Genomic DNA, 72,089 nt, shown 5'->3' with positions numbered 1-72,089 from the left:
CCAGACCTCGGTGATGCTCCCGGTGCCATTTCAGCTTTATAGCTTTCGGGCGGGGCGAGGGTGGAGGGAGGAAGAGAGGCGAGGGGCGGTGGGCCGAGGGGAGGTGGGCCGATGCAGATGGGGAGGGAGGGGACCGGGCTGTGTCCTCGGCCACTTCCTGGAAGCTCTCTTTTTCATCCTGCCATTGAGTTTGTTGCTTGGGAATAATAACCTGAAATTCCCAGCGGGAGGAGGGAGGCAAGGGAGGTGGACAGAAGAGCCCAACCTAAGCACTTCAATTTTTTTCAACATTCCAAAGGGGCAAGAAAAAAAAATGTTTTTTTTAACTTGAGTGTTGAAAATGAGAAGGAACTCTGGTTCCAGTGGACACCAATTTTCTAGTGTTTGGGGACAGTTTTTAGTTACCCAATACACTTCAAATAACTATTAAGAAAAAAAGAAAACCTACATTTTAAAAACTGATTATCACTGTTTTGTTAGTTTGTTATTTTACGTTTTCTCACCTGTGCATTTTTCCCCCTACCCGGCCCTGTTTCAATTTGTCCACTCTAAAGAAGCAGTCACTTCATTTCATCTGACAAGAGTCTGCTTTTTTTTTGATGCTGTTGAGCAGCTCACAGAACTTCACAGAAATACATCTGTGTGGGGTATATGATTGTTGGAAGTTAAGCCATTTTAATTTATCATAAACCAGACATCCAGCCAGCTTTCATCTTTGCAGGACACATACAGAAATCGATTTGGAGTGGACTCAGAGAAATGTTTCAAGAGTTTGTTTTGCAAATATTTATAAGCCTTTTTCTCTGGAGCAGAGTCTAATTTCAAGTGGTCACCATACTCTTAGGAACAGAGTTCATTTCCAGACACATGCTGCTAAAATCTGTTTGTTTTATTGTGAGAGTTGGGGGTTCAAATTTGTTTTGCTGCCAACACACTGTCAGAACTAGAGATATTTGTGAATAAACTGGTTATTTTATTAACCCTCAGGCTTCTTCTCCCTTCCCCATTTTCTGAACCCAGTGAGAACTTTTAAATGAGTAAAATGAACAACCCAGGTGCTCACTTTGATTTTGTGCCTGAGGGACAGAAAGTGGACTGCTTTGCATTTCTTTTTAGTAGAGAAAGGAAACTCATCATTTTCCCATCACATAAGGGCTTGTTACTTCAGGGCGCTGACAGTATGTTGCAACTTTATAGAAACTTTTAATCAGCCAGAGTCTGGCTCTTTAGCTAGGACATTTATAGTTTCCAATCCACCAAACCCATGCAGGAAGAACTTTGATTTCTCTCATAGAGTTAGAAAACATTTTCATTTCTTAACACACTGTTTCTCTCTCCATATATCTCCCTGGTTTTCCTTGTTTTATTTAGTGAGGCTTCATATGTGCCATTTCTCCATGAAACAATTGATACATTCTCAGCACGCTGTTGAGAGTAGAAAAAACTCTCTAGATTAATGGTCAGTGTCGCACACACGCACATTTGTGTTGCGATACTACAGAGGGGCTGTGAATTACTGACAAGATCTAGAATAATTCCTAATGCTGTCGAAGGCTTCATTTTCTCCTCGGCATGATGGATGAGGCATAAGAAGTGGCTTTCTGAGATCATTATGTGCATCATTCTGTTAAGTGTTATTAAAGTCCGTCTGTCTTAGGCAGCAGAAACAGTATCTTCACCCTTCTTTTGCTGGTGTTTTAAAAACGGTATTTGCAGAGTCCTTTTTCCTAATGTGAGCTTTTCTGAGACTATCTGACTACTAATTTGTGCCATAAAATTGTTGAGGATTGTATTTTTCTTTCTGCTTAAAATTTGACTGACATTAATCCAGAAACAAATTCTGACTTATTTTTAAACGTTTAATTAACATTAGATGCTTCAGAAATGTGTTTATTAAACCAGAGGAGATGTGGAAAGTACCAGAATTGGGGGTGTGTGGGTCTCAGTCTATACCCTCAAAGAGATTATAATAGTCTTCTATTTTCTGGGTTCCAATTATTTGAAATATCATCGACTATTTTGTTACCCTGAATTGATTGTGTAAGAAATAGGGTGACTGTGAATTGCACAAATATTACACAGAATTCCTCCCCCATGGGCAGTTGTATTCAGAGCTGACAATGCAAAGACATGCATATGGGAATGAAAACTTTCCTCTACCACTGCTCAGGGGAAGTTTGTGTTTATAAACTGTGCGTTTGGAAGGCAAATTTCCCTCAGTCAATTGGGGCACTTGCTGCTTTCAAATGGGGTGGGTGAAAGAGGGTCTGCAAGTGAAAGTGGCATGGAGTCTTTAATGGGGGCAGTCAAGGTAGATTACAGATGGCTCATATTAAATCTCAAGCAATTTCACCCAAACAGAAGAATTTACTTTAAAGGTTGGTAACCTTTCTTTAAGGGGCAGATTTTTCTAAACCCTGAGATAATAAAATACAGTCTACTTTACAGAATATTTCCATTATTACCTGGTAGTCTTTCCCCCACCCCTATCACTTTTTTTTTTTTGGTTATTGTTTTTGAACAGTTTGATGGGGCACCTTTAAAGCAGGAAGTCTTATCTCAAGAAAAAAGAAACAAAATGAAGTAGATCTTCACACTTTGTTTTAAAAGCATTACTTTCCCTTTTCAGAGATTCGCTGAGACCCAGAAAGGCTCCCTTTAGTACTTTTAATGGAATTATATAAGTTTGATGCACAGCTGGGATAAGCTCAGCCATCCACAGCACAGCTAGTTTTTGAACATTTAATTTTATATTTGAATAATTCTCCAGATCAGGCTATAATCATGAATGTCATATAAAAAGATTTTTAAAAAATAAATTACATTATTTCACAGATGTGCAAATACTTCTGAGAAAAAAATTACATTGATCAGTTTTTAATACCCCCCTGTCTCACCCTTCAGTCAAAGGGAAAAATAGCTTTTTTCCCATCTTTGTCTTCAGAAAGGTGCTAGATTGTAAACATCTGAAGGAAATGAAAGGGGGTTGGCCAGTCCACCCCAAACTCTTTCCAGATTTTCAATCCTTTCAGCAGCAGCCTTCAGTTTTCAGAAGAGAGGGAGGGTCTGGGGGGGGGGGGTGGCTAGAGAAAGGAGATGTCTCTGTTTATTATTAAAATTTAAAGTGAAAAGCATTGCTGTAACTGGCTAATTTTGAATCTGCTAATTTAGAGGACTTGAACAACAAGAGGCAAAATTTAGACAACGTGTGCACTGTGGTGATTTGGGAAAGATAAGGCATTTGCAGCTAATTAAGATCTAATTCTGGGATGAGGACAATAAGCAACAGATGACTATCATTTCTTTTACAGTGTCTGAAACAATAACGTGTAGATATTTAATTGAAAAACTATTCAGACAAACACAATCATTTTTACATAGGCAGAAAGATGTTATTATTCTTTAACTTGTGTTTCTGAAGCATAGTCTATTTATTTCAGTTTAAATAAAGGCATTTCAAAATTTGTGTATTTTGCAAATATCGTAATCTTTCCAGAAGCAACAGTTGGAGTTGTGAATCGTGGTCATTTTGGGAACAGTCACTGTGGTAGGGCTGACTGGACAAGTGCTTTTGAATCTGAAGCAAACAATTAAAACCCTTGACTGTGTTGATTTATTTCCTTTTTCTTTTTTTTCTTTTTTAAATCAATGGCTCCGACTGCGTACTATGGCATGGCCTTAATATCCATATGATATTTGGATATTTGATATGTTATCATAAAGATATTCTGAAAGTGGAAAAAATTGCATTAGCATTTGGTCTACAGATAATAATTTGGTTAAGCTGCAGTTTTTCTGGACTCTTTATTGCCCCAACTTAACTATTTTTTTCAACAAAAACATGGAGAATAATATAAAAAAATAAAGCAAGGTGTTGTATTCACATCAGTAGGTATGAAATCACAATTGTCCCTTTGTCTTTCAGAAACTGTACATGCCAGATGTCCTATGAGAAAAATAATCTAAAATGTTGGGTTTATTTTCAATATGCGAGTAGTATGAAAATATGCAAGCTCCGATCACAGCGTGCTAGAAACTACTCCACAAAAATGTGTAACGAAAGCTGTTACTAAAAGTGCGGTTCATGTATTGGAACAGCTGTGACAGCCTGATACAGTTTAACACTTGTTCAATTATAAGGAGAAGAAATTCAGAAGGGAACTTGGTTTAGATAAGAATTTTAAATAATTCCTGAACTTTCTGAAGTAACTTCTCCTTTCAGTTAAAGTAGTAGCTTTTCCCTAGTTGTCCCCTTCTCCTTTCCTATATTTAGTGTTCAACTCACTAATAGAGACTCTGGAAGTAAAAGCTGACCTTGACTTGACTAACTCCCCTGTCCAAACGCTGCTCATATGTTTTATGTTTTTTAAGGGCTGGGCTGGGTTTACAGCTATTTGCAAATTATTTCAGGTGTCTGCTCTTTTATATTCACTTACAAAATTGCAAAGAAATCATCTAGTAGCTGGCCACACTTCTCCATTACACCTATTTCTTTTTTTGGTTTTCAAGTCATTCTACTGTGCTTTTCTGGCAGAAAGGCTGACACACTGATACCAAACCTTTTAGTTCTGGGAATTTGAGCACACATTTACTGTATTCTTTTTGTTTGGTAAGTTCTTGATTGATGGGGGTGTGTGCATGATTGTTCATGTGTATTATGTATGTTATATTTATTCGCATGTATGTATGTATGTATATGTGTCATTGTGTTTTTGCTCCATCTAGACTCATTCCTCAAGTAAATGAATACGTAAAGAACATATGTTCCCATGTGTAAGATTCCTTTTGTTTAGCTTAACTTTGTATTTTCTAAACTGAGTTGTCTCTTCAGTTTTTTAACGTATGTAGGATTTCATTCGTTGATACTTTGTATTTTGGGAGTGACATAAAATAAAATAGTGTTTTCTTGATGGTCTCAAAAATTAATACCTCAATGTCATTTTGACGTTGCCCCCTCCCAAACCCCTAATAACGAAAACCAGCCTTTAAGCTAACAGAAAACATTTACTATTTTTCAGTCTGAAAGTTTATTTTCTTCATAACCTTGATCAAAAATAATAATCTCAGACACTAAAATGACAACAATGACGACGACAACAACCACCACCAGAGGGTTTATGACCAAAGCCTGCTGGGAGACGGCCATGAGCCGTCTGCGTTGGTACCAGGGGAACAAATGCCCTCATGCCTCCATTTACAGACTTGCCTGTTTCAGCTTCATAATTTCCATTACCTTTTTTTAATTTAAATCTTTGAAAGTGAATGAGAGAAACAAAATACTGAACTTTTTTCGAGTGGTTTTCAGGGACACTTAGGGTCCAAGAAGCTCACAAAAAGGTCTGTGCATTAAGAGTTGGACTGGAAAGGGGAGAAATGGTGAAAACTATCTTTTTTCATTTTGTAGTGGTTGGTGTTAGCAATTTAAAGTAGGATCCTGGAATTTCCAGACCCCAACTATCTTCTAAGTCATTTCTGTACCTGGAATAAAATGTTGCTGTAGAAATTATTGACATAATGGTCCCCATGAGGACTCATAGCCATCAAAGTGAAATCTCACAATAAATTCAGAGGCCACCTGGAGAACCACCGTTAAAGAGCTTTTTAGAGGAGGAAAAAAAACTTTAAAAGCTTAATTCTTCTTAAATATAAGTTCACTGATCATGTTTCTGTACCACTTTCCTAGAGTTTAGTTCTTTACTTTTAGCTTTGTTAAATAATCCTTTAAAGCTTTTTGACAGCAGAAAAAAATGCTGTGTTTTGTATAGATGACATCACTAGCCAAACCCCAGCCACGTTGAAAGTCAAGAGGTTACCAAGCAATACACCTCGGTCGGGATTTCTGCATGTCTCAGGGCACAAAAGCCTTAAAGCAGGAGGTGGGTCTCCATGCTCTGCGGGACAAACACTCCTGCTATAATACGAGAAGAATTATTGATCAGTTTGGGGGAACATTTTTTTTTTTTTAAAGCTAATTGGTCTTTGCAGAGTCGAATAACCTAATGCTGTTTTACACTTAGCACTTAGGCGGTGCTTTTCATCTTCAAAGTGCTTTGAAAACATTAACTAATTAATCATTAGCTAATTTAGCGGCTGACGATAAAAGTTAAAAGACTAAAGCGGCCAGATTTCACCAGCGTTTTGTGCACAGATGCCCCTCTGTGGAATGGAAGGGAGTGCCCCTGCCTGGAGGGCTGCTGTGGCGGGTGGGCTGCCAACTGGGGACATTTTTAGGGGGACACCGCTCAGGTAATATCTGTAGTGTTCTGAAAAGAAATCCTTTCAGTCTTAATAGGTCATGGCCATTTTTCCTTTTAACTGATAATGAAAAAAAAAAAGCTCAACTTAGTGTGGGAGTCTTAGCAAATATTCAGAGTATACAGAGATGGTGAAATTTAAATGTGTGATTACTGACATCCCTATTTCCCAAATAGGTAACAGTGGGACAATAAAGGTACTCTCTCTCTGAGCAGTAGTCATGATGGGAAATATGGGATGAGTGTGAGGGATCTTTACCTGTGAACCTTCCTGGGTCCATTGCACTGCAATCCATGCATGCTGTCCTGGAAATCTAGCTTAATTCAGGAAACTTAATGCGGAAACATCAGAGAATTTCCTTGCATGCCGTGACAAACCAAACGCTTTCCCGGGGGCTTGTCTGCTCTGCGATGTAGCTCCATCCATTATGTGAACGAGATGTGAAAATAGTTGCTTGTTTCTCTGAGATATCAGCAGACCGCACAAGCTGAGTTTCTTAAAAAATTCGGGAGACAGTTCATCTATAGACTATTCTGAATGGGTGAGTATGTGTGGTCCAGCTCCTTTAAAGAAAGAAACACTCCACAAAAGCCACCAGCATTAGAGAACGTGGTGCCAGAGACTGCGTTTTTCAAAAGTGAATATATTTTGCATTGCATTCAATTTCTTTGCAGCCAACACCCCTTTCCTGCAACAAAGAAAAGCAAGATTTCGGAATATTAAAAATGTCAAATGTTAAAAACGGAGTAGTGCTTTGTTCTTGTCTATTATCACCAAAGTGTTGGTAAACAAGGGGAACAGAGACTGATGTTTAAAGTTTGCAGTGTGAGCTCCACCGTAAGATTTCTGTCTTATTGAAAACTTCCCCATCATGCAAACTTGGCTTGTCGATAGTAATAGGCAATGGAAATAAATACACAATGCACGTCTAATGCAGAATATTAGTTACCACAAAAGTAATCAGTACTCTGTGGAGGAATTTAAATGGAGACTTCGCACACACCTCCTGGCATGGTACTTGGAAGGCTTTACTCCTGGTTGTATGTATTTTAGGCTAATGCAGGTCTTTACAGTTCTAAGCCTGAGCTTGCCTCCAGTTTTAACTTCACTAGTTCAGTTGAATATAGGCCTCTGTCCCCTCTCCTCTCGTCTCCACCACCTTTTCTTACCTTTATCTCAAGCTCATCTTTTCTTACAGAGAGATCCATTAAAAAAAAATCCACAATGAAGTTTCAAAGTATGTCCCTAATTTGGAAACTAAAATTTCATACCTTCCAGGAGTGGATGTGGCTCAAGTGGCTGAGTGCCGCCTCCCACATGGGAGGTCCCAGGTTCAGGTCCCCATGCCTCCCCAGAGAATAAAAACAAACAACAAGCAAAACAAACAAACAAAAAACCAATTCAGGGAAGCCGAAGTGGCTCAGCGGTTGAGTGCCAGCCTCCCACATACAAGGTTCTGGGTTCATTACCTGGGCCCCCCGCACCGTACCTCAAAAAAAAAAATTCATACCTTCCATGTTCAGATTTTCTATTTGTATGTGTGGGTGCTTCATATTTAAATAGTAACTGTTTTGTTTTTTTTTGCATGTGGACGCTTGAAGCTCCTTACACTTTGAATAAACTAACTCCCCGTCCTTCTCCCGTGCCCTCCACCTAAAAACCCTTCTGCTTGCTTGAAGAAATTCTTGTAATGATGGCAATTTTTCCCCTTTTGGGGCAAATCCTTCTGACAGCTAGCCAACCCTCCCATTTTGCTCCCTCCCCTGATCCCATCTTGTGGCAGAGATCTATGCCAAGGTCAGGGGCCCTGCTTAGCCCTGAGGTTCAAGGAGTGATTGAATGGAGATGGCCACTCCCCTGCTCATACCTACGCCACCATATTCTTTTATCTTTTAAAAATATTACTTCATGCATCAGCTTGCAGGATAGGGAATCACATGAGAAGTAATTTCTATAAAACTGAAACTAGTATCCTCTTACAGGGTAGGCAATGGGGGTTGGCAAGGTGTCTCCACCCCCCCCACACCCCCCTGCCCAGGGGACATCCGCCAGAGTCAGAAGACATTTTAGATGGTCATAGCTGAGAGGTGGTGGTGCTAACGGCTCCTGATGGGTGCAGGGCAGGGATGCCACTAAACTTCCTACACTGCACAGTAGCCCTCCTAAGGGAGTGTATTGTCTGGTCCCAGATGTCAAAAGTGTAGAGGACCAGAAAGGCTGCTCTTGGCTTATGCCAATGCCATGCTTAAATACATTGGCAGCAGCTTTAAGTAGGCACTTATTTCCTTTTTGATAGTGCTTGTAAAATAAGTTGTTACTTAATTAGGGTCATAGTCCCTTCCTGCTTTTGAAACATTGCTTTCCTTAACTTGAGCAGTCTCATCTAGCAAGTGGGAAATGTGGCCCTACATTCTTTCCATTTCTCACTTTAAAAAATCATATAGCAAGCCAGCCAGCATGAGTGGGAAGAGGGCAGATGAGCAAAGAATGCATTGGTGGAAATGGGAGAATGGCTTGCAAAACCTTGATGGATTTTGATTTTTTTTAAGATACAGGAGATTCTGCCACATATCTAGCATAAGAAGGTATTAGAAAGGACTTTCTGCTCATGATGTCAGGGTCTTCCTGTGACTTGGCTCTTTTCCACCCCTCCTAACCAGGCCAGTCCGCATTGCCCATTATGGCTTTTGGGATTAAAAAAGGCTTCCATGAAGCGGAGTCTAACACAAACTACTTGTAAAAATCACAAGCTAGAGATTGCAGAAAAGGACCCCAAGGTCGCTCACCGCTGGTGATTATTTTTCTGGGTGTTGTTAACTTGGAACTCAAGAGTAGGTGAGGGAACTGAAAAAGAGAGGCCTTAGTCGGAAATTAAGAAGCAAAATGTGGGAGGAGATCTCAGAAGCAGAACATAATGCTCTATAATAGAAACCGATGTCTCGAAGACGATATTATTATTTTTCTGTTCTTTTTTGAACAGTGCGGGATGCAGGAGTGGATGTCTTTCCAGTTAACTATCAGCCTTTTAAACTACCCATCCTAACTACAGTTGAACTTCACCTTCCCAGTAGATGGCACTGTAGTCTGTTCAGTGGTGGGAAAGCACTTTCCCTTAACCAATGAGACTTTAATTTTTTTCAGAGCTTCTTCCTTGATAATGTGCCCCCTCCCCCTCTTGCATTAAATACTAGCTTGAGGTTATAAATAAGAATCTTGTTTTCGCTAGTTACCTGTAACTCTAAAAAGGATGAATTAAAAAAAAAAGGTATAGTAGATAATTTAATATCCTTCTATCAAATGAAAAAAAAAAAATAGGCCAGATCTAGGATTGTGGCACATGGATAAAATATGCAAGCATGTAATATTTCCATTCCATAGTGTTTCAAAATGAGGGCTGCCCCTGGTCTTACTAAGTACACTTTTCTGTATTAATCCATTGTACTTGCAGCATTTCAGTGTCAATGTGGAGAGAAGCCTTTAAAAAGTTTTATTCTGTGTCAAAATTTTTCAGACACAATATGTTTTTCTTAAGTGAAACCATAACAAAATTTGCATCCTCTTTATTAAATAATTGCTTTAAAACTCTGTTTTTCATCATTCTCTCTGGGTTCCATGTGTATTGTATGTGGGACAAACAGTCATGTTTTATTTTTCTTTTGGGGGGGGCTTAATTATAAATATTACTTTCATGGTGTTCTGTTTCCTTCTTTTAAGCCATTAAACCTAAAAATAACAGCAGTGATTGATTCAACCAGGGAAGGCTGTCATTGCCTTGTGTTAGAAAATGTACCTATATGCACTGTATTATTATTTACTATCTTGTTTACTATGAAGTGAGGGTCTTTGAAGAATAATCAGAATATTAAGCTGGATTTCAAACAAAGATAGAAATGACGATAAGAGAATAGATATATCGTTTTTGAAAAGTCTAATGAGGCTTTACCTATGTAAAATACCTTTTAAAATGAAAGAGGTTGGGTTATATTAACAATTAAAATCGAAATGGGTTCCAATTTCTTTTTACAGATGGACTTTGAAGATGAAAATACCATATTTGTGGGTCTCTCTGTGTGTTTTAACCGAATCTGGGTTGTTCCTTAAGATTCTTTTTGTGAGGCTTCCCTTTTCTCTTTTTACAAGATTTTGCTAAATCCTTAAAAACTTTTCTCCTCCCCAAACAAAATCCCCTTTTCAGTGAAAATAAACTATTCCTCTGATAGTCATTTGCTAATAATATTTGACTTCCATTTATCAATGCTGTTTCTTTCCATTATTTTTAATCACAAGATTATGAGCTGTGTATTTAGTTGTTATTTAAGCTAAGTGGTGTCTCTGTTAGCTCAAAAAAATAATGTCCCAATATCAGGATTAAGTTTTCATCTGTATCAACTGGCTTAAAAATACCCAACTTGATTCCTTTTGAATTAACTGAGTCTTATTTTCTTTGCTTTTTTTTTTCTTTCTTCAATATCACCTATCACCATAGTAACCACTAGCTGTCAGTTCAGTTTCTGACATTTTTCTCATTTGGTAAGATTTCCGAATTGCCATCCTCCCTGCCAACATGTCACGAACAAGAAAAAAAATTGCATGAAAAATCTAATGGGTGTCTGGTCTGATTGTCCTCATTCGTGGCAGGAAAGACAAAAACTGATGAATTGTGAAATATATTCAGAGGGATTCAAGAAAGCAAGTGCCTGGGACCCCCCCTCACCCCCCAACCTCGTTTTCATTTTGTTATGCTTGATGCACCATACATGCTTACCCTGACACTTGGGGTTGTAGAAATTTAAGATTAACAATTTTTACACTCGCCCTGCTGATCTTTTACCTCTACCTTGTTTTTTAAAAGTCATCATTAAAAATAAATTTACCAAGGCTCATATTTAGCATGATTTCTCACTCATATCATAGATTTTTAGTGAGTCCAAATTGGCTTCCAATATTAAAGATGTTGTAGTTGCAAAATGTACAGCTCTGGAGCCAGATGTGGACTGAGAATCCACGTGGCGGGGATTGTGCGTGTGTTTGGCTGTTTGAAAAAGGACATTTTGAAAAAATGGCCTATTTGAAAAAAGAAACAAAGCTCATGCTGGACCTTTACTAGGGCTTTGTTTTCATGGTGAAGAAAAAGTAAGTGAAATGCTGTATTTTCTAATGCTCTCCAGCATTCCAGTTCAACAAATGAATGGGGAATTGCTTCCTAAATGTCTGACTGGGTAGTTGAGGAAAGGAAGGATTGCAACACTTGGGTGGGAATTCTTTTAGATTGCCAGGCTTGCTATAGCAGAAAACAAACAAAAACAAAAAAGGGAAGCGACAATGTCCTTAAGCTGATGCAAATATGTAAGTTATTGAATATATGTTGAGATATGATCTAAATATATGTCTAGTATATAGATCTTATACTATACACCTAGGCATAGATGTATACTATGCAAACTGTCTAAATACAAGCAACTATATTAATATATTAGCATGTACTTGCTTGTACACAGACATTGTTAATATATCCTTTAGCTCTTTATCCATGGTTTTGATAAAACTTAGGTGTCTTTCCAGAGGTTTGTTTTGAGTTAGATCAATCTTATAGGATATTTTCTCATGACTGTCTGCAAATTCAGGCTCAGCAGCAGGAACTCATTCCAGAAACATAAAGATGATTTGATAAGCAGCTGCAGAATCCAGTGCCTTCTTACTAACGGTGGACAGCCCTTGGATCATGCATGCAGACGTCAGGATGTTTCCATTTCACATTTCATATGCTGTGGTTTTAGCTCCTTTTAAAAAATTCAAACACTGGACGGTTTGGGGGCGTGTTGTAGAATTTATTGCAGATTTTTATTCACAAGTATATTTAAACATTCCATATGGCTAAGAAGGAATGGCAAGGCCCAGTGAAAAATATCTCCATTAAAGACCAAAGTCTCTTAATTTCAAAAGCAAAATCACGTGTCTATTTTTGAAGCAATTTATATGAATGTGAAAACATTTAATGTTCAGTGTAGGCGGATTGATAACATGATTTTGGCATTGATGATTAATGGCGTGCCAGAAATATACATGCATAAGTGCATACATATGTATATGGCTATTGTGTGTGTGTGTGTAAAAAGAGCAATTTTGGTTCTTCCTGTTTTTGTTATTTGATTCTTTTTAAATTTAAACACTTTGGAGAAACCAAATGAATAATGCCTGAATGTTTGCTGCTATTATTATGAACAGATATAACCCTTGAGAAATAACTAGAAAATTGATATTGAATCTCAGTGTATATTTCAAACTCATATTTGGAAGTGGAAAAATAGAAAATAGTTTTTTGAATAGTGGCATATAAATTTACCTCCTAAAAGAAAAAAAGCCAGAAAAATATAAATCTTTTAATAAGAAATAATAATATTGATATATGCTGTATTTTAAAAATAAATGGTGTAAACAGAATATACTTTAATGCCTTTATGCTTTATAAGATTTATAACGATAATCAACAAACCCTTGTAACTGTGTTTGCACCTTGTGTGCCTTCAGGCCATTGGATCTTATAGTTAATTGTATAAATTCCATACACTATGGGAAATTATGATGTATCATTTATATTCAGCACGTGCCATGTATATAAATATTAAAATATGTTAGCAGAAAAATGGCTGATTATTCCTTAAACATTTTGTGATAAATCTTATCTTTTTATGGGTTGGGTGGGGGAAACTAAATATTTTATGTTATTTGGAAATATTCTTTAAACAACCAAGATTTATTATTATAGTTTTAAACATTTATAACTGCCTTAAAATATTTTGAGTTTTAGCTCATCTAACAGCCATATACCCGGGTAAAATTATCTTTGTATGCAGCATATACAAGCCATTCAAACTTTGCTGTTCTGTATACAACTGTACTACTGTTCATTGCTGTTGAACTTATGTCTATAAAACACCCATTTGTGGATAAGTTCAGAGTTATATGAGATCACTAGTATAAGTCGAAATAAGAATACCATATTATTGTTATGCGCAAGGAGGTTTTGAAATCTACATAATATAATTGTCATCTTTAAAGAAATCCTTTTGATTTATTCTAGACAGTGAGACAGAATATATGTGAACTTTTGTATGTGACTCCTCAATTTGATTTTCAGTGTTTATTTGAGGTTTAAAAATGTGGGTCGTATATATTCAATCAGGAACACGCAAGTCGAATACACTAAACTCTGACGTAATACCAAATGTAAAAAAATTAGAGTGATACATATTTATTGAGACCGATAGATATGCATGATGAATAAACAAACACAGGGTTGAACTGTTTTACAAATGTATTTGGCAACTGCCCGTAGCAGTGAGTGTGTACATTTTGAGGGGAGGAAATGTCAGAACAGAGTCTTGTAAATACATGCGGCTGGAAAGAATAAAATAAAAAATGATGGCTAGTGCTGACAGGCAGACTTGGGGTGTATGATATACTTTGTTCATTTGATTCTTAGAACTCAGTCGGGGGTTAAATTGGAATCCAGACATCAAAGAAGTCTTCTACCAGACCCAAATTTTGCCCGTATAATTTTTTTTCTTACAGTTGTCATAATTTTAGCTAATTTCACAGTGCAATAAATTTTTACCGTTTGAAGTCTTTTTTTCTTCTTAAATATGCACACAGTATGTATATAATATATCTCATGTGACTGCCCACACTCTGGATATTGGGTACACACACATAAAGATGATAGACACACACATATGTATATTACACACGTGCCTGCACATACACATTCACAGATGGAGAAAGAAATGGCGCAGGCAGCCTCTGCATTCTGATGACCCTAATCCCGAGGTATTGAAGAGAAAAGGCTATTGCAATACCTTTCTTTCTTTTTTCTTTTCTACCTTCTCCCCACTCCTGCCTGTTGTATCTGAAAATGTTGGAAGCATGTGGCGCTGCATATTTGGAGGTTTTGCAGATTTTGGTACGATTTTTATCTGAAGGTCAGGGCTGAGGAAATACATCAGGTTGGGATGTTTGCCGTTTGCCATTTAGCCTTGCTCCTCTTATCAGATCATTTTGTCACGTGGGCCACAAATAGGGATCTCCTCTAAAGAGAGGGTAAAAAAACCCCACAACATTATTTTATTCGTATGGCATTTTTTTTCTTTTTAAAGAGTTGCAACAGTATTTCTATGTGTACTTAGCCTTCAACATTTCTGAGGTTCATTGACTTATGATTATGCTTCCTTTTACAATTTGCATTTCTCAAATAAAAACGTTAAAGGGAAATGTGTTTTTTTTCCTTGTTAAAAGTAAAAACCGTGATAAATCACATCCATGAGGTTGTGCCATTTCTGAGCCATTGGTGTGAGCATAACAAAAACTACACTTGATTTTGCCTTAATATGCCATTTATAATAAAGAAACACTTATAAATTAGGGCAGAGAAATTTTTTTTTTTTTTTGCTTATGTTTTTCATGGGTCTAAGAAGCTCGTTTAGTGGTTGAGGAACTCTCCGGTTTGCAAATGAGCTATGCTGGCCAATTTGCCACCACCCCCTCCCACACCTCTGCCACTAGAGTAGTTAAACAAGCTGGGGCTCCATTCTACAAAATTAATATTGTTTTTTTAATGGAAGCCCCAGATGGAGAAAGAGTTTCATACAATGAATGGTGTGAATTTAATTTAACTGTCCATTCTCCATCACTTCATATACTATTTAAAGGGCCTGCAGAGCCAAGGAAAGTGAACTTCCTGTCTCATGGTATCAAGAAAGGATCTCAGGAAACGGACTTGGCCCAGTGGTTGGGGTGTCCGTCTACCACCTGGGAGGTCCGCGGATCAAACCCCGGGCTTCCTTGACCCGTGTGGAGCTGGCCCATGTGCAGTGCTGATGTGTGCAAGGAGTGCCCTGCCACGCAGGGGTGTCCCCCGCTTAGGGGAGCCCCACGCGCATGGAGCGCGCCCCGTAAGGAGAGCCGCCCAGCGCGAAAGAAAGTGCAGCCTGCCCAGGAATGGCGCCGCCCACACTTCCTGTGCCTCTGATGAGAACAGAAGTGGACAAAGAAACAAGACACAGCAAATAGACACAGAGAACAGACAACGGGGGGGGGGGGGGGGGGGGGGCGTTAAATAAATAAATAAATCTTTAAAAAAAAAAAAGGATCTCCTCCCATTTGCATGGAGAGGGATTAGAGGACAGGAACCAGCTTGGAGAATGAAAGTCATGAGGACTAAGTCTCGGCCATGGCTTTTGGAAACCAGGTGGGAGATGCCTATTGGCTTTTAGGGTTATTGGGTAATTAATTATGGTTCTAATTCTAACCAGTCATTTACCTGCAATTAAAAATGAGAATATGGGTCACAGAGTTGGCGGTAAACTCTTTCAGCTGGACCTTGGGAAGACCCTAGGGTGACTTCCTTGTGATGGGCCTGTCATTTGTTATCAGTACAACTACTCTTTAAAATGATCTCCAAGGAGTAGATCTCGTTGGGGGTTCTCAGAGGAAGCCCAGTTTTCATATCCCTAAGCATCTATGTGGTTCAGGTTGGTCAGAAGCTGCTTCTTGCTTTTCAAGGTGATTATTTATTTTGTTACTTATTCAGAGCTATCTTTGTGATGCTCTCCCTATAAACTGCCGTCCAGTAAGGACTTGATTTTTCTTTTTGTTTGAGGGGTTGGTGAGAGGCTCCCAGAAGCTTTGTTATGCTGTTCTTTGCAAAACATAAACATTTGCTTTCCATCTTGATGTCATCTTTTCAGGTTGCTATCTGATCACTAATTTATCTCACCATTAGCAAATTATGGTAGATTACTGCTTGGATGTATTAAAAGCACCAAGGAGCTGTGGTCCTTGTGGCTATTTCGGGCAAAGTCATAAGCACACTTTTTTTTTATTGTCCTCCTAGGGAGCAGAATTTGAACTTAATATTCCATGAAATAAGCCATTGTAATCACGTTGGGTTAATAGAAGAAGTAAAATTGCCTCTCCTCTCACAAGACATTAGAGCAAGGCTGCATTATTAAAGTTTTCTTGAGGACAGGCATTTTAAAATATATCCTCAGTGGCTGACGCAGGTCCTTTCAGTGTGGATGACAGTTTTTCAGATTGTAATAGGCTGCTTATTCCTGGCCCACAAGTTTGCAATCATTTCTTCCTTTCAGGCCAGGCTATGACACAAGGGCTAAAATCTGACATAACAAAGTATACCATGTGCTGTGTAAACCTCCATTCGCTAAGTGGCTTTATGAAAATTTGTGTCAATAGGTAAACAATTGGAATTTGTAAACACCATGGTTTAGAACTTGTCTTACCATCCATCCTACCTACAGATGCCTCTGTTGGGTGGCTGCCTTTGAATCCACAGCCCACTATTCAATAGAGAGCAATCGTGGCAGCCCAGTAAGGGTGAGACTCTCTCTTTGACCTACAAATTGTTGAGTTGATATGAGACATTAGTCAAAGTTGGTTTTTTTTTTAAAACTTTGATAGCAGGTAGTACTAAGCCTTATGGGGAGCTAAGTTTAAGTAAAGGTTACAAGAAGAGAACAGCTGAGCTCCTTGAGTGTCTCTCTTCCTCCACACCCTGGTTGCTGTTCCACAGCTGAGAGGACATGAAATAGAATCAACATGTCCTTCCTAAAATCGGGAAGACAGGCTTCTTCACAGATTTCACCACTTCGTAGTTTTGAAGTAACATTGAATTTAATTTGAATTGGGCTATATCTCTGAGTGTATTTTCCTATTAGAGACTTTATAAGCAAGGAAGAGGAAAAGGAGTTTGCTCTAGAATACTTTATAAGTGCCATTTTCCAAGTCAGATCTTGTCCAAGCAATGCAGAGAGAATAATGGTCATGTGTCTGAGTATTTCTCAGCTTCTTAAGAAAAAGAAAGCGTTTTTGAGGGTTGGGGTGGACTAGTTTGAAGCTGGCTTTGGCTTTTTCTTCCTTCCATCCTTGTTTTGGATTCTCTTTCCTCACGGCTTGTCTCCACTCCAAATGACTGAACAGACGAGAGACCTGCTGCACTGGTGGCGATGCTTCATGGCTCCAAGGATTGGCTGGAGGCAATGCTTTGTTACCGGCATTGCCTTCAGCTTGTTAGTTGAGAGGGAATACATAACATGCATGACTTTTCCAATGCCCAGTGGCATAGGGGAGACTCTCTCAAGGTCCCTTCATCACGTGAATTGCGAGCAGCAAAACTCCATTGTATATAAACTGAGGACTGGGAGCTTACTTTATCCTTAACTGTGATGTGTGAAGAGTTATATTTTGAGGGAGATGGAAAACAACTGAGATTTTGTCCTTCCTATATATGCTCAGTATTTGAAAATAGCTCAATAAGCAGTCACATGCTTTATTTTTTGGTAAATCAGGAAGCTTATATACCCTCTTGGATGTTGAGCACTGAGAAGGGGATACAGGGGAATTTGATTTACGTAAACCAATATTTAATGAGCATCTACTTTGTACCAGGCACTGTCCTAGGGCCCTGAGATCCCAGATGAGAAAGTATTTTGTGTCCACAAGAAACTCGTTAAAACATGATATCACGACCTCCCTCTACACAAATAGGAAGCAGGATTTGAAATTATTTTGAGATCCTTTTTGGCTTTTCTTCAAGCCCCACCCATAATGAATACTGCTGCCTCCACAGACTTCTGCTTCAGATCAGAATAGTGGGCTCTACTAGCTAGTGTGCCAGAATTTATAGACAGAAGCAAGTTAACAGTTCCCTGTTGTTGTTTTTTCTTTTCCCCAGTGTATGTGTATGTGCCTATTTCTTTCCCATGATAATCCTTAAGTACAGTCATGCAAATATACAAATAAGTTATGGACGTATAGCCTATGTATGCTAAAGCGCTTCTCCCGTTATCTTTTGCTCGGGCAAGCCCTTTGTAGTGGAGTGTATTTTATCTGTGGTGCATAAACAGTTAGCCTTTTGCCTGTGTAACTTTTGCTTCAAGACAGTTCTCTGCAGTTGCTTAGCTTTTTGGGTATTGACATAATTCATTCTAGGCTGATAAGTTTTAGCCCTTTTCCCTAGTCAAATGGCATCTAAAATTTAACTAAACATTCCCCTCCGTGTTTACTCTTCGAGGTTGATTTGGGTAGTCGGGGCTGTTTGCTTATTCATGAGTCGTATTTAAAATGCTGTCTTTTCTAAAACACCCTGTAGGTTGCTACACTATGAAATTTGAGGCTCTGCTACCAACTGTGTTTCCAAAGTTGTACAATTTATGTGTGCTTTGGCCATGAAAAGGTTTTTAAAAAAGTGTTGTAAACATTACTAGTTATGGGGAGGTTAATGTGACATGTTCTTAAGAAGCATTGACCTAGACTGAGCTATCCAGGGCTTTCACAGAGCACTGGGCACTTTCATCCTAATTTAAATTTAATAGGACAACATTTACCATTTTCAAAGGGTAGAACTTCCAAGGAAGGGAAATGGTATAAAGAAGATTATGAAATCATGAGAAAGAATAAAAGTATTCTTTAAAATGCAGATCAATAGCTGGCTTAAAGCCCTTAGATTATAAACTGATAATGCAGAGTATTGAAATAAAAATATGGAGCCTCAGTATATGATGGAACAGGAAGGAAAAGCTGGGTCGTTCAGAAGGAAAAAAAAAGGGTGTAGAGAAACCATTCAAAGTACTCTGCATACCGTTTTTACTGGGACATGTTCTGCATTTAAATGAAAAAACAAACAAACATGAGTTTAGGGAAATGGATGTGGCTCAACCAATTGGACTCCGGTCTTCCATATAGGAGGTCCATGTTTCAATGCCCAGGGCCTCCTGGTGAGGGCAAGCTGGCCCATGTGGAGTGCCAGCCCACACTGGAATGCCGCCCCACACAGGAGTGCCCTGACCTGCATGGGAATGCTGCCCAGTATGGAAAAGGCGCCCCATCTGGGGAAGCTGCCCTGTGCAGGAGTGCTGGCCGGCGCTGAGAGCTGGCACAGCAAGATGACACAACAAGAGACAGAGAGGAGAGAAAATAAGAAGACATAGCAGAACAGAGAGTTCTGTTCTCTCTACCACTCCGGAAGGCCCCAGAATCGGTTCCCAGAGCTGCCTAATGAGAATAGAAGCAGACAAAGAAGAACACACAGTGTATGGATGCAGAGAGCAGACAAAGGGGGCAATAGGGATAGGGGAGAGAAATAAAATAAATCTTAAAAAAAACAACCCAAAAACCATGAGTTTAGTTAATATTCTTAGATTTGGGGTAGTGTCTGAGGAGTTCCCCTTACTGCCAGATACATTTTACTTTCATATGATAAAATGAAGAATTGCAGACAACTCTTACAGGGGGTAGGAGAAAGCTTCTGGGGACACCATTTAACAACTGTTATATAGGCATACAACTTATCACCATCAGTGAGTTATATGGGCATTCATATTCCACTATCAAGGTTTTCACTCTCTCTATTAGTTTTGGTTCTTGATTACAAATGCTGGACAATTAAGTAAAAGGGGATTTATTAGGGGAAAGAAAGGGAGCTTAGAGCATCAATAACTGGCCAGGCTTAAGGAGGGGGCAGGAGCACGGGTGCTCCAGAGGGCTGGAGGTATGGAAAAGGACGTATGGCACCCATGGCCAGTGAGAGTGGTCTGGCCAGCTGGACCAGATGAAGGACCCATCAACCTTCTCTCTGTTCCTGTATTGCTTGCTCAAAATGCAAAGTGCTGTGAGAGGGCATCTGATGGGTTAAACTTTGGTCACACCAGGCCCATCCTAGTGAGGATCAGGCCACCGAATGAGACACAGGCTCTTGGAGACGTACCTTCTCAGCACACCTACGTAAATGGAGCAGAGGTCATTATCTGTGGAAATCAGGGTGCACGTGGAAGGGGGATGGACACCAGATGCCCAGAAACCAATACCTGTCCACTACACATTTTTATTTATTAAATAGTACTTGCTAAATATGACTATTGCAAAATTATAAGTGCTACATGAATCAGTTTATAGAGAAAGGGTACCAGTCTTTTAGGCACATTTAATTTTTATTTTTTAAGATTTATTTTATTATTTATTTCTTTCCCCCTTTCCCCCCATTGTCTCCTCTCTGCGTCCATTCGCTGTGTGTTCTTCTGAGTCTGCTTGCATTGTCAGGTGGCACTGGGAAACTGTGTCTCTTGTTTTTTTTGTTGCATCATCTTGCTGTGTCAGCTCTGTGTGTGGGTGGTACCACTCCTGGGTGGGCTGCGCTTTTTTTTTTCACACGAGTGGCTCTCCTTGCAGGGTGCACTCCTTGCACGTGGGGCACTCCTATGTGGGGGCGCCCCTGTGTGGCACGGCACTCCTTGTGCATGGCAGCACTGTGCGTGGGCCAGCTCACCACATGGGACAGGAGGCCCTGGGTATTGAAACTGGGACCCTCCATATGGTAGACGGATGCTCTATCAGTTGAGCCATGTCCGCTTTCCACATTTAATTTTAAGTGGCCAGTGCTAAGAAGTACAAAGCTAAAACATGGGTGATAAACTATCTTGACCTTCTTGTAGTAGGTAGTAATTGAACCAAGGTGAAGGCCATGTCTATTGTCCTTCTTGTGGTTACCATGATGCCAGGTAACCTTTTGTGTTAACTTGTGGTGAGCCATCTGCTTCATCAAATACCTGATATTTAATCACATGAGTAAGTGAAGCAGACCCAGGCTTGGAATTTGACTCTGTCCCACTAGTTCAAGCCATAGACTTCAGTTCCCTCATCTGTAGAATGGCTCATGATAACTCTGTGGTGTTGGTTTGAGGATTGTATGAGAGATCAAACATTAAGCATCTGATACCTTAGCTGGCTCTTAGAAAGTTCACAATAAATGTTAGTGTTGCAAGCTCTGAATTACTCACCCCATTATCTACTCAGTTTACCGTTAGGTTCACCTACGTGTGAAATGGAGAGTTCCAGGCTGCCAAGAGCTTCTTGTTTCTAGGATCTCTGTCTCTCTGTCTATGGACTACTTCAGGACCACGAAGAAGTGCAGGGCAGCTTGAAGCCAGGTATTTAATGTCTCCAGGGGCAACTCCAAATCAACGGGGAATGGGAAGGGGAGTCAGCGATAAGCGCTCCATTTCCCCAACCATTGGTGGGACAATTCTGAGGCTTGTTGTTCTTGGTTCCCTCAAAGATGCCTCAGCAATAACCAGCTCACTAATGCACCTGTATTGGGTTTTCTCCTTTCTCCTCCCTCGCTTGTGCTTCCTGGGTTTACCTCCCAAGTATCTCCCTATACCCAAGCTCTTGAATCAAAGCTTTGTTTAGAGGGAAACTTAACTGTTAGTTGTTTCAAACTGTCATACTCAACTGGGAAATAATTAAAGGAAGGAACAACAAGACGGATAAAATCCATTCTTGACAATAAATACTTTTTTACCTTATTTGTATATGCCTGGAGTAAATGAGGAGACACTAAAAAAGACGAAAATCATTTGAGACCAAAACTCTTTAAAAAGTATTGGACTTCTTATAGACTTTGAGAAGAGAAGAGGAGGGAGTGATAAGCTGTTGATATCACTTAAGGAAAGGTGCTTTCTAAAACTAAGAACACAATGGCCAAAGCCATCCGTAGGGCAGTAGCATATTCTTGGACAAAACTGAGTCATAGAAGTTTGGATTTTCCCAAATTAGAACTGAGGACACTGTATTTATGGCCTGGACCTGGGAGTGAGCTGGAGAAGGAAATTAAGAGTGTGAAAGTGGATAATAATGAACAAAGCCCCCAAACTGTATTAGAATATCAGGGGAGGTTGGGGGCTCAGTCCCCAGAAACCAGGAGCTGAAGAGCTTCATAAACGAGTACATGGTGTTCAGGTTTCACAGACGTGCCGTGTTCACCCTCACTGAGCTCTAACTCTACTTGTCTTTCTCAGACGGCCATGCTTTAGAATGAGATTTCCTCTACCTGGACTATTTTCACACACTCAGGACCTTTCATTTGCTTGCCTCCTTATTATTTTAAGACCAGAATTGCAGCAGTTAGCATTTTCTGCTTAACAACTCTAAAACGTAGTCGCTTAGCTCAACAATCATATGGTTGCTCATGATTCTGTGGGGCCACAATTTTAGCTGGGTTGCCCTAAGACGGTTCCCTTGTGGTGTTGAGTGGGATCACTCATTTGTCTGGGCCTTCAACTGGAAAGGCTAGAATGGCTGGATTTTTCTCTCATACATCTCTTATCTGCAAGGAGATTAACCTGGGTTTCTTCACATGACGGTAGTAATGTTCCAAAGCACGAGAGAAGAAGCTATTAATATAAGGCCTCCTAGGGACGAGCCTCAGAACTCACAAAGTTTCAGTTCCACCACATTCTATTGGTGAAACAAGGCTAGCCCAGATTCGGTGGTGGTGGTTGGGGATAGCCATTACTTCTTGAGGGGAAAAGTTGCAATGGAATGCAGCCATTACAATCTATAACACTGGTTCAAATAGTATTTCCTTGGGGTGACCTAATAACTTCCTCACCACTCTGTCAGGTCCCCCTATTTTTTTTTCTTATATCAGTCTGTACAATTTCTTGTCAGTGCTTATCTAATAGGCTACTATACATTCATTATGTAATTATTATCTGTTTGTCGCACTCTAAACTCCGAATTTATCATTTATCTTTGGCATTTAGCACTGTGCCTGGCATGAAGTTGGTACTCAGTAATTGTTCCTTGAGTAAATAAAAAGATAGCTTTGGGGGCAGGTATAAGATTGACTGAGGTGGTAGAGAAACTATTCAGGAGGAGATTACAGAAATTGAGTTTGGAAACTGAAAGAAGTCCTTGGACTTTATTTGCCAAGGTCAATTATAACTAGAGCTGTGAAATCAGAAGCAGCAAGTTCTGATACTAGATTTTAAGACATGCCAATAATTTACTAGGAATATGTAGAATACGTTTCAAAATATAATGAATTCTTTTGGAAAGCTTAAATAAGGCAAGAGTACAAAGTAAGAGTAACTAAAAAAGCCTTGCCTTTGTAATTTGAAGGTGGAATGATTACATATAGCAAGATTATTTTTCTGTTATATGCATAATAACCAGAGTTTAGTAACTATTCAGAAGTTTTGAAACTCATAAGACTGTCCAGATTATGCTTCATCCATGCACTTATTTACTTTTTCTCAGAACAGCTATTGTATTCCTCTGACATGCTAGGCACCATGCTAGATGCTTTGCAAGATGTAAAGAGCATAAGAAAGGTTCTTGCATTAAAGAACATAGTGAAGACCTAAGGTAGGCACACAAATAACTATTTAATAACATAGTAAGTGATCTGTGTGGTAAAGAAGGCCTGTGAAAAATAATTTGAGAATTTAGGGAATGCTCAGGGGAACTGGTCATCATCACTAAATGCCTTTGGACACAAGTGTTACTTTGGCCAATGTAAGCCATCTGACAACCTTAAGCAAACAAGATCCCTTTCTTTTTGGGGTCCTACCATTTGTATTCTTCAGCCCTGATCCTTCTGGGTCACCTTTCATCTGTGCCTGTCTTCTGGGCTCTGCCCTCCTGATCCTCTACTTTCTGCCCATTAACTAGGCATGAAAACTTAATTTTCAATATCCCAGTCCTTTAAGGGCCTGCTTCTGCTAATTTGTCCAAGGTGTACCAACCAGGGGTCTTTTGGAGATAAGAATTTACTCTAAAGTTGTAGGACTTTTAGATACCATAGGCTGGTGGGGAAGAGGCTTTGGTGTAGGTAACTTCCTTTATATCTTTCTGGGATGATGGGATTACAGTGCGTGAGAGGTAACAGCCAGGAAATTAGCACATAGAGATGATTCTTATAATTGGTCAAGTGCCAAACCAAGAATTCTCATCTATCTATTTGACGAGGTTCTTAGTTATACATTGTAGATTCCATTCTCGCTAGTTTAATCACAGATTCATTAAGAAATATAGACAGCTCATAGAGTCACTGAAAAGGCCAAATATATGGCCTTCAATTTGAGCCTCCAGGAAGGAGCAACAAATCCTAGAAACACAGCACAGGATAGACCAGCCAAGGGAGCTGCCATCTTTACTGTGATCAGGAAGCTGATGTCAAAGCTACTGGCTCCAAAACCCTGCTGTGTACACAGTCATCTGAGCCTACAAAATGTAAAATCTTTCACTGGGAAGGTGGGGTAATTCACTGTAGGGAACTCTCAAAATGTGGAAAGAATCTCCCAAAGATTTTGGGAAGCAACAACTGCAAATGTTTTCCCACAGTATGAGTCACACATAGTGGATATTTCCCTTCCCTGTGAATGATCTCATTTAGACTCAGGTAAGTATCATTATCTCCTTTTTTTTTAAGATTGAGGGAAAAAGCACAGAGAACAAAATAATTTGCACAGAGTTAGTACTAGAGTTGAGATTAAAATCTAGGTGAGTCTGACTCCACAATTCCCTGATTTCCTTTTTTTTTTTTTTAAAAAGATATGTTTTATTTATTTATTTTTCTCCCCTTCTCCCCCCCACCCCAGTTGTCTGTTCTCTGTGTCTATTTGCTGCATGTTCTTCTTTGTCCGCTTCTGTTGTTGTCAGCGGCATGGGAATCTGTGTTTCTTTTTGTTGCGTCATCTTGTTGTGTCAGCTCTCAGTGTGTGCGGCGCCATTCCTGGGCAGGCTGGACTTTCTTTCGCGCTGGGTGGCTCTCCTTACAGGACGCACTCCTTGCACGTGGGGCTCCCCTATGTGAGGGACACCCCTGCATGGCAGGGCACCTTCTTGTGTGCATCAGGGCTGCACATGGGCCAGCTCCACCCGGGTCAAGGAGGCCTGGAGTTTGAACCGTGGACCTCCCAGGTGGTAGACGGATGCCCTATCCACTGAGCCAAGTCCGCTTCCCTCCCTGATTTCCTTGGCATCATTTTTCTTCCCTCTCTTCTGAAATTGTCTTAAAAAGCAATGATCACATAGAGACTCAGTTGTTAAGCAAATAATTTTGATTCTAATATTAGGAATTCTTAAGAAATACTCATGAACATGTATCAGCAGTGTTATTTCCATCAGAGAGCCTAGAAAAAAGGAATTAAGAAAATATTGCTCCCCTCCCCAGTGAAGAACCTTTGCCTAGGAATGTACACATGCAAAAGTGGAGAAGGCATGGGGTGGGGAGGGCAGTTGGGGTGGGAGATTGGTCACTGACACGTGCTATTTGGGTTTTTATGATAGAGCTGTGCTAATGTCTTTAATCACTTCCAAAGAAATGACAAGCAGAGTTCTGCAACAAGAAGGCCTGCACTTTTATCAAGTGCTAGTGTCTTTAGGAGACAGCATGGGAGAAATATAAAACAGGCCTGGGGAAGGTGCAGAGTCTGCTTTGTTTCACATTTTTTTTCCCACCAAGATATAAGTGAGATCTTTCTATAAAGACCAAAATGGCTCCACAAGAATTGCCATATTAGACAAGAGGTCTTTTTACTTTTTATGCGATACATTTGTATTGAAAACACATGTTGGAGGACAAAGTAATTTTCTTTATAGACAATGAATCTTAAAACTGGTTTGAACATTTTTTTAAAAAACGCAAATGTTTTACCACTCCATATGATTGGTTGGTGGGACTAGAAAAATTGCAAAAAGAAAGGGGGGGGGGGTGTTGGGGAGAAAGAAGAAAAGCAAAGCAGAAATTGAATGGAAACGTTCAAAAGGGACCACAGAAGCCCTCCAAAAGCCAGTGATTGCAACGGTTGGGAAATTTTAGTTGTAGTCACTCCATACTTTGGAAAAATTTAATTTATCATTTTTCACAATGTTAGTAATTTGTTAATTCACCAGTTTTTCAATCAGAAAAGCAAGAAATCTCTTGAAAAACTCTTTATGGTGTTCTTGCTTCAGAATGACCTAATACCAGGTCCTTCTTTGCTGTTGCCTGCTTGTTCGCATCCTGCAATGATCAAGGCAGTATCTTTAAACAAAAGCGAGAAGTTGCTGTGACCTTCACTGTCAGACTCAATTTGAACTGGGCCACAAGACTTTGCATTTTATTTTTTAAATTAGCCATTCCTGTCTCTTGGTGTTTGTCTACAAGCTGCTCCTGCTGCATGAAAAAGACATACAGGGGGCTGCTTTTACTTCTTAGGATGTTATCTTCATTCCTAAATAAACAGTTCTGTGCTCCCTTTTATAAATACTCTGAACCAAATTACAACTTGCTGACAGCATGCAAGTTTTATATTTAGGTTTTATTAATGTATGAGGCAGTTTTGTCTTTGAGTCTTAGTGATCATGGTTAACTTTTTCCCGTTTTTCTCTCTCCTTGTTAGAAGAGAGCATGTTTTCTCTTGTTGGCTTTTTTCATTTTGTTTTGCGTTGTTTTGATGTCACCTTTCTCTTTAATTCTCAGGTGTTATTTTGTTCACAACCACTGGAATCGTAGATTCTAAATTCCGGAAGTGAGGCTGGACCTGGAGACCCTCTGCTCCAGTCCTCCCAGAGCCAAAGGAAACTACTGGGGGAAGTGAAGAGACTTGCTCAGGGTCAGGCATGGTTGAAATGGGACAGGAATCTGGGTCTAGAAACCCTCCATCTGAATCTCTTTCCCCTGTGCCACATGGCTATTATGCTGGGAGAGGGTGGTTCTTTGTCCAGGTGGGACTGTCAAAGGTTTGAGATGGGTCATAAAGCCTTTAATTTGCATAACTTCTCTGACATCCCAACCGGATTATGTGCTGATAATATGATTTACGTTTAGCAAATGCTCTTTTACCATTTTGCTTGGCTTGGGGATGTATATCATTTTATGAAGTAGGAAATATGGGACATTCCAGAAACTAATTTAGATGAAGAGGACCTGTGAATGGCTCTTCAGGAAACTTTAAACGTAATTCCCCATCTCAGGCTGAAATTTGGAGAATTCTCCTCTATTTAGTTGCACAATTCTTCTCCAGGGAAAAGACAGGGATTTACAATCTCCTTGGCCTTGTATTTCTTTTAGGCTTCAATAGATAAGCCAGGTTTATACACATAAAGTAGGAACAAATAATTAAGAGCTGGAAAGGAGAGGGCAGATGATTGTAAACTGTTAATTCAATCTGGAAAAGCTGGGTCAGAATCAAGTCTCATCCTCCTTTTCTTCGCATCTTACGTGCCCCATAATTTACTGAGTGCTGTGGATTATTATGGTGCTAAAAATCCTATCATCATGACACAGTCCATCTGAACATCCTGTATTAAAACCAAGCTGTGCTCACCTCCCATTTGCTGAAGCTCCTAGACATCTTTTGTGATAGCTTTATATTTTTGTATATCAGAAAGTTTAAAGTTGGACACTCCCTCCCAAATGCAAATGCCGGATTAATCCATATGCCATCCCTTTCAAGCGGCTGAGACAATGTGTGGCAGTATTTTAAGAGGGCATAATAATGCTATGTGGGGCCCTAAAATATAGAGTGTTACAATTCATAAAAATGGAATCATTTCCTTTCAAAATGGCAAATGTGGTTTCAGTGCTATTGAGCCCGACTCCAGCTATTGTTACTCATGGAAATCGCCTGTTGTCATCAGAGCATCTAAGACCATATCAAGATCAGCAGCTGCTCTCCCCAGAATGGTGCATCTTTCAATATTCAGGCCTGCCCAGGGGTTCTTTGACATGCCTAAGCACCTTTCTATTTCATTTATCATTCTCAGACTTGTAATATCACTGTTTCCTGGCTTTGTACCCACCAAGCTTTTCTTGTGTAGGACGCCCAGACCTTCACGTGCAGGGGGAAAGCAGGCATTACAGGATGAGCCCCATTGCTAGGTTTAATCAGGGACACACTTTTTCTTCCTGCAAGATGTCAAAAGTATCAGCCTCTGCCAAAGGACCTGAGGACCCTGTTCCTGAAATCACATGGGAGGAGAATCTTCGTGGACTCCCCATTTTGTTAAAGTGCAGAACAATAACCCTGGTGCAACATACTGTAACATACAGCATCAGGCAGCTTCTTTTAGGTTTCCTCTAGTAGTTCTTTAACTTTGAACACATGAACCAAGTTTCACAGCACTCTATTGTAGACTATGTCAGGATATAATCTATAAGGAGAGATATTGCTGCTCTATTTTTTTTTCTTCATTTGTCAGTAATTAAAATAAAAAGGTCTAAGATCAAAGGGATGAGCCAGTGGGATTATTTCATACTAAAGAGAGGGAGCATGTCATTTCTACCTAAGAACACTTGGCATCTTCACAAACAATCACTTTCTCTACTGGTAAATATATTTAGGGAGAAGTGCATTTAGATGCCATCTTTAGTCATTTATTCTTCAAACTGTAATACAGCACATTTGGGTTTTCGTATATTGCATTTTAAAACTAATGATGCATTCATTCTAGAGCAAATCTTATTTCTAAGTCCTAATTTAATAGAATTAAACTCTGAGTTGAATTGGTTTTATGAGATAAAACTCTGAAGTTGATAACTGCATTTAGGAATAGTTCAGGTATTGAGTTTCTAATTTGCTTCCTGAGCATGGAAATCCCTCAGATAATCAATATTGACTACCTTTAATTGGTAGGAAAGGCTTGCACTGAGTTTTCTATCTCCTGCTGAAGGCAGAGCGCCCTTGTACGCGGGCTGTCTGTGCTGCTCTCTGATGGTCACAACTGAAGAGTCCTGGGCTAGAGTTGGTTTTAAGTTTGGTTTCTGTTCCTGACCACTTGGCCATAGCTATTGTCAACTCTGTGGAAACTACAGTAGGGCATGAAAACTTTTCTCCTCTATGCCTCTATGCCTGGTCTTACAGAGTTCCTGGGTTTAGTTTAGTTTTCCTTGAGGACTGTAAATTCAATCTTTACTGCAGACATTGTTATTTCCATTGGACGGGGGCAGGCTGGTCAAGAGAAGATCAGGAGCTTTCAAATGGGTGGGGACATTTCTGATTATGGTAGGACACTTTGTAAATCAGTTCTAGTACCTTTTGAAAATGAAAACCCTGCTAATTATGAAATGAAGTATTCACAGATGCTTCAGGCATTTGGAAATGGATTTCTTCAAATCCCTTGAAAATCAGAAGCTGACTTTTTTGGGGGGTAGGAAATATGTTTGAAATGTGAATGTAAAATGTAGCCAAATGTGTATTCCTCTTTTGGAGTAGAGGGCACCATTCATCTCATCCTTGATCCACATCCTCTAAGAAAGAACTTTTTTTTTCCTTGCCCATCTGGGTGAGATATTATTTATAGGAATGAAGTTTGAATACTATGGAAATGCTATTGCATCCAACCTCATTTTTCAGAAATCAAGCAATTAATATTTTCTTTTTTCCTAATACCAAGATAATACACATTTAGTGTAAAATGTTTTTTAAAATTATGGAATAGCACACAAAATACAACAAAAAATGTAGTCCTACCACCTAGAGATAATCACTGCCAACATTCAGGGGTATATGTCCTTCTCTTTTTCTTATGCATATTTCTGCCTTTGTAGTTTATGAAATAAAAATAAAAATATGCATACTTTATTGTAAACTGCTTTTTAAATTTAAGGTTATATTGGAACAGTTCCCCCATGTTATTAAATACACTTTTACATGAGTTTTTAATTGTTCCACATTATGGGTGCACCATAATTTATTTAGCTGATCCCCTATTATTGGGTATTTATCTCCTTCAAAATTTCTTGGTATTATAAATAATGCCATGATAGGTGGCCTTGAGCATAAATATGGTAAAACAATTTTTTTTTTTAACTCAGTACTGTTTCATATATATGGAAAACCTTGCCTGAAATAACCACACTTTGTGATGCTTTGACTGGATATTCTCTGACTTTATTTTGCCTCTATTTTACATTTCAAAAACTCTCCATCATGATGATGAAATGTTTTATATGTTTAAAGTATTTGTGAAGTTTAGTTTAGCTCTTTAAGTTCTGTGCTCTAGTAAATATGTTGTGAGGTTGTTATACATTCTAGAGATGCCTAAATCTGTGTCTTTTATTTTCATCTATAAATTCGCATTCATTTTAAGGTGCGTGCTTAGAAGTGAACTAATCTCAATTTAGGAGAGCTTTGGTGTTTGTTTTGAGTTTATAGCAGTGTTCTTCCTCCTCCTCTGGAAAATTCCCCATGTTATTGGCGCTTCACCAGCTGCTTCTGTGGCCACCCGCTTGCCATGCCTGTGCTGTTTGTGGCTTACAGAAGTTGGCTTCCTCTCTGATAGTTCAGAAAGGCCACTGAATGTGAAATCCAGCGGAAAGTCTGGGAAAGTAAATTATGGCTTGGGCACATTTCAAGGCAAGTAAATTACATTTTGTCAGCTTCATTGCCCAGAGTTTCACACATAAATGTGAGACATTTAACTACTCGCATTTGACAATTAAAAAAAGACTAACACCTTATTAATGCAAACAATGTCTGATTCAAATGACTGCAGACAAGCAGTCCTTGCTCTTTTACTGGGGGACAATTGCTGGTTTTACTTAGGTTCATATTATTTCTCAGAAGAGTTTAAGGTGCTTTTATCCCCCCATTTTTTTCCGTATTAGTTCAGAAATACTGATGTTTCTCTGGGAAAATATTGACTTGCAGAGACTAAGAAATTTGGAGTCCTTGTCCTAAAGAGCTGGTGCATTCTGATTTATGTACTATCAATGTGCATGTTGTCTTTTAAAAAAATTATTATTTTATTTATTTCTGTTCCCTTCCCTCCCCCCCGCCCCATTGTCTGCTCTCTGTGTCCATTCGCTGTGTGTTCTTCTGTGTCCGCTTGCATTCTTGTTGGCACCGGGAATCTGTGTCTCTTTTTTTGTTGCATCATCTTGCTGTGTCAGCTCTCTGTGTATGCGGTGCCACTCCTGGGCAGGCTGCACTTTTTTCATGCGGGATGGCTCTCCTTGTGGGGTGCACTCCTTGTGTGCGGGCCTGCTCACCACATGGGCCAGGAGGCACTGAGTTCGAACCCTGGACCTCATATATTGATCTCCTATCAGTTGAGCCACATCTGCTTCCCATGCATGTTTTCTTGAGTCTGTATTCAGGTATGCCTTCTTTAGCAGCAGTGTCCTTGTGCTTTTATAATTTTTTTATTTTAGCAAATTTTCATTGTCTTTTTTAAAAAAGATACATAGATCACACAAAATGTTACATTAAAAAATATAAGAGATTCCCATATATGAGGTGAGGATGGTCAACCACCCCACCAGGGAACCGAGAGAGTCTACAATTGCAAGCAAGAGAATTGCATGCATCAGCCATGTGAAATCTAAGGCCCCTCTTGATTTAGAGGTGTGATGGACATTGCCATCCCAGGGTCCTCAGGATGAAGGAATAAAATATGAATTAGAGTGGACTTGCTGGTATTCTACCATAGAACTATTGAAACTATAGCTAGTTTTTTGAGAAACCACCAAACTATCCTCCAGAATGGCTGGATCCTTCTGCATTCCCACCAGCAGTGAATGAGTGTTCCCATTCCTCCACATCCTCCCTAACACTTGTAGTCTTCTGTTTTTTTTGAGAGCTGCCAGTCTTATGGAAGTAAGATGGTATCTCATTGTAGTGTTGATTTGCATTTCTCTAATAGCTAGTGATTTTGAGCATCTTGTCATGTGCTTTTTAGCCATTTGTATTTCTTCTTGCCCAATTTTTAAGTGGGTTGTTTGTCTTTTTATTTTCAAGATATAGGAGTCCTTTATATATGCAGGATATTAGTCTCCTATCAGGTATATGGTTATCAAATATTTTCTCCCATTGGGTAGGCTGTCTTTTCATTTTCTTGACAAACTCCTTTGAGGTTCAAAAGGCTTTAATTTTAAGGAGTTCCCATTTATCTATTTGTTCTTTTGCTGCTCTTGCTTTGGGTGTGAAGTTCATGAAGCTGTTGAACTATGGCAGGGGAGGAATGCTGGTGTGGGGTGTTATTAATGGGGGACACATGGTTGGGAGGGAATTCTCAAGGGCATGTATATAGGGTACATAAAAATGTTGGGATATAGGTTGAGTATTTTCATAGTAGTTACAATTATAAACAACAACTGATGGAGTGCTGAGTTCCTAGCCAGGGGAACTCTGTCACATTTCCCAATGGAACAGCAACAATCTGCCAAATGCAAGGGCAAAAACCAGTGAAGAAGGATGGTCCAATGACAAGCCCTTGATACTGATGACTATGTTTATGAGCCTGTGTGCCTGAAATTTGAACTACGCCTAGAGTTGCAGGGTGCCTAAGACTTACCTCCTGAGAGCCTCTAAGTTGCTCAAATGTGGCCACTTTCTAAGCCAAACTCAGCATGTAAACACATTACCTTTCCCCCACTGTGGGACATGACTCCGAGGGATGAGCCTCCCTGGCACCGAGGGATCACTACCAATCTCTAACTGGTGATGCAACTAGAAAAAGACCTTGAATAAAAGGGGGAAATGGCAAAGACAATGAGTGCATGTGATTAAGAGTCTTCAAAAACGAGTCAGGAGGTCATCAGAGGCGTTGTGCTTACACATACCTCAGCAGTATCCCAGAGACAGCCAAAGTAGATACAATCCCAGGTACTGGTGCTCCTGAGGGCCACAGAGACACACAATTTCCACAATCATGGCAGTTGGCTCTGGAGTTCAGTGCCTTGTCAGTGGGCCCTACTTTGGAATTTGTGTTCCTGAGTGTGATGGAGTTGGACTCAAATGTGAACTTTCTACACTCTTCTGTCACTTTCACTGAACCTGTAGTTGGGGCTGGGGTTGGTGTATACCCAGGAGACTTCAATCTCTGGACTGGCCATGTGCCAGTTGGGCCCAGAGCCTCAGCAGGGTTGCAGCTCCTACTCTCTGGTTTGTTGGACTAGCACAGGCCAGCTAACAGGGAGGTGAAGCTGGTCAACCAACATACCTGGGAACCAAGTGCCTACAAGTCCAAGCAGGAGAATCACATTCATCAACCATGTGGGATTTAATCACCCTCTCAATATAGAGGTGGAGTGGACATCACCAACCCAGGGTCCACAGGATGGAGGAATAAAATATGGATTAGAATGAGCTTACTGGTATTCTACTATAGAACTTTTTTGACTAGTAATGGAAGAAACTGTAGCATTGATGTGGAGAAAGTGGCCACGGTAGTTGCTGAAGGCAGGGAGAGGGAAGAAGAGATGAGATGTGGGAGCATTTTTGGGACTTGGAGTTGTCCTAAATGATATTGCAGGGACAGATGCTGGACATTATATATCCTGCCATAATCCACTTAATATACTGGGGGAGAGTGTAAAGTACAATGTAAACTATAATCCATGTGGTGCAGCAGTGCTCCAAAATGTATTCACCAAATGCAATGAATGTGCCACTATGATGAAAAAGGGTGTTGATGTGGGAGGAGTGTGTGTGTGGGGGTACGGGGTATGTGGGAACCTCTTATATATATATATATATTTTTTAAAGATTTATTTTTTATTTATTTCTCTCCCCTTTCTCCCCTCCCCAGTTGTCTGCTCTCTGTGTCCATTTGCTGTGAGTTCTTCTTCATCTGCTTGTATTCTTGTCAGCAGCACTGGGAATTTGTGTCTCTTTTTCTTGTGTCATCTTGCTGTGTCAGCTCTCCATGTGTGTGGCCCCACTCCTGGGCAGGCTGCACTTTTTTCACACTGGGCAGCTCTCCTTATGGTGCATACTCCTTGTGCATGGGGCTGCCATATGTGGGGGACACCCCTACATGGCATGGCGCACCTTATGCACATCAGCACTGTGTATGGGCTAGCTCATCACATAGGTCAGGAGGCCCTGGTTTGAACCCTGGACCTCCCTTGTGGTAGGAGGATGCTCTATCCGTTGAGCCAAATCTGCTTCCCTCTTATATTTTTTACTGTAACATTTTTTTGTGATCTATGTATCTTTAAAAAAAAGACAATTTAATAAAAAAAAAGTATATAGACTCAAGGCTCAGATAATTAACAAATTTTGACCTTTGTGAATGTACAGAGGGATAGTGGGAAATCATGCTGGAGGTGGGACAATTCTTCATTGTGAGGGATTCTTTTGGATAATTCTGGATGTTTAGCATTCCTGGACTTGCCCACTAAATGTCAGTAGTGCTCATCCATCATTGTGACAATCAGAAGTGCCCCCCAAGAATTTCCAAAATGCTTCCCAACTCAGAGAGTGACACCATGCTCAGGAGAACGTTGTGGAAGATAATGGTGACAGGAAGAACTGGAGAAATAGCAATCTGTAGCCAATGCTTCCACTTTTAAAAAGTCCCTGTGATATCCAGTTCAAGCACAAAATATATCAAGTTATGTTGTATATTGATATATATATATATATTTTTATATATTTTTTTATTGACTTTGTAATAATATTACATTAAAAATATATATGTGAGGTCCCATTCAACCCCACCCCCCCACCCCCCCTCTCCCCCCCCCAACAACACTCGTTCCCATCATCATGACACATCCATTGGATTTGGTAAGTACATCTTTGGGCACCTCTGCACCTCATAGACAATGGTTCACATCATGGCCCATACTCTCCTCCATTCCAATATATTGATATATTTTAACATACAAAGGTAAAGGTACAATTTTTATCTCTTCTGTCCCCTTTGAAGGGTCTTTTTAAGGAATTAAAAGAAAAGCCCCATTTTGAAAACTTAATATGTACCAAGTACTATGCTAAGCAGTTTTATGCATTATTTGTATTTAAACCCTTACCTGTAACTTTTGTTTTAATTAGAGCAGTTATAGGTTTACAGAAATATCATGTAGAAAGCTTGGACTTCCCATATATCACCTGTCACGTGCAGTTTTCCCTATTGTTAACACTTAGCATTAGTGTGGTGCCTTTGTTACAATTAATGAACCAATATTATGATAATTATATTATTAAGTATAGGCCACAGTTTACATTAGCGTTAGCTCCTTATGTTGTACAGTTCTATGGTTTACTCCCATCCCCCATTAACTTATATGCAACCTAAAATTCAGTGGTGTTGATTATGTTTGCAAAGTTGGGCCTCCATCGCCATTATCCATTGCCAAAACTTTTCCATCACCCTAAACAGAAACTCTGAGCCAATTGAATATTAACTCCCCATTCCCCATCCCTACCCAGCTCCTGGTAACCTGTATTCTAGTTCCTGGACTTTATGAATTTGCATTTATTGTTTATATACATTTGTCTTTTTGTGTCTGGCTTATTTCACTCAACGTGAGGGTCTGCAAGGTCCATCCACATTTTGTTTATCCACTAATCTGTTGATGGACCCTTGTTGGGTTGTTTCCACCTTTTGGCAATTGCGAGTAATGCTGTTCTGCACATTGGTGCACAAATATTTGTTTGAGTCCCTGCTTTCAATTATTTGAGGCATATACCTAAAAGTGGGGTTCCTGGGTCATATGGTAATTTTATACTTACCTTTTTGAGGAATTGCTAAAATATTTTCTGCAGCAGCTGCATCATTTTACATTCCCCAAAATGTATGAAGGTTCCTATTTTTCCACCTTCTCTCCAGCTTTTATTTTCTATTTTTTTAAACAAATCAATTTTATTGATACATATTAATAAAACATATATCCATCAAAACAAGTATATAATCAATGATATTCAGTATAATCACATAGTTGTGATTTTCAATCATTTTTAGAGCATTTTCATTATTCCAGTAATAATAATAATACTAAAAAACAAAAACCAACCAATCAACCAAACAAAACTCACCATCTCTCAATCTCTGCGCTTACTGTGCCACACATAGCTGTTATTCTGTTTCCTTCTCTCTGGTATATTTATATTTATATTTTATAAAATCAATCATATATATATCACTCATAATTATATTTTGCATGAGGTTTCACTATGTTATATAGTTTCATGTTAATTTTTTAGCTTTTCTTACAGAAATGTAAATATCTTAGGCTTTCCCTTTCAACCACTGTCATACCCATATAATAGCTCTGCTAGTCACAAACAGAGTGATGTGCTCTTACCATTTCCATTCACTTCCAAAGATTTGCAAACAACCTTTTAACCAATTCTGCACAGATTAACCATCAGGTTTCCATTCTCTAACCTCATTCTATTTTCTGGTGACCTATATTGTAATTATTAATTCTGTAAGTTCACATAATATATTTAGTTCATAATAGTGCAATCATACTATATTTGTCCTTTTGTGTCTGGCTTGCTTCACTCAACATAACGCCCTCCAGGTTCATCCATGTTGCCATATGTTTCATGACTTCATTGCTTCTTACAGCCTAGTAATATTCTATCATGTGTATACACCACAATTGGTTTATCCATTCATCTGTTGATGGACACCTGGGTTGTTTGCAACTTTAGACAATTGTGAATAGCGCTGCTATGAACATTGGTATGCAGATGTCTGTCTGTGCCCCTGTTCTCAGTTCTTCTGGGTATATACCTAGAAATGGTACTGCCAGATCACATGGTAAGTCTATATTCAAATTCCTTAGGAACTGCCAAACAGTCCTGCACAGTGGTTGTACCATTCTATGTTCCCACCAATAGTGAATAAGCATTCCTATATTTCCACATCCCCTCCAACATTTATAGTTTTCTGACTTTTTAATAGTGGCCAGTCTAATAGGAGTGAATGTTGTTGTTGTTGTTGTTTTTAAGGATTTATTAATTTATATTTCTCTCCCCTTCCCCCCCACCCCAGTTTTCTGTTCTCTGTGTCTATTTGCTGCCTGTTCTTCTTTGTCCGTTTCTGTTGTTGTCAGTGGCATGGGAATCTGTGTTTCTTTTTGTTGTGTCATCTTGTTGTGTCAGCTCTCCATGTGTGCAGTGCCATTCCCGGGCAGGCTGAACTTTCTTTCGCGCTGGGTGGCTCTCCTTACAGGGCGCACTCCTTGCTTGTGGAGTTCCCCTATGCGGGGACACCCCTGCGTGGCATGGCACTCCTTGCACCCATCAGCACTGCGTGTGGGCCAGATGCACACAGGTCAAGGAGGCCCAGGGTTTGAACCATGGACCTCCCATGTCGTAGACGGACGCCCTAACCACTGGACCAAGTCCGCTTCCCTATTGTTTTTTAATAGTAGTCATTCTAATGGGTGAGAAATGGTACTTCATTGTAGTTTTGATTTGCATTTTCCTGATAGCTAATGGTATTGAGTATATTTTTCATATACTTATTGGCCAATTGTATATCTTCTTTGGAGAAATGTTTATTCAAATCCTTTGCTAACTTTGAAATTGGGTTGTTTGTCTTTTTGTTATTGAGTTGTAGGGTTTATGTATTTTATTTTATTTTTTTATTTTTTATTTTTTTAAAGATTTATTTTTATTTATTTAATTCCCCTCCCCTCCCTCGGTTGTCTCTTTTCTGTGTCTTTTTGCTGCGTCTTGTTTCTTTGTCCGCTTCTGTTGTCGTCAGCAGCACGGGAAGTGTGGGCGGCGCCATTCCTTGGCAGACTGCTCCCTCTTTTGCGCTGGGCGGCTCTCCTTATGGGTGCACTCCTTGCGTGTGGGGCTCCCCTACGCGGGGGACACCCCTGTGTGGCACGGCACTCCTTGCGCGCATCAGCACTGCGCACGGGCCAGCTCCGCACGGGCCAGCTCCACACGGGTCAAGGAGGCCCGGGGCTTGAACCGCGGACCTCCCATGTGGTAGACGGACGCCCTAACCACTGGGCCAAAGTCCGTTTCCCAGGGTTTATGTATTTTAAATACTAAACCCTTATCAAAATATTTTCTCCTATTCTGTAAACTTTCTTTTTTACTTTTTTGATAGAGTCCTTTGATGCACACAAGTTTTAAATTTTGATGAGTTCCATTTATCTATTTTCCCTTCTAATACTTCTGCTTTTGGTAGGAAGCCTAGCATAAGGTCCTGCAGATGCTTCTCTATGTTTTGTTTTAGAAGTTTCAGAATTTTAGTTCTTATGTTTAGGTCTTTGATCTTTTGGTGTTAATTTTTGTTTATGGCATGAGGTAGGAGTCACCTTCATTCTTATGCATAAGGCTATCTGTTTTTCCTAGCACCTCTTGTTGAAGACTGTTCTTTCCTCACTGGGTGGACTTGGCACCCTTCTCAACAATCAGTTGGCTATAGGTGTGAGGGTTGATTTCTGAGCTCTAATTTGATTCCATTGGTCTATGTCTGACCTTGTGCTAGTACCACAATGTTTTGATTACTGTAGCTTTGTAATAGGTTTCAAAACAAGGAAGTGTGAGTTTCCAAGATGTTTTTGGCTCTTTGGAATCCCTTAAGTTATCTATATATATCCCATATGCCACCCTATTTTAACACTGAATTGATGATTGCTTATTTTTATAATTGTACTATTAACCACAGTAACTTAGGATTCACTGTGTAGTGTACTTCCATGGATTTTAAAAAACATTTATTATGTTACCATATATACAGCCTCACAGTTTCCCCTCTAGTCACATTCAGACCAATATTTCAGTTCTGTTAATCATGCTCACAATGTTGTGCCACCATCACTATCACCTATCACCAAAACACTTCCATCATTCTAAGTAGAAGCCCTGTACATTTTGAGCATGGACTTCTCATTCCCTATGCCTACCCCCAAACTCTGGTAACCTTTGTTCTAGATTCTGACCCTATGAGTTTACTTATTTTAATTATTTAAATCAATGACATCATACAGTATTTGTCTTTTTGTGTTTGGTTTATTTCACTCAACATTATGTCTTTGAGATTCATCCATGTTATCACATGAATCTGGGTTTCATTATTTTTTTAGGGCTGAATAATATTCTATTGTATATATAAACTACATTTTATTTATCCATTGATGGGTTGATGGACACTTGGGTTGCTTCCATCATTTGGAAATTGTGAATAATGCCACTATGAACACTGGTATGCAAATAATCTGCTCAAGTCCTTCCTTTCAAGTTTTTGGATATATGCTTAGTAGTGGAATTGCCAGGTCATGTGGTAGTTTATATTTAGCTCTCTTAGGAACCATCAAACTGTCTTCCACAGTGGCTGCACCATTTTACATTGCTATCAGCAATGAATGAGTATTCCTACTTCTTCACATCCTTTCCATTTTTATTTTTAAAATAGCAGCCATTCAAATGGGTATGAAATGGGTGTGATTTTGATTTGCATTTTCCTAATAACTAATGATGTTGAGCACATTTTCATATGCTTTCTGGCCATTTGTGTTTTTTTTTTTTTGATATCTGTTCAAATCTTTTGCACATTTTTAATTGGGTTGTTTGTCTTTTTGTTAAGTTGAAGGATTCCTTTATATATTCTGGATTTAAAACAATTATTGAATATATGGTTTCCCAATATTTTCTCTGATTGTGTAGGTAGGGGTTCTCCTCATTTTTTTTGCAAACGTGGATCCATTTTTTCCAGAACCATTTGTTTAAGAGACTAGTCTTTCCCACTGAGTGGTCTTTGCCCCTTGTCAAAATCATTTTGTCCTAAATGTGAGGGTTGATTTCTGAGCTCTCAGTTCTATTCCATTGGTCTGTCTGTCCTTGTGCCAGTACCAAGCTGTTTTGATTACTGTGGCTTTGTAATAAGTTTTAAGATTGGTAAGTATGAGTCCTCTAACTTCATTTTTTTTTTTCAAGATGGCTTTAGCTATTCAGGGGTCCCTTACCCTTCCATATAAATTTGGTGATGGCTTTTCCATTTCTGCAAAGAAAGTTGTTGGGAGTTTGATTGGAATTATGTTGAATTCATAAACTGTTTGAGTAGAATTGACATCTCAACAATTTTTAGTCTTCCAATCCATGAGCATGAATGTCCTTCCATTTGTATGGGTTGTCTTTTATTTCTCTTAGCAATATTTTCTACTTTTCCAAGCCCTTTACATCCTTAATTAGATTTATTCTTACATTTTTTATTCTTTTAGTTGCTATTTTTCTTGATTTCTTCTTCTGATTGTTCATTGCTTATGTATATAAACACTATGGATTTTGGGTGTTGATCCTGTACCCTGCCACTTTGCTGATTTCATTTATTAGCTCTAGGAGCTTTTATGTGGATTTTTCAGGATTTTTTGCATATAGAATCATATGTGCAAATAGGGCAAGTTTTACTTATTCCTTTACAATTTGGATGCCTTTTATTTTTTTATTCTTGCCTAATTGTTCTGGAAAGAATCTCCATGGCAACATGGAAAAACAGTGGTGACAGTGGGCCTCCTCTCTTTGTGACTGATCTTAGAGGGAAAGCTTTCAGTCTTTCACCTTTAAGTAGAATGTTAGCTGTTGGCTCTTCATATATGCCTTTATCCATGTTGAGGAAATTTCCTTCTATTCCTAGTGTTCTAAGTATTTTTATCAAGAAGTCATGCTGGATTTTCTCAAATGCATTTTCTGCATCAATGGAAAAGATCATGTGATTTTTTTCTCCTTCTTTCTGTTAATATGTATTACATTAATTGATTTTCTTATGTTGAAACAACCTTGCATACCAGAGATAAATCTCATGGTGGATAATTCTTTTAATATGCTGTTGAATTCAGTTTGCTAGTATGTTTTTGAGGGTGTTTGCATCTATATTTATAAGAAATGTTGGTCTTCTTTTCTTTTTTTTTTTTTTTTCTTGGGATGGTCTCAGTCCATTGAGACATACTGTCTTCTTTTTTTTTTTAATTTATTTTTTTATTGACTTTGTAATAATATTACATTAAAAATATATATGTGAGGTCCCATTCAACCCCACTCCCCCTTCTTTTCTTTTCTTGTGGTATCTTTATCTGGCTTTGCTTTGAGGGTGATATTGCATCATAGTATGAATTAGGGAATGTTTTATACTCCTCAATTTTTTGGAAATGTTTGAGCAGAATTGGTATTAAGTCTTCTCGGAATGTTTGATAGAATTCCCTTGAAAAACCATCTGGTCCTGGGCTTTCCTTTGTTAGGAGGTTTTTGATCACTGATTTAATATCTTTACTAGTAACTGATTTGTTGAGATCTTCTATTTCTTTTGAGCCAATATAGGTGATTCATATGTTTCTAAGAATTTGTCCATTTCATCGAGGTTGTCTAATTTATTGATATACAGTTGTTCATAGTATCCTTTTAAAGTACTTTTTATTTCAGTGGAGTTGATAGTAATTTTCGTTTGATTTGTGTTGTGTCCTAACTCTTTTTTTTAATCTGTCTGTCTAGCTAAAGGTCTTTTCAAAGAACCAACTTTTTGTTTTGTTGATTCTATTGTTTTGTTTTGTTTTTTTCTATTTAATTTGTCTGTGCTCTAATCTTTGTTATTTCCTTCCTTCTACTTGCTTTGGGTTTAGTTTGCTCTCCTTTTTCTAGTTATTTCAGTTTTGTGGTTAGGTATCTGGTTTGAAGTCCATTCTTTTTTAATGTTAGCATTTAAAGCTATACATGTCCCTCTCAGTACTGCCTTTGCTACACATCCTATAAATTTTGGTATGTTGTATTTTCATTTCCTATTTTTGCTTGTGATTTCCTTTTTAATCTGTTGGTTGTTTAAGAGTCTGTTATTTAATTTCCACATGTTTTTGAACTTTCCACTTCTCCATGGTTATTGATTTCTAGGTTTATTCTATTGTGGTCAGAGGCTATACTTTGTATGATTTCAATATATTTTTAAATTTACTAAGACTTGTTTTGTGACCCAAATATATGGTCTATCTTGGAGAATGGTCCATGTGCACTTGAGAGGATTGCATATTCTGATTTTGTTGGGTGAAGTTCTGTATATGTCCTTTAGGTATAGTTGATTTAGAGTATCATTCAAGTCTTACATATCTTTATTGATGTTCTGACTACATGTTTTATTCATTATTTAAAATGATGTGGTAAAGTCTCCTACTATTAATGTAGAACCAACAATTTCTCCTTCAAATCAGTCACTATTTGATTCATATACTTTGGGGCCTTGCTGTTCAGGGCTATGTATTTACATTTATTATATCTTCTTGTTGAATTGCCCCCTTTATTTGTATATAATGATCATCTCTGTCCCTTGTAACTGTTTTTTACCATACTATTTTATCTGATACTAATATAGCTACTGCAGATCTCTTTTGGTTATTACTTGCATGGTGTGCTTTTTCCATCCTTTCACCCTCAACCTACTTGTATCTTTGACTTTAAACTGAGTCTCTTGCCAACAGCATATAATTGGGTCATGCTTTTTTATCCATTCTGCCAGCTTCTGTCTTTTGACTGGAAAATTTAAACCATTTACATGTAAAGTCATTATTTGTAATACCGGACTTTCTTCTACCATTTTACTATTTAGCTTTTGTATTTCCCTCACTGCCATTAATATTCACTTTTATATTTGATTTTTTTGTGTGTGTCATACCTTATGGAAAGCCTTCTCATTTCTATCTGGATATATTTACTATCCATTTTCTTTGTGGTTAACCTGGGGCTGAAAATTAAAATTCTAAGTATATAACAATCGTATCTGGTTTGATACAATTTAACTTCAATAGCTTGCACATAAGCTTTTCCTATACCCTTCTCCCTCCCCCCCATTTTATTTCTACTAGCTACTACTTACATCTTTATATACTGTATGTCCCAAACTATAGGTTTATAATTACTTTTTATGCATTTTCATTTTTCTTTTTTCTTTTTCTTTTTTTTTTTTTAAAGATTTTATTTATTTATTTAATTCCCCCCCCCCCCCCCCCCCCCCGGTTGTCTGTTCTTGGTGTCTATTTGCTGCGTCTTGTTTCTTTGTCCGCTTCTGTTGTCATCAGCAGCACGGGAAGTGTGGGCGGCGCCATTCCTGGGCAGGCTGCTCTTTCTTTTCACGCTGGGTGGCTTTCCTCACGGGCGCACTCCTTGCGCGTGGGGCTCCCCCACGCGGGGAACACCCTTGCGTGGCACGGCACTCCTTGCGCGCATCAGCGCTGCGCATGGCCAGCTCCACACGGGTCAAGGAGGCCCGGGGTTTGAACCGCGGACCTCCCATATGGTAGACGGACACCCTAACCACTGGGCCAAAGTCCGTTTCCCTCTTTTATTTTTTAAAGATTTATTTTTATTTATTTAATTCCCCTCTCCTCCCCTCCCCCGGTTGTCTGTTTTCTGTGTCTTTTTGCTGCGTCTTGTTTCTTTGTCCGCTTCTGTTGTCGTCAGCAGCACGGGAAGTGTGGGCGGCGCCATTCCTCGCAGACTGCACTTTCTTTTGCGCTGGCAGCTCTCCTTACGGGTGCACTCCTTGCGCATGGGGCTCCCCTACGCGGGGGACACCCCTGCGTGGCGCGGCACTCCTTGCGCGCATCAGCATTGCGCATGGCCAGCTCCACACGGGTCAAGGAGGCCTGGGGTTTGAACCGTGGACCTCCCATGTGGTAGACGGATGCCCTAACCACTGGGCAAAAGTCCATTTCCCGCATTTTCATTTTTCTACCTGTAAGAAGTATGAAGTAGAGTTACATACCAAGCAATACCTACAATAATACTGGCATTTATAGATACCCAAATGATTACCTTTACTGCAGGTCTTTATTTCCTTTTGCCACTTTGACTATTGCCTTTCAGTCTGAAGAACTTCCTTTTGCATTGCTTGTAGGGCAGGTGTAGTGGTGATGAGCTCCCTCAGATTTTGTTTATCTGAAAATGTCTTCATCTCTCCCTTAATTTTGGAAAAAAACTTTCTGCATATAAAATTCTAGGTTGGCAGTTACTTTCTTTCAGCACTGTAAATATTTCAATCTATTGCCTTCTTGCCTCCATAGTTTCTCATGAGAAATCATCACTCATTCCAGTTGGGACTCCAATCTAGTTAGGACTCCATTGTATGTATCATATACATATTGCTTTTCCCTTGCAGCTTTCAGGACTCTCTCCTTGTCCTTTGCATTTGATAGTGTGATCAATATATGATGGAGTATATTTTTCTTAATTTTTATCCTATTTGGTGTTCTCTTGGATTCTTGGAAAGTTCTCTGTCTTTATTTCTTTGACTATTCCTTCTGCCCTTTTCTCTCTTTTTTCTCCTTCTGGGAATTCCCTAATGTGTATATAGATGTGCTTGATGGTGTCCCATAGCTGTTGTAGGCTATTTTTGATTTCAACTTGTCTTTTTACTTTATGCTTCTCAACTTGACTCATTTCAAATGCTTCTCTTCAAATTCACTGATTCTTTCTTCAGCCACCCCCAGTCTGCTCTTGAAACCATCCTTGATAGTTTCTATTTCACCTATTGTGTTTTCAACTTCACTGGTTCTGTTTCTTTCATTTTTAAAATTTCTATAACTTTTATAGATTCTCATATGGCTCATTCATTATTTTCCTGATACCTTTTAGCTCTTTCTCTGTATTTTCCTTCATCTCCTTAAAGATTTTAAGATACTTTTTAAAAAGGCTTTGTTTGGTATGTCTATGTTCTGGTGTTTTTTATTAGTCTTCCCTGGATTTTTACCCTCTTCCTATGAAGGGGACATCATTTCCTGTTTCTTTGTTTGTCTTGTATTATTTTGTTGCACAGTGTACATTTTAATATTTTAAAATGGTAACTCTAGGCTTTATTCCTGGAGATGCATCTTTCTTGATTTTGTATACAGATTGTAGTAAGAGAGATTTTCTTGAGCTTCAGCCCATCTACAAGGAAGGTCTACCAAGGTGAATGCAGCGTGCAGAGTTTTCCTTATTTTTCTGGGCCTATGTCTTTTCTAGGGCTTTTGCTCCTTTGCTGTTCAGGAGTTCCCTTCTTTCTAGGATTTTGGTTGTCCCATCTGTTTCCCAGAAGACAGTCTCCTGGATATTTGAAGCCTGCAAGCCTTTGTCCCACACTGTTTGCCTCTGTAGTTTCTTATACTCCTTTTGTTGTCAAGCTACTTTTTCCTGGAGGGCAAATTCTGATAAGAGGGCATGCTGAAGAGGACTTTCCCACCTCAGTCTTTCTCAGTCAAAACAGGGTCAGGAACCCACAAGGCGGTACAGGTGGGCTCTACAGTGCCCTGAGGAGAAAATCACAAAGGGCACCAAGAGCTCTTTGATTAGCTCTCTGTATCTGGGCTTTCTTGGCCCACCCAGCAAATGCAGCCTTTCAACAACTGTCCCCTGCAACCCCGAGGAATCATACCATTCTTAAGTCTGCACCTCCACACCCCTGTTTAGTGCAGTTTGAAACAATAGCTACCCCCTCAGGGCAAGGCTCCTGCAAGCCAAAGTCACTTATCAAAAGCCATGGTCATATTGGCTATACTTACCACTCATTTTGGGAAAGAGGATTGTTAAGTCCAGTTCTGTTACCAGTGAGCCAGCTGGGTGCTGCTTTCCATGGTAACCTGCCATTAGAGTGGGGGATCAGTGCCAGTAGCCACTGCATGGAAAGAGAAATTTACTGTTCTTTATCATAATTTATCAGGCTCTTCTTCCTGCTCTTTCCTGAATGTTGTACAGTGTTCTTCTGGCCTCTGGAGTTTCAAAGTAGTTATTTCAGACAGTACCTGCCTATTTGGTTGTTCTGGTGGAAGGACTAAGTCCTGGAGCTCCCCATTCCACCATCTTCTCACAATCCCTTCTGTGTGAATTTGATGATTGACTTTTCCATTTTTTTGAAGAAGGCTGATAGAATTTTGATTGGGATTGCATTGAATTGCATTTTTAAAGACATTAACATTTTCTCCACTTAGCAAATGAGAAATCAGAGTTTTAAAGGGTTAGAAGTTCAACAAAATGTACCCCACTGCTTAATGTTAGGTTAAGATTTCAGTTCAAGGGTATCTCTGTCTTCCAAGGAAAGAATATAACCACCATCACAAAAATGATAACTTCAGGAGATTATATTTGTGGGGTTTTCCCTTCTTCTACAATTTAATGGTAGATTTTTAAGGCTAATCCAGTGAGAAGGAACTGTTGAACTGTCCTTCAATATGCTTTAGGAATGTCTCAAATATGATTGTTCCTCTTATAGAATATTTGGGCTCTGATTCTCTTACATGTTATGCCCTGTTGAAGGTTTTATCATGTACTATGTTTTAGTGATTAATATCCCCCCTCTGTAGTGAATTCTATATTTTAATCTATGTTGAGCTCTTTGTAGAAGAAAAAAGTTTGTAACCATGTTTTGACAGCAATAAGACAGACTAACTCCAAAGCAGAGATATTGTGGGCTTTTGTAATTGTGCTTAATCACAATATATTTCAACAAAAGGAAAATTTAGAAAGAAGGAAAAAAAGTGAAGGAAGGATAAGATAATGGAGTTATACAGACCTCTGTTTTGCTCCAGAAATCTCCCCCAATTGGTGAGTCCCGTGTTGTTTTTTTGTTGTTGTTTTTTAAAGATTTATTTATTTATTTATTTCTCTCCTCTCCCCCAGTTGTCTGCTCTCTTGTGTCCATTCGCTGTGTGTTCTTCTGTGACCGCTTCTATCCTTATCAGCGGCACTGGGAATCTGTGTTTCTTATTGTTGCATCATCTTGTTGTGTCAGCTCTCTGCAAGTGTGGGGTGCCATTCTTGGGTAGGCTGCACTTTCTTTCACGCTGGGTGGCTCTCCTTACTGGGTGCACTCCTTGTGCGTGGGGCTCCCCTACACGGGGGACACACCTATGTGACAGGGCACTCCTTGCACGCATCAGCACTGCACATGGGCCAGCTCCACATGGGTCAAGGAGGCCTGGGGTTTGAACCACAGACCTCCCATGTGGTAGGCAGATGCCCTATCCATTGGGTCAAGTTCGCTTCCTGAGTACCATGTTTTGATAGAGTAATGGGCATGTCTCTATCATGTGCCATCCACATCCCCTGGGATCCTTTTTATGGTTTGGTTTCCTATCCCCCAAATGCTGCTGATGGGGCTGCTGCTCACATCCCCAACTTTCTCCAAGAATTGGCCTTGGGTGCTCAAAGCTGCTTTGTCGTGAGGTACTGGGAATTATAGCCCCCCAACTATGCAGTCCTGGTAACTTATGGGAGAACATGAGGGGGTGTAACAAAGCCCTGTTAACAAAAGCCCTCTTCCCTTTCCTCAAGGTGGGGCAGGCTTTGCCAGGCAATTTATGTCCTAAAGCTCATGATGGGATCAGAGTGAAGCTAGATATCAACCAAAGCCACATTCTTGATAGCTCTTTTCCCTTCCTTATCCTGCTACCCTTGATTCCCTTCTCCTAAGGGTTCTCACTCACTTAATCATGGGCACAAGAACGCCCATCTCAAGAGTGTTTTTATGAAATTCTCATTTACTAACCACTGAGTTGGTGAATCATTAGTAAAGGAAACCATAGTCTCCAGGAATCAGCATAGGTTACTAAAAATAAGTCTTATGAAATTAATCATAGTTCTTCTTATATGAGTTCTATCTCACTAGAATAAGGGGACATCCTGAATTTTCAGCAAGGTTGAAAAGTCTCATTTATCTTTGTAGATGATGTGGAGAAGTATGGATTGGCTGGTGGAATATGGGCAGTTGAATAACTACTCTCTTAGCAGGTTTTAGTAACCAGTAAAATAAGCACCCTTATTTTATAACCACTCTCAAACTAGAAATTATATTGACTTTCCATAATGCCATTATTTTTTTATTTTTTATACTTTAAAAAATTAAAGTTAATAGATCACAAAGAAAGTTACATTAAAAAAAAATGAAAAACATAAGAGGTTCCCATATACCCCACTCCCCACCCCCTCCATAATGCCTTTATTATTTTTTTATCCTCCCCCCCTTTGTGACTTTTCGCATACTGTCTGCTCTCTGTCCATTCGCTGTGTGTTCTTCTGTGTCTGTATTTTATTTCCCCTCCCCCCTTGCAGCTTGCTTGCTGTCTGCTCTCCATTCACTGTGTGTTCTTCTGTGTTTTTCCTTTTCTCCCTTTTTTGTTGTGTCACCTTGCTGAGCTGGCTCTCTGCAGTGCTTGCTGGCTGGGTGGTGCTCCATGGCGTCTGTGGGCCGGGCAGCACTCCCTAGTGCTTGTGGGCCAGGTGGCACTCCATGGCACTTATAGTCTGTGCAGCTCTCCACAGCATGCGGGTAAGCCTGCCTTCACAAGGAGGCCCTGGGATGCGAACCCAGGGCCTCCCACATGGTAGACGGGAGCCCAACTGATTGAGCCACAGCCGCTTCCCAATGCCTTTATTTTTAATCAATAACTTAGATGAAGACATAGAAAGCATACTTCTCTAATATGCAAACTGGCATAAAATGAATATACAGGCTATCAGAATTATCACACCAGGCAAAAGCCTGGGTTAAAATGAAGCAAGGTACAATAAGGATAAATACAAACTTCAGCATTAAGGTTCAAAAATCAACAGCATATGAGCAGGGTGTGAGAGATGTAGCCAACATCAGCAGTTCATATAAAAGTGTGTAAGGATTTGCATTGACTTTACATTCACTCTGTGCCTGCCAAAAAGAGCAACTGTAACCTTAGACTAGGTTAATGGATGTGTAGTGTCCAAAACAAGGGAACTGAATGTCTCCCTGTATTATGCACCGATGAGTTAAGTCCATATCTAGGAATTTTTGAAAGGACAGTGATAGAATTATAGTATATACAATAGTTGTTTACAAGAACTATGGTGTCTGTGGAATTAAAGAATGATTAAATTAAACAGTTGAAGAAAATGTTGGAAGACTTCTTAGGGAAAACTTAGGAATTTCAAGTCCTGGAAGGAATGTAATTTGGAAGTAGAATTAGGTGCATGCTGGGTTGTTTCAAAATGGCAGAATTAATATATTTGGGAAGAAGTTTCAGAAAATGTAGAAGCTGATTCAACATAATGAAGAACTTTTATATAATTTTAGTGCCATTAAAAATGGAATGGACTGCCTGGTGAAGAAAAATTGATAGTTGATTATCAGGTTGTTGCCAATGGAATGAATGCTTTGTGTAGGTGATTTGATTAGATGGTATCTAACGTGCGTGGAATGAACCTATGATTTAAGAAATTCTGAACATGTGATGTTCATTAGTGTTTGATTAATATGAACTTCACAGTGACTTCTAGCACATTGCCGGATCTCAGATGTTTTGCAGTAGTCTGTTTGACTCTGTGGAACTATGTGTTTCTTAAGTTATATGGCCTTAGATTATTGGGTTTGAAGGGTATCTTGCATGTTTCATGTTCTGTGGCACATGCTATGGGAAGCACTTTTCTAAAGGATTAGATGGCTCCTGTTTTTATGCATTAGAAAGCAGGTAGCATTGTTCTCACTTCATAAGAGCCTTTTGCTTGGACTCAGGCTTTAGCACAGACCAGTTGTAAACAATTAAGTAGGCTGGAAGTATGGAGCTATCAAGATTCCCTGAGGCAGTCTAGCTTTTGCTGTCCCTGAGTTAAACATGAGCCTATCTATGTTGTCCCTGTTCCGAGATTAGGACCAGCCTTAGCTGGTATTTAGAGAAATGCTGTCCCCATTAAAATGATTTCATGTCTAGACTAGCTTCGACATACAGACGATAGAAGCAAAATGAGTTCCCTATTCCTCTGGGTCTTATTGATATTACTAATAATGATAAATATTATTTATCAATCACTTACTATATGCCAGGCTCTGAACTAGGTGCTGCATATACGTTATCTCATTTAATTTTCACAACAACCCTGAATATTAACTTTTATTATTCCCATGAGACAGATGACTAATCCAAGGACTCAGAGGCTAAATAATTGTTAAAGGTCACTCAGTTAATGAAGGCAGATCCAGGATTTAACTCTAGATTATCTGACTCTAATCACACTTTTAACCGACTGGACTCCTTGACTCACCCAATTGGATGATTCCACCCTGGCGAAGATGAGTCAGACACCAGCCAAATGACCCTTCTCCACTAAGACTGAGAGGAACGTTTTCTCCAGCGGCCAACCAAATTCACCTTTGACATGTGTTTTTGCAGTGTGATGCTAGTATCCCTAGGACAGGGAGCAGTGTTGTCCTTTAGAGCTTTTAAAGTCCTAGAATCTTTGAGAACCAAGGAAAAGGGTAATGGACAGACAGAGAAAAAGCTGTTTCAGAATATTTTTTAAAATATAAAGGCACCTGGCTTAAAAGTTTCATACAAGAGGTCAGTTTATTTTTTTTTTGGGGGTATGGAAACAAACACTAACAATGTTGTTGATAGAGTGTGGAAATTTGTCTTTTAATTAAAAGTGCGTTTTAGTTTAAGGGAGCTTAGTTTTTCTCCCCAGGTTGTGAGGTTGGCATCTTTGGATGAGAAATCCTAGCTTCCTCTTCAGGAACATCACATATTTTCGCATGCACAAGTAGGTAGCAAGAGGGCGCCCAGATGTTACTGTGAAGAACTAGGGGCCTGTGCTCATTCATGCATATTTACAAGGTAATTAGTAGTCCATTCATTCATTAGCATGTTTATGGGGCCACTCCCAAAGCCTCTCAATTGCTGCTTAGAGAATAGACAGCCAAGTGGTGAAACACTTGAGTTAAACAAAGTCACAGCTTAACTTAGTAGAACCCACCAGCCCTGAAACCACAACTAGTTTAGGAACTCAAAAGTGACTTGTCATTCACCCCAGAATGAGATATTTAATCAGTTCCCTCATGTTTTCCCTACAAAACTTAGGTGGATACTCAGGAATGATATTTCAGATATGAAAGTCTTCCATGTCCAGACAGAAATTTCACTGTTTTCTCTTTTTTTTTTGTTTTTTAGTTGCCTTTTCTTTAAATTGAAGTATAATTTGCATATGGTCAACTCATTTTTTGGTGTAAAAGTTTATGAATTTTGATGAGCACACAGAGCCCTTTTATCACCATAATCGAGATATAGACCAATTTCAAATTTTAAAAGTAAAGAGTCTCTGAATTTTGTCTATTTCAAAATCACTCGAATTCATCTGAATTAGACATGTCCTATTCCATGGAGCCAGAAAAGACAGTATTTTAAGAAAGAAGGATTAGTTGGGGCAAGGTTTTGATCCATGCCAACACAGGTGGTTGCAGGAGCCGTATTTGGGAAATTCTGACAAGCCAACATTTCTCACTCGAGTGATAACGTCATCAGAAGGTAGTAAATGGTTCTGCTGACTCATAATTTGTTTTGGCTGAGTAATCTATTTTCTGAAGTTTTTTGTTTATGTTTTGCTTTGTCTGTAAAATGAGGATAATGTTTCCTTCTTACACAGTTTGGTCTAAGTCAATGTCATTCCTGCCACCCCTTGAATAACTGGGTATGGACCTGTTTACATTTAAAGTAAATTCCCTACCTGAGGCTGGATTCTCCATGGAGCAAGGTGCTCCTTGCACAGGCTGCTTTGCATTCCCAACAAGCTCTTACTAGATATCAAAGAGAGGCAGTTTGTAGAACCTGTGTTTTTGAAAATCTGTCCCTACATTAGATCTGAGAGAAAACACATCTAGCTCTTCAAATCATCTTCACCCTTTAAAATCCTTTCTGAATCTTTGTTTTTCCCAGTTCCAGGTACTCTATGAACACGCTTCCTGTGGTTGAGTGCGTATTTCAATATTTAGTTCCTTCAGTTATTTCAAAATTGCTTCAAACTCACTCCTTCAGGAAACCTCCACCCAAACTAACCTTTTGGAAGAGCAGAGGGTATCAGTACACAGCTTACAAAAAAGAAGAGTTCCTGCTGCCTCCCATTTAATTTTCTTTTTATATTCTAGCAGCCTTTTACTTGTTCTCCTATTGCCCGTGTAGAGGCAGCATAGTATAGGGTTAAGTGCTCCATTTTTAGAGCTGGACTGTTCTATTTGTCTATATCATTTATCTATCTCTCTATTTCTTTCTATATATATATCTAGGTAATCGATTATCATTTATCAATCTTTCCAATCTATTATCTATCCATCTATCTACTACCTATTTATTATTATGTATCTATCATTTATCTCTATCGTCCATCATCTTTATCTATTTCTATCTGTCCATCCATCCATCCATCCATACATACATACCTTGGGCATGTTATTTTAGCTTTTCAGGGTCTCAGTTTCTTCATCTGTGACATGGCGGGTAATAACAATGCTGCATAGGGCTGTTATGAAAATTAAATGCTAAACTGTGCGGACAGCACCCTGACTAGTTCCTGTCATCTAGGAAGCCTCTGTAAATATTAGCCTCCAATTTATGACCTCCTTTACCCTTCACCCACATTCTATTCACAAAAGCAGGGTCACCCTTCCTCATTTGAGACTTTCTTCAAATCCCACATTCAGTCAGGTCCAATATTGGTAGCAGAATAGCTGTTCTTTTTTCCCCTCCTCATTACATTCATTTCATCATATCTGGAACTGGTGTACATGAGTTACACCTCATTATATAGCTCTCTTTCCTGTTTGTGATTTATTTTTCTCTCTTTACTGGTGCTTTTCTTGCATTCTTGTAGTGGCCCATTCTTTTTTTTTTTTTTTTAAGATTTATTATTTATTTCTCTCCCCTTCACCCCCCTCCTTGTCAGCTCTCTGTGTCCATTCACTGTGTGCTCTTCTGTGTCTGCTTGCATTCTTGTCATCGGCACCAGGGATCTGTGTCTCTTTTTGTTGCGTCATCTTGCCGCATCAGCTCTCCGTGTTGTGGCACTACTCCTGGGCAGGCTGTGGTTTTCTCATGCGGGGCAGCTCTCCTTGTGGAGGTGCACTCCTTGCATGTAGGACTTTCCTACATGGGGGACACCCCTGCGTGGCATGGCACTCCTTGTACACATCAGTACTGCATGTGGGCCAGCTCACCACATGGGTCAGGAGGCCCTGGGTTTGAATTCTGGGCCTCCAATATGGTAGGCAGCAGCTTTGTCAGTTGAGCCAAATCTGCTTCCCAGCCCATTCTTCTTGAGCACGTGTTTAGGACAATGATTCTGAGTGAGAAGGTAATATTACATTGCAGTCATTGAAGGGTATGTGGGTTGTTACTTATAGAAGGGGGATAGCAACCTATAGCCATGGGCCAAATTTTGAAACTACAGCCTTTTTTTTGCATGGTCCATGGCTGTGAATAGTTTTTACATTTTTAAATGGTTGGAAAAAAATCAAAAGAAGATTTGTGCCACATGAAGTTTACCTAAAAGTGAAATTTCAGTATCCAAAAAGTTATATTGAAATACAACTTCTCCCATTCATTTCAGAATGGCCTATGACTGTCTTCAGCCTACAACAGCAGATTTGAGTAGTTGCAACAGAGATGGGATGGCCTGCAAAGCCAAAAATATTTACTGTCTGGCCCTTTACAGGACAGCTTGATGACCACTGCCTTAGAGTCTTATTCTAAGCATACCCACAGATGAAAAACTGGGCATATTGTAAAGAGTTGGAGTTGAAAGCAGATTTTGTTGAGAAGATAGTCTTTGTGGAACTATTGTCTCTCATTTTCAGTATTTTTTTTTTGATGCATTTAACATATTTCCTGAGGTGTGTTTTAAATCAGTTTGCTTGACACTTCAGGTCCGTTTCTGGATTCTCTGCCCAGCTATAAAACTAGATCATGTCTTTTTTTTTGGCAAAATTTTTCGTTGTCTTTTTTTTAAAGTTACATAGATCACACAAAATGTTACATTAAAAAATATGAGAGGTTCCCATATTCTACTCCCACTTCAACAACTTCTTTCATCAGTGTGGCACATTCATTGCATTTGATGAGTACATTTTGGAGCACTGCTACACCACATGGATTATAGTTTACATTGTAGTTTATAATCTCCCCCAGTCCATTCAGTGGGTTCTGGCAGGATATAATGTCCAGCATCTGACCCTGCAATATCATTTAGGACAACTTCAAGTCCAGAAAATGTGCCCATGTCACAGCTCTTCCTCCCTCTCCCTGCCTTCAAGATCATGTCATTTTTGAGTACTGGACTTCACAGGACACAATTCTTGTTCTCCATGGTAAAGGCTTTGTTTCTTCATGAACTGTGGTAGTTCTTTTCTGAATTTCTTTTATTAATGTTCAAAACCAGTCCTTTTGTACTGAATATCTTCACACGTTTTTAAACAGTGCAACTTTGGGCTTTTCAGCTGTGCACACTGAAGGAGCCTATGCATTGTCTTTCTATTGGTATGATTGACTCGTTCCTTAAATAAAACTCCAGCTTTTGTTCCTCGTTCCCCACTAACTGCCATATTCAAATAGTTTGTTCTTGTCAGAAATAACGTAAGGTTGTGCCAGTTATTCTGCAGTCTTGCAAACAATTAAGCACAATGTTTACAATATAAATTGAAACCTATTCTTGAAAAATTCTGCAAAAACAAAGAAAGAAATCCAAATAACAAAATGGGAAAAAAAGAAATCAGGCAGTCCTTTATTTGGTACATAATATGTTACTGAAAACTTGTCCAAGAGTTGAACAATTGGTTCCCATGCTGTGCAACGGGTGTTCCATTTGCAGAGAATTAAAAGAAAAAGTCACAAAAGGACTAATTATGATTTGGACTGGCTAAGCCTTCCTTGGGTTATGAGAGCTGGGGCATGGCAGTGGTTAGGAAAATGACAGATTGCCCTGGATTTTAGAGAAATTGAGCCAGGCTTCTATCCTGACTGCAGCTATTGGTTGGACAATTTCTACACTGGGATGTGGTAGATCTCTTGAATAAAAATAGGGAGAATTAAAAAAAAAAATCTTTCCAGCACTTTACTAGCAGCATGGGGCCTTGCCTACTCCTTTTTGTATATACACATGTGTGGTTCTCATTTGATTCCCCAAGGGAAAACCATGATGGGGTAAGATGGCATGTTGGGACAGGAATGGGATGCAAGCTGGAGACTATACCTCTAGCAGAAAATCTCAGTCCAGGTATGTCACTCCTGGCCATGTGTGGTCTACTTGCCAATTGCAAAGGCAGTTTGTAGCAATTTGATATCATTTATGTATTCCAAAAATAGATATTGGATTCGGGGATTCCGCTTTTACTTGATTAAATGATTGGGGTTTTGATTGGGCCATGTCAGTAGGACATTGAGTCCCTGCCTCCTTGGTAGGTGGGGACTCACAGAAAAACCACACCAAAGAGAAGGGAGGTTGGAGTTTTATGCTGAAGCCCGGGAAGTAAACATTACAGGAGAAAGCAGAGCAGCTGAGCCCAGAGAGAAACGAGCCCCAGGAGAGACGAGACTTATCCCAGCCTACAGCTGATAAAGGAAGAAGCTGGGACATAGAGCCTTAAGAGGAAGAGGAAGGCTGAACATCAGCAGCCATCTTGCTCCAACAGGTGGTAACAGATTTTGGTGAGGGAAGTAACTTATGCTCTATGGCCTGTCAACTGTAAGCTTCTACCCTAAGTAAATACCCTTTATAAAAGTCAACAGATTTCTGATATTTTGCATCAGCACCCTTTTGGCTGACTAATACACAACTCTTGGAGTCCAATGCTGGAGGGGCACGCCCTCTCCACAAGATGCTGTGCATGCCCTGACAGCTGTCTGGGGACCTGCCCTCCCACAGCTGCCTTTTGCCCTGGGGGCAGCAGGCAGTTACGTTGTAGAGTGGCTTGCGGTCATTGATTTTCATCTAGAGTATAAACACTCATGAGACGGGATTGAAATCTACACATTATAGTATTTAAACATTTCATGAAAGATTGACTTCTCCATGGTACCTCCTGTACTACCTCCCCCAACTACTGCGAATCAAGGTAAAATGAAATTTGGTGTTATAATAATTGAAACAGCTTTGTAGGTAAAGTTCTCTTTCGGGTAAAGGTTTGTCTTTCAGATTTCTTCCCCTGCTCCTATTCTTCCCCAAAGAGCCCCTGGGCAGGTGGTGTAGGATGAACCTGTGATGAAGGGTGGGTGCAGGGGGAGACTGTGGCTTACACATGCAGGTCCTTGTACTACCTGCTGGACCTTCTTGTCTACGGCACTGCCTTATAGCTGCCTGGTTGTGAGATACCCTGTGGGTTCTAGAGCTGTACCTGCAGCTGGGAACTCCTGGGTCCTTCTCTCTCAGCTTGGTTGGACCTGGACTCCTCCCAGCAGACTCAGCCCCTCCTTAGTCCTGACCATGAGCACCTCCCTGAGGTCTGGTAACCCTAATTCCTGGTTCAGGCCATCTCCCCTGCTGGCCATGATTCTCAAGATCACTGAATACCTGCTGTGGTAATTTACCCACTTGGTAATTTTCCAGCCAGTCATCAGCCATTTCCTGGGTCCCTTCACAGAGCACCCAGCAATTGGGGATATTTTCCTTGTAGCACGTTTGTTGAACGGGATGCTGGAAAGCTAAACTGAGGCTCTCCTTCTGGCGATTCTTGCCACCCCTCCCCCCCCAATTTGACTCTTCTCAGCACATCCCAAGTTGGTGTGGGTTGAAGATCAATCATGGAAGTAGTCTTCGCCGACTCAAGCACCTAATGGGAAGCCCCTTCTCTGCTTTGGCTTTCTCCTCTAACCTATTTAACATGTCCCCGTCCCTCCCCTCCCCAGGGACTGCAGCCTGGAGATGGAGGTCAGGACCTACGTTTTTCACCATCTGCTTTCATATTGCTTTACCTGGTGTCCAATCACTTCTCTGGGGTGGGAGAGATAGGCTTTCTGTTTCTTCTTACTTTTTGTTTGGAATATTCCCCTTCATTCAACCTCCTCCTTCCCAAGTGGGTACTTTCCCTGCCCCCTGCACCCCTGGGGCTAGAAGAGTAGAATGGCTGGCTGCCGAGGGACGTGATTTATGGGGAGGAGGAATGGAAATTACATCAATTCACTACTTTGAAAATATTATTTTGGTTTTACTTCAATTCATGTATGAAAGGCAGTTTAAAGGTCCATTGTTATAACGTGAGACTGCCCAGGTTGTACAGGAATTGACAAGGGATTGTCAAGAACTACAACTACCCTGTATGGTGAGCTTATGAGCTGAGGACACAAAAGACTTCTGTCCTTGAATGTGGTGAGCCCAGCACAGTCTGGAACACAGGGAACATTAAATCCTCCATTGTCAGAAGATGATACTAGAAGGTTCTATATTGAAGGAAATTGTTGTTTTGAGAAAAAGCCAGCCAGTTCCTGGAGATCAGGCCAGGGCAAATTACATTGTGTATACAAGTGAAATTAGATCGGAATGAATATCCAGAGCAGTCGTAAAGGTAAAATAGTCATAACTTTCAGATGAGGACTATAGGTAGAATATTTAGAAAAGCAGTGCCACTGTACTTTTTTTGTGGTGGTGGTAGGGTTTAGGGAATGGGGAAGGGGGCCCTCTTAGAAGCAAGAGGAGGTATCAGGGTATCTTTTTCTGTTTCCCTTCTCCCTTCTCCTCACTTCCTGCCACTTCCATCCCTACCTCTCAGGGCCCAGTGGCCTAAGTGTAACATTAATGGTTATACATATTCATTCATTCATTTGTTCATTCATTCATCATGTATAATATCTGCTATGTGTCAGCTACAGGGCTGGGAGATAGAGAGACAAGGATTAAGTCTGGATTCAGCCCATATGCTTGGGCAAGAGAACTGACTTGTGAGAACCTAAGGGAGCTGTTGAGCAAAGAAGGAGGATATCTTTGGGAATGGACAGGGGAAGATGGCTGGACGGTCTTTGGAAGTGGGAAATGAGGAGAAGAACAGACAGGGCAAATGTTGCTGGAATGCAACAAAGGGAATCTGACCAAAACTATCAGGAAGTGCCTGGTACACAGAGTGTCTCCTGCAGGAACTGATTTGGACATAGTCCTGAAGGTAGGGTTCAGGCGTTGGGGCTGGCTGGAGTACTGAGCCCATTTACCATAAGTCTCCTCAGGACTTGTCCACAGTGAGAGGCTAGCAAAAGTTCATGGGTATGGGGCCATTTCAGTGCTTTTAGTTGCTTCCTTTCACCTTTTCTTTGACTCAGTGATGTGAGGAGAACTTAATTCTATGAATCTATTACCCTGCATTCTAGATAGCTTCACAAGGATGAGAACAAAATATCCTTGAATACAATATCCCATTCTATTGACATTTTACTAAAACGACTCACTTTTTCATTCACAGGAAGGGACATGCAGGGAATACTTTTCAACTTGTCAGCCCCTCACATACTCATCTCCCCTTCTGAAAGGTTTTGAACATGTAACCCAAATATTGTGAAGCCTATTCTCAGTGCATTTTCCAAGACCTAACCAAGGCTTTGTGGTTTTGAGTTTTTGTGAACCAAGGCTTCCCAAAAATACAAAAACTTTCTGTTTTCTTAAAGCCAGAGCAATGCACTGTGTGCCAGGTAGCTCAGTTAGGGAAATTACAAGGACCCATGAGTGTTAGTGGCAATTTTCTGGGATGCTCTCCCATGCCTGTTCCTGATAGGATTTTGTTCTGATGTCATCCTTACCTATCTTTGAATAGTTGGCTCTGAGACCATGAGTGTCCGTGGTCTTCTGGTCTTGGTACTTGTTTTTAGATTTTCCCTAGGGACTTTTACCTGAATTCCTCTTTCCACTCAATGAAACATTGCAAGAAGTTTCTTGAGGAACTTCTGGCTTCAGAGAACTCCATTGTATCCCTGAGCTGCCAGGACATATCACACACGTACACACACACCTGCACACACACACCCTAGTAGAAGTAGACCTGCAGAGCCTCACTAAGCCACAACTCTGCTTTTGCCCCCTTTCTGCATAGACTGATGTTTGGAAGCATCTCTTTTTTTTCAGTCAGACTAGAAAAGACCCCACCTATGCTTTTGGCATTTGACTCCTGAATGGGAAGACTACCCTTTTAAATATTACCTTCCACTTTGCAAAACTCTTTCAAACTCATTATCTCTTTTAGCTATGTGGAGGCTCTACTAGGATTTGATGGGGATTCTCTAAGTTATTCAAGGCTGATGGGACTAATTTTCATCTGGTATAATTTATATAGGCAATTTGCATTTTTTTTTGAGCAGGCAAAGGGAGCCATTTTCTCTATGATTCACCTATATACTAAATTTTATTATAATCCATTAATAATTAGAGAAGATATGCTCATCTTAAAAATCTTTTATCTGCCATTCTGTTTCCAGATAGTGCACAAAACTGCACACCAAAATTAAGGAGTACCTTGGCTACACCTTTGGCCATATTAGCCAAAAACAGAAGGAAAGTTTAAGTCCTAATGGAAGATGGGCTTTCTGGACCAATCTGAAGTACTTTAGATACACCAGAAATTTGCCAAATTCGGTCAAGATATGACAATGCTCAAACGCTTTTAGTAGAACAAACGCTCATTGCTAAGCTGTCAAATTGAAATGGAGACAGGGAAATCCTAAGTGGCTGAGCACGTGATGTATGAGTGCATGTGTGGCAGGGGCTCTGGAACTTTATGGACAATCTTCTACCCTTACACCTTTGTTAAAAAAAGGAACAAATTTATTTTGGAAATAAAAGGCATGGGGAATGGTATTATAACTCAACTGATGTGTGCATGCTTCCCAAGAATTCTTATGCTTAGTGACTTCAATGCATGATGGTGGAGAACTGTTTGAGGAAATGTGAATAGATTTGAAAAGCAAAACTATTAAAACATTTAAGGTGGTTTGTGCCTTTACCCCTTTACCTCCAGTCTCTGACAATGTCAAGGTTTTACCCCAGTAGATGCATGAATCTTGGGCATAGAAAACCACAACCTGTTGGACAAAGGTCAGTAATGATGTGGTTTTGATGTAGCTGAAAGAGTTGAGATTGAATATAAGTTCAGGTTTATGGGATATTTTATCAGACAGGTTAGGCTAGATCAAACAATCACTCCAAAATTATCAGCAGTTTAAAACAACACAAGTTCAGAACTGACTTGTGCTTGATTATAATATTCCTTGTGTGTGAGAATGAGCTTCTGTTCATTGTTGTCATCCCGGATTCAACCTGTCAGAACCCCATTTTGTTTTTGACTTTTTATGATAGTTACATATATGCAACTTAAAATTTCTCATTTTAACCATTTTCAAGTATACAGTTCAGTGGCATTAATTATATTCACACTATTGTGTTATCATACTAACTTCCATCACCTCAAATATTTCATCACCTTAAACAGAAACTGTGTACCTGTTAAGAAATAATGCCTCGTTCCCCTCATCCCTCCACCCCCTGGTAACCTGTAATCTACTTTCTATCCCTATGGGTTTACTTATCTAGTGTTTCATTTAAGTGAGGTCATACATCTTTTTGTATCTGGAGTATTTCATTTAATATTATGTCTTCAAGGTTCATTCATAGTTAGGTTTGTATTAAAATTTCATTCCTTACTATGGCTGAATAATATTCCATTGTATGTATATTTGACATTTTATTTATCCATTTATCTGTTGATAGACCCTTGGATTGCTTCTACTTTTTGGCTATTGTGAATAATGCTGTTATGAACATTGGTGTACAGAGATCTGTATAAATCCCTGCATTCAGTTCCTTTGGGTTTATATCAAGAGGTGGGATTTCTGGGTCATATGGTATTTCTACAGTCAACTTTCAGAGAAACTGCCAAATTATTTCCACAGTAGCTATGCCATTTCCTAATCCCACCAACAATGTATAAGGATGCCAATACTTGCTCTTCTGGTGGGTCTGAAGTGGTATCTCATCATGGTTTTGATTTGCATTTCTCTGATGGGTAATGATGATGAGCCTCTTTTCATGTCCTTATTGGTCATTTGTACATATTCTTTAGAGAAATGTCTGTTCAAGGTCTTTGCCCATTTTTAAATGAAGTCATTTGTCCTTTTATTGTTGAGTTGTAGCAGTTACAAGCTCCATCTTGCGATAGGCTTTAACAGTCTCAGAGGCAGGGAAAAGAGAGACTGTGATGATCTATCCATGTTTAAAGCTTCTGCTTGTGTGTGACCATGTCAATTCTGCTCACAATTCAAAGGCTAAGGCAAGTCACATGGCTACACCAGAGTTCAACTGCAGTTATATTTGAGTATCATTTTTATTCCCCTTGCCTAAGAAATGACCCTTGACTTCCTCAAATCCTGAATCTATCCCACTTAAAGTATCCTTCCTCCCACACAGAAAAATGAACACGTTATAAAATTCATTTCTGTATTTAACAATCACTCTAAGTTTTAATTGATTCGGTCTAAAGTATTTGTTCAGTTTTTTTTTTTCTGATGTAGGCATTCTAGTAAATGCTACCCTCAAGTTGCTTACTGTCTCATGAGGTGACAGACTTTACAGACAAAACCTTGCAACATACGATGACTGGTCCAATGGAGAGGGGTTCAATGTGTAATAGGAGCATGGAGAAGATACTCCCAAGTCTGCTTGAGGACACTCAAGACAGTTTACTTATACTGGAAGAAAATTCCTTATGCTACACTTTAAATCACTCCCTCTCTCTTTTGGTCTGAAAATTGTTATAATCTTTGAATAAAAGCTTTCATGTCCTTGAAATAAATGCCATTCTATTTCTCTCCATTTTCTTTTCCATGCAAAGTGAGATTGGTTCTTTTCATTTCTGTATATCCACTTTCTTTTCCTTTGTGGCCCTTCTAATTCTACCTTACTCCTAACTCAGATATTAAAAAATGATGATAGCTCAAGAAGTAAGATGCATTTTGTTGAGACTAGACTGCAGTCAGAAAACTCCCCAGATGACTTCAAGGGAGTTCACAGTTCACAGTGTGGGTGTTCAATCTAATATTCATAGATAGTCCATTCCAACCCTGCCCCGCACCCCACTCACCCGCATATTCCAGCACCGTTGGCCCCAGGTCCTGTAGCTAACACCTACTCTCCAGTTCATCAGAAATCACCTAGGATGATGATAGACAGCACCCATCCCCCAAAGCAGAGATTATCTACAACTGCAAGTAAGACCGTTCCATCCATTTTCCCCATGGGATCTAAGTACGCTCTCAGTCAGAAGCAGAGTGGGCATTACCATCCCCAAATCCTCAAAACTGAGGAATATACAAACATAAGGGGCGGATGCAACTATGGACTAAAGTAGACTTATTATTATTCTAGTAATGGAAACACTTGTAACATTGATATAAAGGCAGTAGTCCTCAGAGATTCTGAGGGAAGGAGAGGCAAGAATAGGTGTAACGTGGGGGCATTTTTGGGATATGGAATTGTTTTACATGATATTGCAATGATGGATTCAAGCTGTTACATATTTTGTTAAAACCTATAAAATTGTGCAGTGCAAAGTGTAAATACTATAGACCAAGTTTAGTAGCAATGGTTTAATATGTGTTCATTATTTGTAACAAATTATCACACTAATGAAAGGTGTTGTTAATGGGGGAAAGTGTGGGAGGGGGAGGAGGTGGGGTACATGGGAATCCCTTACATATTTTAAAATTTATTCCCTCCCCCCCTCTGCTTGCACTCGCTGTCTGCTCTCTCTGTCCATTCACTGTGCATTCTTTTGTGTCTGCTGGTCTTCTCGTCTTTTCTTTAGGAGGCACTGGGAACTGATCCTGGGACCTTCCAACATGGGTGAGAGGCACTCAATCACTTCAGCCACCTCAGCTCCTTGGTTTTGTTATGTCTGTCATTGTCTCTCCTCTGTGTCTCTTGTTGTTGTGTCGTCATCTTGCTGCACTAGCTCTTCGTGCAGGCCAGCACTCCTGAGCAGGTCAGCATTCTGCATGGGCCAGCTCTCTGCATGGGCCAGCTCGCCTTTCACCAAGAGGCCCCAGGAACTGAACCCTGGACCTCTGATATAGTAGTCAGGAACCCAATCACTCGAACCACATCTGCTTCCCTGTAGTATGCTTTAAATTCAGGTAGCACAATTCCTCCAATTTGGCTATTCAGGGCCACTTGTCCTTCCAAATACATTTCATAATTGGCTTTTCTAAGTCAGTAAAAATGCTGTTGTAATTTTTATTGGGATTGTGTTAAATCTGTAAATTAATTTGGGTAGGATAGACTTCTTAATGATATTTAGTCTTCCAGTTCATGAACATGGAACTTTCTTCCATTTGTTTAGGTCTTCTTTGATTTCCTTCAACAATGTTGTGAAGGTTTCTGTGTATACATCCTTTATATCTTTAGTTAATTTTATCCCTAGATATTTGATTCTTTTAGTAGCTATTGTAAATTGATTTTTTCTTTATTTATTCCTCAGATTGTTAATTATTAGGGTACAGAAATGCTCCTAATTTTCTGTGTTGATCTTATATCCTGCCACATTACTGAACTCATTTATCAGCTCTAGAAGCTGTAATTTGTAGATTTTTTCAGAGTTTTCTACATATAGACGCATGTCCTCTGCAAATAGTGAAATTTTTACTTCTTCCTTTTCAATTTGGATGCTATTTATTTTTCTTGTCTAAGTGCTCAAGGAAGTACTTGTAACACAATGTTAAATAAGATTGGTGACAGTGGGCATCCTTGTTTTGTTCCAGATCTTAGAGGGAACACCTTTAGCGTTTCATCATTGAGTAAGATGTTAGCTGTGGGTTTTTCATATATACCTATTATAATGCTGGGATGTTTCCTTCTATTCCTATATTTTGAAGTGATTTAATCAAGCATGTTTTGTCAAATGCTTTTCCTACAAAATAGAGATGATCATGTGATTTTTTTTCCTGATGATCTGTTAATGTGGTGATTTTCTTACGTTGATTGATATTATGTAGAACCATCCTTATATACCAGGAATGAAACCCACTTGCTCATGGTGTATAATTCTTTGATGTGTTGTTGAATATGATTAGCAAGTATTTTGTTGAGGATTTTAGAATCCAGGTTCATTAGAGAGATTGGCCTGTAGTTTTCTTTTCTTGTGGCATCTTTATATGGCTTTGATATTAGGGTGATGTTGGCATCATGGAATGAGTTAGGCAATGTTCCCTCCACTATTATTTTTTGGAAAAGTTTAAGCAGATTGTTGTTAGTTTTTCCAAAAATGCTTGGTAGCAGTTACCTGTGAAGTTATCTGGTACTGGCTTTTCTTAGTTGAGAGGTTTTTTTTTTTTTTAAAGATTTATTTTATTTATTTATTTCTCCCTACCCCCCTATTGTTTGCACTTACTGTCTGCTCTCCATGTCTGTTCATTGTGTGCTCTCTGTGTCTGCTTATCTTCTTTTTAGGAGATGCTGGGAACCAAACCCAGGACCTCCCATGTGGGAGGGAGGTGCCTGGTCACTTGAGCCACATCTGCTCCCTGCTTGTTGTTTCTTTGTTTCCTCATTGTGTCTCCTCATTGCATCATCCCATTGCATCATCTTGTATCAGCTTGCTGCTCCAGCCCATCAAGTCAGCTTGTTGTCTTCTTTAGCAGGCACTGAGAACTGAACCCAGGACCTCCCATGTGGTAGGCAGGCACCCAACTGGCTGAGTCACATCTGCTTCCCAGTTGGGAGGTTTTCGATGACAAATTCAATCTTGTTACTTGCGATTTGTCTGTTGAATTCATCAATTTCTTCTTTCCTCAATGCAGGTTCCTTGTGTGTTTCTAGAAATTTGTCCATTTCATCTAAGTTATTCATCTTGTTAGCATACAATTTTTCAAAGTATCCTCTTATGATACTCTTTATTTCTGTGGGATCAGTGGTGATATCCCTTCTCTCATTTTAAATTTTATTTATATGCATCTTCTATCTTTTTTCTTTGTTATTCTAGCTAAGGATTTGTCCGTGTATTCACCTTCTGAAAGAACCAGCTTTTGGTTTTGTTAGTTTTTTCTAACTTTTTTTAATTCTCAATTTCATTTAGTTCTATTCTAATCTTTGTTATTTCCTTCTTTCTGCTTGCTTTGGGATTGGTTTGTTCTTTTTTAAATTCCTCCAGGTATGCAGTTAGGTCATCAATTTTCACTTTTTATTCCTTTTTAATATAAGCATTTATGGCTATAAATTTCCCTCTGTGCACTACTTTTGCTGCATCCCATAGGTTCTGATACATTGTGTTCTTATTTTCATTTCTTTCAAGGTAGTTATTGATTTCTTTTGCAATTTTCTCCTTGACCCACTGATTGTCTCAAAGAGTGTTGTTTAACTTCCATATCTTTGTGCTTATTCTAGTTCTCTGTCCCTTATTAATTTCCAACTTTGTTCTGTTGTGGTCAGAGAAATTACTTTTTATACTTTCAATCTTTCTAAATTTGTTGAAACTTGTTCTGTCACCTAGCATGTAGTCTAGCCCAGAGAATGATCCCTGTGTGCTTGAGAAGAATGTATATCCTTTTGTGTTTGGGTGTAATGTTCTGTGTATGTTTATTAGGTCTATGTCTTCTAATGTATTATTCAAGGTCTCCATTTCTTTATTGACCCTCCATCAAGATGTTCTGTCTAATGGTGATATCGGTGTATTAAAGTCCCCCACAATAATTGTAACAGCATCTATTTTTCCCCTTAGTTTTTCCAATGTTTGCCTCATATATTTCGGGGCACTCTGGTTAGGTGTTTAAATGTTTATGATTGTTCTTTCTTCTTGATAGATTACCCCTTTTATTAAGATAATGTCCTTTTTTGCCTCTTACAAAGTTTCGCATTTAAAGTCTATTTTGTCCAATATTAGTATAGTTACTCCTACCCTTTTTTGTTTTATTTTTGCTTGTAAAATCATTTTCAGACCATTCACTTGCACCCTTCTTGCATTCCTGGGTCTAAGGTGAGTTTCTTTCTTTTTTTTTTAACATTTCTTCCCCCCCCCCAGTTGTCTGTTCTCTGTGTCTATTTGCTGCATCTTCTTCTTTGTCCACTTCTGTTGTTGTCAGCGGCATGGGAATCTGTGTTTCTTTTTGTTGCGTCATCTTGTTGTGTCAGCTCTCCATATGTGCAGCACCATTCCTGGGCAGGCTGCACTTTCTTTCTCGCTGGGTGGCTCTCCTTATGGGGTGCACTCCTTGCGTGTGGAGCTCCCCTACGCGGGGACGGCCCTTTGTGGCATGGCACTCCTTGCGCACATCAGCACTGCACGTGGGCCAGCTCCACACCGGTCAAGGAGGCCCAGGGTTTGAACCGTGGACCTCCCATGTGGTAGACGGATGCCCTAACCACTGGGCCAAGTCCGCCGCCAAAGGTGAGTTTCTTATAAACAACATATAGATGGGTCATATTTCCTTATCCATTCTCCCAATCTTTGTCTTCTGATTTGAGGGTTTAATCTATTAACATTCAATGTTATTACTGTCAAAGCAGTACTTATATTAGCCATTTTGAACTTAGATTTATATATGTTGTATTTTGCTTCTTATTTCTCTTTTTATCTTTTTAGTTATTCTTACCAATAATCTTCCTTTCTACTCTGTTTTCCCATCCTCTCTCCTATTTTTTTCCTTTCAACCTGCAGAACTCCCTTTGGTATTTCTTGAAGGGCAGGTTTCTTGTTGATAGACACTCTTAATTTCTGTTTATCTGTGACTGTTTTGAACTCGCCCTCATTTTTGAATGCCAGCTTTGCTGGATATAGAATTCATGGCTGACAGATTTTTTTTTTCTTTTAGCACCTTAACTGTGATATACCACCGCCCCCTTGCCTCCATGGTTTCAGATGAGCAACCAGTAGTTTAATCTTTTTGATCTTTCCTTGTATGTGATGATTCTCTTTTCTTTCCCTGCTTTCAATATTCTCTCTTTGTCTTGCATGCTTGATAATTTGCTAAGTATGTCTTGTGCTAAGCCTGATAGGATTTATACTATTTGGAAAATGCTGCACTTCCTGGAAGTATATATACATGACCCTTAAAGAGCTGGGAATTTTCCAGCCATTATTTCCTTCAACACGGCTTCTGCCCCGTTTCCCTTATCTTCTTCCTCTAGGATGCCTGTAATATGTATGTTTGTGCATTTTGTGTTGCCATTCAATTCTCTGAGTCCCTGCTGAATTTTTTCTTTTTATCTATCTATTCTACGATCTGCGTGATTTCAGATGTACTATTGTCATCTGCTAATAGTACAATAGTACGCTGCTAATTCTTTTCTCTGCCTGTTAAAATCTGCTGTTATGTGCTTCCAATGCATTTTAATTTCTTGCATTGTGCCATTTATCACCATCAAATTTGTTATCTTTTTACAACTTTTTTTGTATGTTCCCTCAGTGTCTTTTTAATATCCTTTATCTCTTCTTTCGCTTCATTAAGTTGATTCATGATATTTGTTTGGACATCCTTGATTAGTTGTTCCATGTTCTGCGTTTCTTCCTGTTCTTTAGTTTGTTTGTTATACTGGGTCATGTCTTCCTCTTTCTTAGTATGGCTTGTAATTTTTTGCTGGTATCTAGGCATCTGTTTATCTTGATAAGCTTATTCAGATGGATAACTTCTCTTTCTTCTCTAGGGTTTTGTTTTGTTTTGTTTGTATTAAGCTTCCTCTTTGACACTTGGTTCCACTTATTCTATAGCCTTGTATTTATCTGTGTTTCCCTGAAAAAAATAGTAAGACCATAGAAAAGGAAAGAAAGGAGAAGAGAAAAAGAGTAAACAAATAAGTAAATAAACACAAGATGGAAAAGGAACCTTAAAAGAACCAGTAAGAAAAGCAAAAATAAATAACTAATGACACTGAAAAATAAAAAATAAAAATGATTAATAATTTTAAAATGTGGAATGAAAAAATGAAAGAAACAAGGAAAAAAGATAGAATAAAATAAAAGACCAGAAAGATGAGAAGAGTATAAAGAAAATCAGGACCCAACAAGAGAAGGCATAACAAAATAATTGCAATGGAAGAGGAAAAAATGAAAGAAAGAAAAGGAATAAACTACGGAGAAAAGGGACAAATAAGGAGAGAGAGAAAAGCAACAACTACAAAAGAAAAAAAAAAGCAACAGAAAAAAATTGGCTTCCTTCTCAGGCCACTAGCAACCATCTCAGGCTGCCAGTGCTCATCAACGACTCTCCTTGCAAGCCAGCCCTCCCCAGTAAAGTACCTGGATATAGAAAAAAAGAATAAGGAATTAAAAAATAAAAATAAAAATAACAAATCAAAAAATTTCAGTCTAAATTCCCTGTCCTAAGGCTACTTGTCCTTCAACTCCTGCTCCCTACAGCTCCTGGGGTACCTTTCCCCAACCTCCTTATCATTCAGCCAGGTAGGTTTTACTTTTTTCTTTTTTTAGGAGGCACTGGGTATTGAACCAGGTCCTTGTATATGTGAAACAGGAATTTAACCACTGAGCTACACAGGCTGCAACAGTTCTGAAGGCTTGTCATCTGCCTGCCCTCTTTTACCTTAATCAGCTAGGCTTCTAATGTTTTGGTTGGCCTCTTGACGCTTCGCACCCTGCTGGACTATTAGGTTCCTGTTAGCTGGCTCCCTCACTGACCCATTTCCTCTTTCTCCCAGGGTGGATGTATCAATCCACCCTCCCCCCCTCTCCCCCCTTCTCCCTGGAGCTATTTCAGTGCTGGCTGGCATCTTTTTTTCCCTGGTCCACCTGCCTGATTACCCCTTCTCCCGTACACCTCTTTCTCCCTGAATTGGCTAAGGGCTGGGCCCCCAAACCAAATTGTCCCACAGCTTCCCTCCCCCTCAAGAGTCTGCTGGGTACTAGGACACTCATCTGGCTGCCCTGGGTGGGGCGGGGAACTTAACTCACTCTAGGAGCTGGCTGAGAGCTGGTCATCCAGCCAGGTTACTTCCCTGGTTTCCCTCACCGCTGAGCCAGCTTTTGTGGTCTGTCTCCTACGGGTTCTCTCCCCTACCCTTCCTGGCCTACTGGGTCTCCCCTCTCTAGCTACTCTCTCCAATTGCCCCCACTGTTATGCAGCTCTTCTCTTCTGCCAGGTAAACCTGCCTACCTTCCTGCAGTTTCTAGTGGAGGATTGCAGTCTGCCATTCTCTATTTTGCCATCTTAGAGCTCTCTAGACTGCTGGCCTTTCTGTTTCTGAACTCTTAGTTCAATTTCATTGGTCTGTATGTCTGTTCTTGTGCCAGTACCATGCTGTTTTGATTACTATGGCTTTGTAATAAGTTTTAAGATTGGGAAGTGTGAAACCTCCAACTTTGTCTTCTCTTTGAAGATCTCTTTGGCTGTACTGGATCCCTTATCCCGCCATATAAATTTGATGATTGGATTTTCCATATCTGCAAAGAAAGCTGTTGGAAATTTGGTTGGGATTGCTTTGAATCTATACATTGTTTTTGACATCTTAACAACATTCAATCTTCCAATCCATGAACACAGAATGTCCCTTAAAGTATTAGGTCTTCTCTGATTTGTTTTAGTAATGTTTTGTTCTTTTCTGTGTCCAAGTCCTTTATATCATCTTTGGTTAGACATATTCCTAGATGTTTCTTTTAGTTGCTGTTATAAATGGAAAGTTTTATTGATTTCTTCTTTGATTGGTCATTGTTAGTGTCCAAACACTTCTGATTTTGGGGTGTTGATTTTGCTGAATTTGTTTATTAGCTCTAGGAGATTTGTTGTGGATTTTTCAGGTTTTCTATATAGAGGATCATGTCATCTTTTGCTTGCTAGTGGCCTCATGACTTCCCCTGTTTACAAGAATTTGAATATCCCTTTTACTCCCCAGGAAACAGACCTCCCTCTCCCTGTTATTCCACTGCAATTTTTAAAGCAGCTAAGTCTCTGCCAAAGGCTGCCTAACCCACTATTTCTTATACTGTTTCACTGTTTCAAGCTGCTTTTCCTTGGAGGGTAAATTCTGGGACGAGGTGCTTACTAGAGAGGAGTTTCCCACGTCAGTCTTTCTCAGCCAGAACAAGGCTAGGGACACTGGAAGACAGACTCCAAACTGCCCTGTGGAGGGGATAACAAAGGGTACCACGAGGGTGTCAGGTACTTCTATGACTCTTTCCTCCTGTGGTTCCTTGATTTGGCACTTGCCCAGTAAATACTACTCTATAACTGTTTTCCATAGTTTTGAGGAATCACACTGTCTTTAGGTCTCCTTTGCCACTTTTGCCCAGGCAGGTTTGGAACAATGGCCACGCTTAAAGTTTGGACCCAGTGATCTAAAGTAGCTACTCTTTAGACTGTACAGTCCTAGACCTTGGGAACTAGGTCTTTATATCCCATGCTTGTACCAGAAAGCTGAAGCATGGGCCAGGGTAAAGTACCTCACTGTGAGGCTGGGGAATGGGTTATGGTAGCTGTTACTTGGAGAGTATAATTCATCAGTATTTACCACATTTTACTAGCCTCTTTCTCCTACTCTTCCCTGGATGCTGCACATTGTTTTACTACATTCCTGGGTTTCAAAATAGTTGATCCAGGCAGTTCTGCCTGTTTAATAGCTATTCTGGTGGAGGAACTGATTCCTGGAGCTTCCTACTACTCCTCCATCTTCCTACAATCCTGTTTTGTTTTTTGTTGTTGTTGTTTTTTTTATAGCTGGGGATTAATAATAGAATTGTACCATTTGCTACCAAAACCAATTTTTGAATCACTTTCAAGAGCAACCTCCTCCCCTCTTTTACTTTTTCAACTCTTTCACCATTCTACAAACCATCTGCAAAATCTAAAATAGGTCACTTTTGCTAACTGTTAAATGCAGTAGTTGAGGCAGGACTTGTTGGGGAAATATTTCTCCATTTCTAATATTTACTTCCATGTGAAGAGGTATCTGTTAGTGTACTTCCTGGAATCTCTCTGCCTCAGTAGATGTGGATTTAACTAATAGGAAAATTTGGGAAGAATAAGCAAGGCATATGGCTCAGCTCAATGCTTCTTCCTCTTGGGACCTGCCTTGCCTCTGAGAGCACTTGATATGCTGTGCCACTGCTGAAAAAAGTCTTCTTACTTCTGGGGTTCACCTATAAGACACTTGACTTCATTATGTCTCGATGCCCATCTGTTAATCTTTATTTCCCTATTTTCTCAGAAGCTGGGTAAGAAGGAGAGGTGTTTTTACTGAGGACCCATTATACCATGAGGATTAATAAATGTGGTTCATGAGTCAGGACCAAATAGTTAGTATCTTAGGTGGTAAAAGGATGAGGGGGTAAGTGAGTCCAGGCATTTCAGAATCAACCTCAAGTCTGCTTCATCCTCTAGTGGCTCATCATGGTCAGTTCTTCCAGAAAGACTTCTCCAGTGACTTGAGCCTACCACCAATCTCGCCTTCCTTCTCTTTTCTAGAGCATCAATCTACCATATGGCCCATTTGGCATAATTAATTTCCCTGGATCTCAATTTCTTCATTTTAGAGCATAATATATCCTAATATTTTTTTTTGCGGGGGGGGGCAGTAATTAGTGAAATAATATATAGGTAAAAATCATTTAGTACCTAACATACTGTAGGTACCCAATACATAATTATTATTCGTTATCATCTTTGTAGTTTGGCATAATTTTATGTTTCATGTGATGAAGATCTGAGCTTCCTGAGGACAGGAACTGTGCTTTGTATTTCTTTTTCCCATGTTGTGAGGAATCTATAACCTATTGTAAATAAGTTGTACAATGAATTGCTAGAAGCCTACTTAAAACTGACCTGAACCTATTTTTGAGAATTTTTGAAAGTCCACTTTGGGTCAGAAGTACTTCTGTTTCACTCTATTTTTTACGTGTAGGGCTGCTTTAGACATTCACCTACTTAATAAAACATTAAATTTGGCTGTCAAATAACCATGTCTCCTTACCTCAAAATCCTCCCCAAACCACTAACACTTATCCCTGGACACTGTGATGAGAGAATTCATGAGAAAAATATTTAACAACATTTCTCAAAGAAATTATAAATTTGCCTGGTATGTGTATGTATGTTTATCATATAATACTCACAGATGAGCAAATAGCAAAGAAAAAATATCGAACAAAGCTTAACAAGGACCTTGCTTTATCAGAATTTAGATATCATAATATGCTTTGTAGGGAAGTGGTTGTGGCTCAACTGATAGAGCATCTGCCTACCATATGAAGGGTCCAGGGTTCAATCCCCAGGTCTTCCTGACCTGTGCTGCCCAGGGCAGTGCTGCCGTGCTCAAGGAGTGCCATGCCACACAGGGAGTACCCCACATGCAAGGAGTGTGCCCCTCAAGGAGAGTCGCCCCATGCAAAAAAACAGTGCAGCCTGCCCAGGAGTGGTGCTGCACACATGGAGAGCTGGTGCAGCAAGATGATGGAACCAAAAAAGCGACACAGTGCTGCATGACAAGAATGCAAAGAGACACAGAAGAACACACAGCGAATAGACAGAGAGCAGACAACGGCGGGGGAGGGGAGTGAAGGGGAGAGAAATGAATTAAATAAATCTTTTTAAAAAATTA

Source organism: Dasypus novemcinctus, chromosome 18, assembly GCF_030445035.2.
Source record: "Dasypus novemcinctus isolate mDasNov1 chromosome 18, mDasNov1.1.hap2, whole genome shotgun sequence".
Taxonomy (NCBI): Eukaryota; Metazoa; Chordata; class Mammalia; order Cingulata; family Dasypodidae; genus Dasypus; species Dasypus novemcinctus.
This window is presented reverse-complemented; position numbering follows the sequence as displayed.